The sequence below is a fragment of the Ovis aries genome, chromosome 18 (assembly GCF_016772045.2).
Source record: "Ovis aries strain OAR_USU_Benz2616 breed Rambouillet chromosome 18, ARS-UI_Ramb_v3.0, whole genome shotgun sequence".
NCBI classification, from domain to species: domain Eukaryota; kingdom Metazoa; phylum Chordata; class Mammalia; order Artiodactyla; family Bovidae; genus Ovis; species Ovis aries.
Window position 1 is genome coordinate 59,804,458 of NC_056071.1, and position 72,089 is coordinate 59,876,546.

General features: G+C 44.1%; 1 long non-coding RNA gene across 2 annotated transcripts; it reads left to right on the plus strand.

The window, feature by feature from the left end:
• Positions 1–30,600: 30,600 nt before the first annotated feature.
• LOC121817127 (uncharacterized) lies at positions 30,601–40,476 on the plus strand. Of its 2 annotated transcripts, XR_006056905.1 has the most exons (4): positions 30,601–30,771; positions 30,946–31,031; positions 33,242–33,351; positions 39,435–40,476. It is a non-coding gene; the product is annotated as an uncharacterized LOC121817127 (long non-coding RNA). The 2 variants fall into 2 exon arrangements; XR_006056904.1 differs by lacking the exons at positions 33,242–33,351; positions 39,435–40,476 and adding an exon at positions 32,651–32,803.
• Positions 40,477–72,089: the final 31,613 nt, after the last annotated feature.

Here is a 72,089-nt window from a genome sequence, read left to right on the forward strand (position 1 = left end):
TTCAGTTGCCCGGTCGTGTCTGACTCTTTGCGACCCCATGAACCACAGCATATCAGGCCTCCCTATCCATCACCAACTCCTGGAGTTTACCCAAACTCATATCCTTTGAGTCGGTGATGCCATCCAACCATCTCATCCTCTGTTGTCCCCTTCTCCTCCTGCCCTCAATCTTTCCCAGCATCAGGGTCTTTTCAAATGAGTCAGCTCTTCGCATCAGGTGGCCAAAGTATTGGAGAAGCCTTATCTTGGGCTAAACGTGCTGTTAAGCCCTTTCCACGCATTAGCTCATCTAATTCTCCCTGTAACCTTATGATTCTGAGCAAGGAGCTACAACACAATGAGGTTAGCCATTCACCAGTTGGCCTGGGCCTTTTCTTCCATCTGGGATGTTCTTCCTCAGACCCTTTCCTAAGTGAAAGTGTCAGTTGCTGAGTTGTGTCTGACTCTTGGAACCCCATGGCCTATAGCCCGGCAGGCTCCTCAGTCCTTGGAATTCTCCAGGCAAGAGTACTAGAGTGGGTAGCCATTCTCCTCTCCAGAGGATCTTCCCCACCCAGGGATCAAACCCAGGTCTTCTGTATTGCAGGCGGATTCTTCACTGTTTGAGCCACCAGGGAAGGGTCAAACTCCTAAGGGAATAACTAAATCCTACACTTCCACTGAGGCTGAATGAAGGTCATGCTCTGTGGAAAGCCCTTCTCAGTGAGCAAGAGTGGGCTGCCCTCCCTGGACTCCACACAAACCTGTGCGCCCCTGGAAACCTTCCTGTGGTCACCTTGCTCGGGGAGCTGTAGTAAGAGCTCAAACTTAGGAAGGACTGACCTTCAGCACATGTTCCTATGACACGCACACATCTATAGCCATGTCACCATCCGGCAGTGGATCATTTTTTTTCCCCTGAAAAGCAGTAAAATGGCTGAGTTCTATGTTGGAGTAAAAGAGAGGCAGTGCCCGTGAACAGCAGTACGTGGTTGGGGAGGGTCTGCCTGGGATATGCAGAGGTCAGAGGCTGGCGGCTTGAACAGGTTAACTAAACCCAGGAGGGGCTGAGATGGCCCAGCTGACGCATGGCTCAGCATCCTCACCAGAGCATCGACAGCGATCGAGAAAGCATTCCTTCTCTGTTGGCATGGGGAGGAGACAAATGGAGAACTCTATTCTGTGGAGCAGGCTGGACAGATTCCTCATTTGCTCCTTAAATAATTACTCCCCCCTCCAATTTATTTTTTCACACTCCTGTTCATCTTGAGGAATCAGCTCAGAAGAGATGAGGGTGGCCCAGCTCCCTGGAGCTACAAATAGGCAGGGAAGACAAATGTCCAGCTAATATTCAGTTGGGAGGGCAACATCTTCCAGACTGTTGATAAATGTTAATAAGCACTGAGCCAAAAAGGGTCCCTGTGGTCAGCAAAGCATGAAGAACACCGGCTGGAACAACATTAGTGGGTTTCTTGATGCAGGACTTCTCAGAGCGTTTAACATCCTACTGTGCCCCGTCACAGTTTAAAAGAGGGTGTCCTATGTAGCACCAACCCATTTGACTCTGCAGTCCTTTATTTTCATTTCTTTTTTGGATTGTGCTGAGTCTTCTTTGCTGTGGGTGGGCTTTCTCTAGTTGCGGCAAGCGTGGGCTACTCTTTTTCCTCATTGCAGTGGCTTCTCTTGTTTCAGCTCTAGATGGTAGGAATCTTCGCAGACCAGGGATGGAACCCATATCCCCTGCATTAACAGGGGAATTCTTAATCACTGGACCACCAGGGAAGTCCCTGGTGCAGTTCCAGGAGCATCTCAAAGCACTAGTGTTCCCTGGCACAGAATCTGAGAACCACTCTCCTGATGCCATTCCTTGTGAAAGAACGCACACCTTTCACAGACTGCGAAACATCCTGTGTCCAGAGCAATTTATCCTCCGGGGTGTTTTACTGGAATAAGGGTAGAGGTGGAGAAATATTTAGCAGATGCAGAATCTAGGCATTTTGCTGAGCACTTTTGATGCTAAAGTGAGATAATTGAAATCACACTAAAGTTCAAAAGCCTCGTTTGTGTACATGAGTCTGGTGCCAATTTATCTATTACTACACTTGAATAATACAGAATTTTATTCAGTACTAATAGTGTGGGCCTAATTATATGTTTTTCACACATGTGGAATTAATGGCACTAAATATAAAATAAGTAATCTGGAAAATTAGTCTTTAGGAGCTTCATCTCATATTCAACACACAAAAAAATTAATGCGGTTGAATATTTTTTTTCTCCGGCAAGCAGGACAAATAATATTTAAGAAACACTTAAATGAAGAAGAATGTCCTTACCAGCACTTTTTATACACTACATTGGTTGAAGGTGTTATTTCATAATTATATCAAATGAAAACTTGGGCGATTTCACCTGGCGAGCACAGCCAAGTTATTAAAAAGCAATTTTTACAAGTGCATTGACTGTATTCAACAAGCATTAAGTGAGCACTTGCTATGTGGAAGGCATTATATTAAATGGGTAGGAATATGCTATGGTCAACTGGATACACAGCCTGTCTTCTAGAAGCTTCTAACCTCATGGTCAGTGGTGGGCATCTCAGTTGGACAGCTTCTACTGCAAATGACATTACTTTCTCAGCTTACTTAATTGCAAAGTTCAAGGGTAGATCTGGTCATGGCTGGCTTCAGGCACTAAATGTTGTTGGCAGGGTCTGGTTTTTGCTTAGACTCCGTGCCTCCTCTGTTTGTTCTTATTCTGCCCAAGTGATGGCAAAATGGCTCCTCCAGGTCTCATCCCACCCCTTTCAATTTCTCCTTTGGCAGCTTTGGCAATTAGATAAGGAAATGGCAACCCACTCCAGTACTCTTGCCTGGGAAATCCCATGGGCAGAGGAGCCTGGTAGGCTACAGTCCATGGGGTCACAAAAGAGTCAGACACACAGCTAAGCAGCTGAGCACAAGCTTTGACATTCGTCCTGAGACTACTCTTCCATAGGACCAACCTAGGTTACATGTCCATCCTCAAGCCAATCAACAGAGACTAGGTCACTGAGAGCTGACTGGTCTAGGCCTTGGGCAGCCCCACCTAGAACACTTGAACTGAAGGTGGGGAGGCTAAGGATGTGCAGATGGAAGCTGAGGCTTTTGTGGGGTAAAGGAGGGTTCTGCTGGGAAGGCCAAGGATATATCTCCACTACCTACAGTGAGGCAGACCTGGGAATGAATACTTGTTGTGAAAAACAGAGGGAAAGGTATGAGAGGGGCACAAAAGTCATGCTGGGCAGATAGGAGGACCGACGGTGTGTGGAGCACGAATACTCTTAAGGATTAAAAATAATTGTGGCCTGAGAAAGGGAGAAAGGATCCAAGGCATGGTATTAGAAAAATCATGAAGCATGTTGTTGAACAGTGTGCCACAGAATCAGTAAATTTCTTTGTGACAAGAGTTTAGAAAACCCAGAGAGATGGAGTAAGAGGAACGCGGCAGAGATAGTTGAGGGTCAGATCATGGAAGGTCTTAAAAGCCATCCAAGGAGGCTCTTTTATAGGCATCTGTAAAGTTGCTGGAAAACAAACATAAAAATGCTGAGTATAACTTCCCATACTGCCTTCCATACCACCGCATTCATTAGCATCAGGTTTTCGTGATTAAGCATGTTACTTTGAATTCGACTTAAAAAAAAAATCTCCTAAACTTCTTCCTATTAAAGAATAATGTTAATTGGTGAGTGCATATAAAAGAGGGTTGTATGGCCCATTGAGTTTATATAAATTGAAATGCTAAGCAGGCCCAAGCAGAAGCCTCGGTGGGGAAGAGAAGGTTAGTACTCATCAGCTTTATGTCTTTTTTCCTATTTACAGCCTACCCCTGACAGTGCTTGGGAACAAGATAAACAGAGTTCTCCTTACAGCTTCCTGAAGAAAGGAAAAAGAAATAGCCCCAACTCCACAATCCATTTCATCGTTGAGGAATCTGTTTTGTTTGGCCGACTTGATTTCCTTCCTGAAACGTGGAACCAGGAAGAAAGTAACAGCATCTCTTTCTCTCTGGACCCTCAGTTTTTAAAATTTTTATACTGTTTTAAAGATTGCTTTCCCTTTACAATTATTACAAGATATTGACTATATTCCTGTGTTGTACAATATACCCCTGATTGCATCTTATATCCAATAGTTTCTACCTTCTACTCCCCCACCTCTGTATTGCTCCCCCCACCCAGGGATAAATACTAGTTTTTTCTCTGTGTATGTGAGTCTGCTTCTTTTTTGTTACATTCACTAGTCTGTTGTAGTTTTTTAGATTTCACATATAAGTGATATACAGTACTTGTCTTTCTCTGACTTATTTCACTTACCATCATGCCCTCCACGTTCATCCCTGTTGCTGCAGATGGCAATATTTCATTCTTTTTTATGGCTGAATAGTATTCTATAATTTATACACACACACACACACACACACACACACCCCACATCTACTTTATATATTCATCTATCAATGGACACAGATTGCTTCCAAATCTTGGCTATTGTGAATAGTGCTGCTTTGAACATGGCGGTGCATCTCTGGACCAAACTTGTTCTGAATTACAATTACAACAGCAATTTTAGATCCCAGCTTCCACTGCAACTTTCATTCAGTCATTCACTCATCACACATTTATGAGTGCCTGCGGGTGTGGGCACTTGGTATGTTTTAGTGAACCAGACAGACAAAGTCCTTTCACTCATGGAATATCTCACGGATATTCCACTAGGGGTACCAGACAATGTGTTATGGGGTGTTGGGTTGTGTCATGTATGAAGGGAAAGAGCAGGGAAGTGGTGGAGGGTAGGCAGAACTGCTGTTTTAGATGCTTGGCAGGGAAGACCATACAGAGTCCTGAAAAAAGTAAAGGGATGTGTCAGCGTCCTCTGGAGAAACAGAACCAACAGGATGTGTGTGCACACGCGTGTGAGCAGTGTGATGTGCTTGGACATGTGTGTGTATATACATACTATGGTTTTGTCACTTACGTCGTGTCCAACTCCTACACCTCATGGATGGTAGCCCGCCAGGTTCCTCTGCCCATGGGATTCTCCAGGCAAGAACACTGGAGTGGGTTGCCATTTCCTTCTCCAATATACATAATATATATAAGATTTATTATAAAGAATTGGTTACATAATGATGGAGGCTGACAAATTCCAAGCTCTGCAGTTATCAAGCTGGAGACCCAGGAAAGCTGGTGGTAGAGTCCACATGGGAGTCTGAAGGCCTGAGGTCCCAGTATAAGTTCCATCCAACAGCTGGTAGGCTCAAAACCCAGTAAGAGCTGATGTTTCAGTTTAGGTTTGAAGACAGTATATAAAAAAGCTAATGTCCCAGCTCAGTGAGTCAGCCTGGAGGAGTTTCCTCTTCCATAGTCTTTGGTTCTGTCCAGACTTTGAACTGATTGGATGAGGCCCACCCACGCTGGGGAAGGCAATTGGCTATTCGCAGCTTATTGACTCAAACATTAATCTTGTCTAGAAACACACTCACAGGCGCATTCAGAATGATGTTTGACCGAATGTTGTGGCACCACGTGGCCCAGTCCACTTGACACATGAAACCAGCCACTGTGGGGAGGAGGCACGCAGGGGTGAGGGAAAGAGCGCTGCGGGCAGAGAGAGCAGCAGACGCAAAGGCCCTGGGGTGGGCGCTTGAGGACCAGGAAGAGGACGGCAGGAGACTCGTGCTCACAGGCAGGGTGGTGGGGAAGGACCCTCGGTGCAGTGGGAGGGGGGGCACTTGTGGGCCATGAGAAGGACTAGTTTTTAAGGGGGCCTTGACTCTGCCCTCTTTATGCCCAGCTTGCCCTATTCTAACATCCTTGGTCCTTCCAATGCCTGAGGCCCTTTATTTATCTGACGTCTGCCTTGCCTATCAGACTGTGGCCTCTGGGGAGACAGACTGATAACTCTGGTATCTCTGTGTCCCCAGTACTTTGTGGCACACATAGTAGGATCCTAATAAGCAGGGTTTTTTGTTGTTTTTTGGTTTTTTTGAGTCAACATAGTAAGCCTGGTTTTTGTTTTTGTTTTTTTTTGCCAGGAGGTTTAAATGCTGAATTTTTAAAGTATGGATTCCCACCCCCCCACCACAACCCACCCCCCACAACCCACCCCCCCTTTTTTTTTTGAGTTCTGCAATTGGATCCAATCTCTAGTCAACCAAATTCAACAAACATTTGTTGCTTACCTTCATTATGCAAGGCATTGTGTCGGGCAGTGGAGACTCAGAAACGAGAAGTAAAAATAAACGCAATAAACAAACCATGACATGCCAGTTGCCAGAACTGACAGTTTTGCTTGTGTTAGCTCTCATCTGATTCTCGAAACAACCCTTGGAGGTAGGATGGGTGTAACTGTGAGGCCCCTTATATTAATATAAGGAAGAGAAAGAAGCTCAAGACTCAAACGTGCATTGTTTGGACGTCAAAATCTTTCCTGGTACTCCATCACGGTTGGGAAATTTGCTGTGGAATAAGCGTGAGGTGAAGGACGAAGTCGTGCTTTCATAACTGATGATGATACAAGTTACACTATCATGCAGGCAAAACCCTAGGTATCCTGGGATCACATCTGGGAAAAGCTTCTTAAGTCAACATCTGGTTTGAGCGTTTGGGTAGTAAAGTGATGGAGCTGTGCGCACGGGATGGGGCATGCGCAGTCGAGATCCCCTGTGCTTCCGGTACAGTGATTCCGACACCCCCGTCCCCACCCCGGGCGTCAATGTCCTTTCTGCCTCTAGATTCTCACCCCCTTTTCACCTGAGACAAACGTGTCCTTTTGCCTCCTGTTTCCTCTGATTTGTACTATCTTCCGAATCTCATTAAAGGATAAAAATAGCTTCATTATCTCTGTAGAAATGATAACAGCATTGGAAAAAATGTAAACAATATGGAAAATCAGAGAAGAAATAGAAATCTATTCCAAGTTGCCTGTGTGAATGAATGAATGGGTTGGTGAGTGGGAGGAAAGTCTTGTCACCCTGAAGGAGAGGGCTCAGAATGGTTTCTCTTTCCCAGAGTTCTCTCTTTCATCTACAGAAACGGGGCATCAGTTCCCAACCTGACCTCCTAAGGGAGCTTCAGGCTCTCTTTTCTCCATTCATTCTTAGCCCTGCCCTGGGTTTCAGTGGCTGCAGGGAATCCCATTCAAACTTCGGAGGAAACGGCATCCATTTCCTATCCTCCAGATTGACTGACATGGGGATGGGGTTAAAGATACTTCTCACCACGCAGGTAGCGGAAGACGTGAGTTTAGTGGAGGTCGTTCCTTTCAGCATCTCTTGAACAAATCATCCAGTTGAATTTTTTGAGTTAAACACGGCTTTGGATGGAAGGGTGGCTCTGTCTTGTAAAACTGTGTTACAAGTGGTAAAAATTATTTTCCTAATTATACCTCTGATGTATAAGATGTGATTCATATATAATCACTGTTTTAATGTTTTATTCCTTCCACAGGAAAAAAAAGTGATAGGGATAAAATATCAATATTCTCCTTAAAATAGACAGTTTGTACTGACATGTAATTTAAGCAAAGGATGAGATACCAATTAAAAGAGGTTGATACGACATTTTGCTCTTTTTTTTCCCCCTCATTTTATGTTGAGAGGGTGTATCAGAGATGTTTGAACCTTTTCTTTATTAAATTACAGAAAACCAGTTTAACACTAGTGTATGTCAAAATGAATATAAGAACAGGAGAGACAATGTTTAAACTACCTTTATTTATTTTATGACTTATTATCAATACCATTACAGTACCTCAAGTTAAAGATTCATAGCTTGAAGGGTCTTTCATTTTGTTTTTGAATAGCAGCAATTTGTTTAAAAAAAAGAACAAAAGGACACTGTATGTTGGTCATTATCTGAAGGACTTTGGAAGGTTTTACAATAGGTAACTAGAAGATGCCATGTGGATTAGAGAGAATGCTTGGGGCTTGAAAATACAGAACATTTTGGAGATCATTGCATCAAAGTACTTGCTGGATGAACATGTGCTCATCTTGATTTAGCTACAGTGTCTAAAAATCACATTATTCTTAATTTGCTGTATTGAGCAGTGGTAACATATCAGGAACAGGCAGGAACTTTTTATTTCTGGAATTTGTTTTGTTGAAATGCTAACTTTAGTTACACATTTTCCTGGTTGTCTGAATCCATTTCTGCAACAGTGAGAACCTAATAATATGTTTTAACAAATCAATGAAGGAGTGAATGAGGAAGGAAATGAATAAGTGAAAAAAATGGGTGGATGGATGGATTGATGGATGGGTAGGTAAATGAGTATGTGGTTGATTGATTAACAGGTGGGTGAATTAATGGTTCAGTAGTAGATGAAAGGTGAAGCTCTCAGGTCCCAGGATAGAATGAATAATTTTGTGGGGAGGATTCTCTAGCTCAAGCAGTTACTGAATTCGCAAATGTCTGAGTTTGATCATGACAGTGGTCTGTAGAAAGAAGCATGTCCTTGGGAGGTTTTCCTGATCCACTCACCCAGTCTCCTCCTTAGGACCCAGGCTCTGTGTTTCAGTAGCGACAGGAAGGCCTGCTGGCCTCTGCCATTGCTTCTGTCTGGGTGAACTGTAACTGTCCCTTGATGATACTTTTTCCTCCTTTAAGCTCTGAGTCCCTGAAGAGCAGGGTCCTCCCATTGCCTTGTCCAGAGTCTGGGATGCTATTGTTTTACCCAAGAAACGGTCCCTGAAAAGCCTCAACTGGAGTCAGCTAGTTGAGGGTCCCAGTCTCAGCTTTGGCTTTCTAACTCTGGGTGAGTCTCTTGATTTCTCTGATCCCTGAGAGCCTCATCTATTCAAAATGTTTTGTGCCTAGGATCCAGGAAGCTCAGTACCTATTGTTGTTGTTGTTCAGTTGCTAAGTCATGTCTGACTTAGCGCCCCTATGAACTGCAACATGCCAAGCTTTGCTGTCTTTCGCTATCTCCCAGAGCTTGCTCAAACTCATGTCCATTGAGTCAGTGATGCCATCCAACCATCTTGTCCTCGGTCTTCCCCTTCTCCTCCTGCCTGCAATCTTTCCCAGCATCAGAATCTTTTCCAATGAGTTCGCTCTTTGCATCAGGTGGCCCAAGTATTGGAGCTTCAGCTTTAGCCCTATTAGCTAATTGTTTAAATAAAGACCACGTGTTCTTAGGGCAATGGATCGTGATGTGGGAACACACATCCCTGAAGTCTTATCTGAAGTCTGAGTCTTTATTTTTTGAACAATGTATTTACTTATTATTGATTTTTGAGTGCACTGAGTCCTCGTTGCTGCCTGAGGGCTCCCTCTAGTTGCGCTGAATCTTGTTGTGATGCCCACACTTCTCACTGCAGTGGCCTCTCTTGCTGTGGAACATAGGCTGTAGATGCCCGGGCTCTGATAGCTGTGGCTCCCGGACTCAGGAGCCGCGGTGCAGGAGCTGAGCTGATCCATGGCGTGTGGAATCTGCCTGGACCAGGGATCAAATCTGTGTCCCCTGCACTGGTAGGTGGACTCCTATCCCCTCTACCACCAGGGAAGTCCTAACCTCTGCGTTTTGAGAAGCAACTTTGTGATCTATTTCCATGGACCTCTGCATAGAGTTTCCTCCTCAGAGGACTCTCAGCATGACCACGTCAGGGTCTAGGTGAGGTCACGGCAGAGAAACAGACAAGAGGAGCTATGATCTACTGTTCTGATGTTGCAGAAAAGTGGGGCACGTGAGAATGGTCACGTCCCAGGTCTCGGGTGTGTTCCTCGGACGTGCCACCAAATGTGGGTTCCTGGCTTCATGCCGGGAAGAATTCAAAAGTGAGCCATAGTAAAGTAAAAGCAGGTTTATTAAGAGAGAGGCACATTCCGTGGGTAGAATGAGGTTTGTCTTAGAAGGCAAGAGCGGCCCTGAAATCTGCTGTGGTGTGTTTTCCTGGGCTGGGTAATTTCGTAGACTAATGAATAGGAGAATTATTTCAACTATTTTAGAGAGGGAGGGGGCATTTCCAGGAACTGGGCTACTGCTCACTTTTTGACCTTTTGACCTTTTATGACCTTTTGACTTTTGGGGGTCAGTTTTGGAACTGTCATGGCACCTGTGGGTGTGTCATTTAGCTAATGTATTATCAATGCAATGAGTGTATAACTGGCTCAAGGTCTATTGAAAGTCAAATCTTCTGCCACCTTGGGTCTAGTTGGTTCGAACCAGTTTCTGTTGTGTCTTCGATGGCTGTGTCATTCTTTGAATGGTTGTGCCCTGCCCCCTCCCTCCTGTCTCATCGCTGCTACCTTCACTCTAAGCGGTTGGCAGCTTCCCTTCTTGCTCAAGATGAGAAGAGTCGCCATGATGGCATAGGTGAGGACCCTGGAAGCAGAAGGCCTGGGTCTGCATTCCAGCATCACCACTTACTGACTCCAGAGCCCTAATGCTCCATTTCTCATCTGTGCCATGGGGTTAACAAAACTCTCCACTTTCTGTATTTGGTTCCAGGATTGAATGACTCGGGGCTTGCCTGCCTCATGCTGAGTGCCCAGTAGATGATGATGCTGCTGGTGGTGATGACGATAATACCTGACAATCGTGGAGCCCTTTGGGACTCACCCAAGAATGGGCTTAGATGAGACCTAACACCATGGCAAGTCAGAACAGAATAAGGCCCTAACTTTGATTAGCAGTCAGGTTTGTCTGCCATCCTAGAAGCATTCAGAAATAGCCAGTTATCATGCAGACGAAGGTTTTGAAGAGTACCTGGCTCATCCTTGGTGCTTAGTAAATGCTAATTACTAATATGAAAATAAAATAGTAGCAAGACATATGAGATTAACAATGAACAAACCAGGGTCCTTGACCGGAAGGGACTCGCTCTGTGAGGAAGCAGAACCACTGGCCTGGCTGAGGATCACTGAAGCAGGTGGTTTCTTAGGAGAGGAATCTATGAAAGTCTCTAGGATTGGGGTGAGAGTGACTTTCAGAGTCAAAGCGTCGGAGGAGCATCCTGGACGATGTGACGTCAGAGTCGGATCGTGAAGGATGGCGAGATCACACGGGTGAGTTGGGAGGAGACGGGGGCTGAGGACAGAGAGAGAAAACAGCATGATCAAAGGTCCGGTTACTGGGAAGCTGAGACAGGGTGCCAACCTGGGCTTTTCTAGGGTTGGAGCAATGTAGGAATTGCGTGCCTGCCACCCCACCCCTCCCCCACCTCATGCAAGAGGCCTCTTTGTGATGCATTCCATTCTTGTAAATCACTCAGTCATGGAAAACATGACTTTTTTGAGGAATGTGGCAAAATATCAATATGCTTGCTATATAAAGAGCTTGGAAAAATCAAGAAAAAGGAAGATGGTAATAAAGATGATCAAAAACATGAGACTATGACCTGCAGTCAGGACTGGCTTTATGTGTGTGACTGGGAAGTTGCACAGGCCTTGTGCTTAGAAAAGGGCCCCACGTTGGGTTAATTCTTTGCTGCCACCATCTTGAAATTCTTAATAACCTGAACAAGGAGCTTCCACATGCTCCTTTTGTACCAAGTCCTGCACATTATGCAGCCAGTTCCACCTGCAGTGAAGAAATACAAAGCAACAACATGTTTATACCACGAAAACCTCATGTCATTGTTAATCCAGGGGATAAAATTGAATTATAAAGACTCGCCAATTTATATTGATCAAATTGGCCAAATGATAACAGTGCAAGTAAGGGGCCTGTGACTGGGCATCTTAGACACTCCTGGTGGGCTTCCTGATTTGCCTGGGCATCCTCATTCACTCCCTTCCTACCCGCAGGCTTGGTCAAATGAAAATTTTAACTGATGTCCCTTGTGCTTCCAGACTCCACCTTCCAAAACCACACTCCCTCTGCTCTGATCCCCAGGGAAGCTCTTGCATGTTCTATCCACATCCTCATGTTTGTGGGCAATTCTTTTCTTCCGGAGGATTCCACCCTTGCAGCCAGGTGGCAGCCCTGCCCTCTCCCCCCGCCAGCACTAGGCACCCAACCCTGGACAAAAACTCTAAGACCCTGACCCACTAGAGGGGGATACTGAGCCAGCAGAACCTTCCCCCGAAGCAGATCTGCACCCTCTAGGTCTGTGACTTTGAACAAAGGCATTGGGTCAGATGGAGCCTCCCTGGTGTCTCAGATGGTAAAGAGTCTACCTGAAATGCAGGAGACCCAAGTTTGATCTCTGGGTCAGGAAGATCCCCTGGAGAAGGGAATGGCAACCCACTGCAGTATTCTTGCCTGGAGAGTTCCATGGACAGAGGAGCCTGGTGGGCTACAGTCTGTGAGATCTCAAAGAGTCAGACACAACTGAGCAACTAACAATTTCACTTTTATTAGGTCAGATATCTTTCAAGTTGTTAAGTGACAAAAAATCAACTCAGAACAGTTGAAGAAGAAAGGAAAAAAAAAATTATGGGCAACAGGAAGCTCTTCAAACATTCTAATCAGACATTTGGGAAGATCCCCTGGAGGAGGTCATGGCAACCCACAGCAGTATTCTTGCCTGGAAAATCCTAATGGACAGAGGAGCTTGGTGGGCTACAGTCCATGGGGTTGCAAAGAGTTGGACATGACTGAGTGACTAAGCACAACACAGGACATGCATACTTACATGCATACATGCGTGCACATGGAAGCACACACACCTGCACATATACACACACGCATATGTGCGTGCACACAGACGTGGAGAGTCATTGCAAGGCTGTTTGTGTCAACATCAAATTAGGCACAAGCTGAATGTTTAACAAAAGATATTTCAAATTAATTGCTGAATATCTATATAATCAGATGTTATACAATTATTAAACATCCCATTTTCAGAGAATACTAGCTAGTATTAATGATGAGAGCTGACATTCTAACATTTGTCATGTACCTCCTGCTAAATCCCAGATACTGCTCTAAAATAGCTTCTTCAATAAAAAATCCTTCAAAATCCTTGAAAAGGGTTGTTAAGAATATTTAAGAATATGACAAAATGCTCATACAGTGTTGCTAGATGGAAAAAACTAGAATACAGAATTGCTTTTACACAGTGATTTCAGATTTGTTGTATATGTTGATATTTATATGTTATATATACTTATGGGCTTTCCAGGTGGCGCTAGTGGTAAAGAATCCACCTGCCAATTCAAGAGAAACATGAGACTTGGGTTTGATCCCTGCTCGGGAAGATCCCCTGGAGGAGGGCATGGCAACCCACTCCAGTATTCTTGCCTGGAGAATCCCATGGACAGAGGAGCCTGGTTAGTCTGCAGTCCATATGGCCACGAAAAGTTGGACACGATTGAAGTGACTTAGCATGCACTTACATACAGATATATAAACCAGGCTGTTATATTTGAAGGATTCTAGCTGGATATTCAGACTGTGGAATTTTTTTTTCTTTTTCTTCTGTATTTTGTAAATTGTCCGTTGTGAACCACAGTATAATATTTTTATGATGCCTACTTAGAAAACTAAATATTGTTTAGGTGAAAGTGAGAAGGAGAGTTGTGTGGTTTGACTTGAGCAACAAAAAAAAGGAAAAGAGAGAAATAAGATAGAATACATAATTTGGGCTACACCTTGGAGGGACTCAAAAGTCAGGCCAAGAAGATGATGTTTTACTGGAAAAGCATTGAGGAGCCATCGAATATTTGGGGGAGAGATAGTGAGAGACTCAGAGTTAAAAGTTCTTTTGTGACAGCCTTGAGAATACCTTCAAATTGGAGCAAGGATAGTAGAGGGGTCTGCAAGCTGCACGTGGTGCTGAGGATTTGGAATCTGCAGGACCCGACCACCAGAGCTAGTTAAGGTCAGAGAATTAAAAGAACAGGGGCTAGGATGCCTCTGTCTCAGGGGCTCGAGACAATGCAGGGTGGGATGGGGGGGGCAGACAGAGAAGCCCCGAAACGGAGAGTAATAAGCACCGACTTGATGGAATCTTTTTGCCTCTTTGGTTTTCACTCCCCTTCCCTGTGATCACTGAGATCAAGCAGGTTTTGACTCCATCAGTTCCAAAGTTCCAGTTTGGTTTTCTCTGGATGCCCTCCTTCGGATTCTCTGAGAAGTTCTCTACTGGTATCAAGTCTTGAAATCGGTGACGAACTCCCTGTGGATGTGAGCAGTTCAGAATTATACCCAGCTTTGGAGCAGACAACGATGGCCATCTTATCGTCCATCTGAAGGTGTGATTCATGTTGTCAGGATCTGGGGCCTGTGTGTTTGGAAAAGAGAAAAAAAAAATCACTTTTCAGATGAATGTTTTTGCAAACAAGAAAGCAAATTTCACCTAATTATACAAATAGTGAAAATGTTTTTTTTCATCTTTTTTTATAAAGTATTTATTTGTCTATTGTTGACTGCACTGAGTCTTCACGGTTGCCCACGAGCTTTCCCTAGTTGCGGTGAGTGTGGAGGGCTACTCTCTAGGTGAGGTTCACGGCTTCTCATCACAGTGGCTTCTCTCGTTGCGGAACATGGGCTCTGGGGCACGCAGGCTTCAATAGCTGCAGGTCTCAAGCTCTAGAGCAGGGGCTCAGTGATTGCGGAGCATGCGCTTAGTTGCTCCATAGCATATGGAATCCTCCCAGACCTGGGATCTTACCCGTGTTCTCTGCATTGGCAGGTGGATTCTTAACCACTGGGCCACGAGGGAAAGTCCAAAGATGCTTCATCTTTGAAGATAAAAGATCAAGTCATCCTCTAAGAGGAAAGCCATCACTGCTGTTCTTCACGGGTCAGCCATTCTGGGGCTCAGTTTTGTGACCTATAGAATGGGACAGCAGCAGTGCCTTTATGTTCCAATGGTTGTGATGATTACATGAGTCAGCACCTATAAAAGATTAAAAAAAAAACTATGCCTGCATGGAGCAAGCACTCAACAAATGCTAGTGCTTGCTGTGTTTATTGTCGTAAGCATTATCATTACTCTCAGCCTAACAGATTTTTCCTTTCATCTACAAAGACTTCTCTGAACATGCGAATTCAGATACTTCTCTTCATGATGAACTGATACTGCTCTAATAAATGCCACTGTTTGGATATGCCATCCTCTCTTAATTAATTTTTAATGAATGCCCTTGGTGTCCGCACCCAGATAACTGAAGAAAGCGCACAGCCTTGGCATCCCTGCGTGGGACTCTGGCCTTCACCCTGATTCTCGGACACGAGGCGGCATCGTTTACTTCTCTAAACACCGGTGACCTCAAAACGTGAACACGTGTGCCTCTCTTAAATAGCTGCATTGAGAGGATTAAATAAAGTAAGGCTTTTTCAGCCCCTGGCACAATGCCCTGACACAAAGAAAGTACTCACTAAATGTTTATTGAATTTTAAAATAATGATGATTGATGGCCACTCGCATTATCATTTTGCATATTGTCTTGGAAAGCCCTAAACTTAAATGCTTCTTGGCACTGAAGATTCAGATCATTTATCCTCTCTATTAAAACTTCTGACTGGGGGCAGTGGGATAGCCTCTTCGGTCAGGGGCTGGGAGTATTGTCTGATCCTTCCTACCGGCTATGAATCAGTCTGCTGAAACCTTCTGCAGAATCAGGGGAAAGGGTGCTGGAGTTGGGTTCTTAAATCCTGTACTGACCCCTTGTTTCTGCCCCTTTCTGTTCCTGAGATCTTGAGCCTCTCTCTCTGGGATGGGATATTTATCCTCATTTTCTTAAAAAAAGGAAAGATATTATTGCTAATTTCAAAGGGATGTTATGAAAATTACAAAGAGCTAAGTACAGGAAATTACTTTATAAACTCTAAAGCACTGTGCCAACAGAAGCTTGTTTTTATTCATATAGAGACAGAAATATTTTACTTTATTACTGTGGATGTGAGATTAGGGGCCATAAATATATTTACACCTTTTCCATATGATTATTTTTATAAACGCACATTTTTGTTGGAACACATTAGAGAAAGGATTTATTAGCAAATTCTGACCTGATTTAATGAATCCATTCCCATATTCAGTAAACATTTACAGAGTGTCTACATACTCAAGACACCATACTCAATGCTGTTGGGACACATATAAATAAGGCAGGTTCCTCCACCCTTAAGAATTTACAGTTACACTTGAAAATATTAAAAAAATTTTTTTAAACATCTTTTGATGGGTTCCAGGTTTCTCACATTCGATTGTCCTGCTTTCTGTTTTGTCTTTCTTTTTCAGTAAGGTGACCACCTCAGCTACTTCCTTACCTTGTCTGTGAATAACAGAATCTATCAGTTCTCTCTTGTTCAGAAACATCCCATTATGACATAGCTTCACTCCACACTTTTACGTGATGTTGTATTTACGAGCAGAGCCTCCCCCAATGGTTATTCATGTAATTCTATTAATACGATCTCAATAACCATATGGCGGTGTGATACCAATTACATGGTTGTAACCGGCCGACTTAGGAGAAAGAAGACCATCTTCCCAACCGAGGATGGCACCCTTGTTATAAAGATTTCCCAAATAACGGTTTTTCAGCTCCCTTCTCCATGAGATTTATTTTTCCCAATTATTAAATCAGGATATTTTCAGTGATACTCAAAAGACCAAGTGTCAAAAAAAGGTTGGGATATTTAGTTTCCTTTTTCCTATGTGAAATATACAACGTATGCGGTGTTGGTCCCCTGTCTTAATAAATGCAAAGCTTACAGGGCATTTTGTTGCTGTTGTTGTTGTTATTAATTAGGGTGGAGCATGCACAGATCAATCCCTGCTGAAACCAAACATAAAACTTCGCTTAAACCAAGGCAAAACACATATATTTGTTTTTGAGCTCCAAAGGCAAGTCGTTGGTCTCAGTTACAAAACTCCTGACAGTGGTGTAAAAACGTGTAACATGCAAACTGCATGCTTCTCTAGGACCCTGTGTAAAAAAGAGCTTCTTTTTTTCCTCCCCCAAAAGAATTACATTCGGCACCACATGTCAAAACACAATTGTAATTGTGTAGCACAATATTTCATAAATCTGAAAATGTTTTAAAAACCCATTGTATTTTCGAAGCTTCCAAAGTCATTTCCTGGGTTAGCATTTTTTTTTTTCCCCTGCACTACGCCTGCCTTTTTTTCCCTTTCTGATTTCCATATTCCCCAATAATTATTAAGCATTCTTATCTCCCAGGCACGCATCGCTGATGTAGAAGCTGGTGATAGCCCTGGCTGTAATTCTTGTGAATTACTATATTTTAAAATCTTGTGTTAAAACATGTTAGCAAGCTTCCTGAAGTTAGCAGATGGCTTCCAGAAAGGCTTGTTTGAATTTTTCAAGTACATAAGTATAATAATCCACACTGATGTATGCACATAACAATAAAATGTGCTTGTTGAGCGATCATATTCACGTGTGTACCTGTGGGGATGGGTTTGTCAGTGGATAATAGATATATGGGTGGACATAATATTCATCAGATCAAAACAAGTAATCAAAATGGCTAAGTCACAAAAAAACATTCACAATTAAAAGCAGCCGTGGCAAAAAAGCTGAGGAATGGAAGAACGTCTCTGTCACTAGAATGGAAAAGTTTGTGAAAGCCATTTAATAGAACTGAATATCAAAACATTTTAACTTTTTAAAGTTTTCAACATTAAACAATTAAGATGAAATGCAATTAGGCAGCACATTGTAGAGGATGGTCACTTTTTGCATGTCATGTGGCTTTAAAAACAAGTCAGATAAATGATGATGCCATTAAAACTGAACTAATTAAAGAAAGCTTCTTTTAAGAACTCATTAACTGCAACCTCATTTGCATAATGATGCATATTAATTAAGTTTTAATGAATCTGAATTTGCACCAAGCCTATTCATGTTGGCTTTGAAACAAATTGAACAAATTAGTTAAAAGCTTTTTGGAATCTACTTTTCACACCAAACAGGATATGAATGCAATCATCTCTACAAAAAAAGAAATATTTTTCCTTTAATTTAATTCAAAGGTATGCAGGCCCATCTATTAATTATTTTTAAGTGCAATAATTTTCACCTTTTCTTTGGAAAATCAGCCATATTACTTATTCTTGAATGGGAAATATTACAAATGTAGGTTGTGGGGAAAAATCATTACGGCCAATTTATTGGCAATAAATTGGAGATATTTGACTTCAGGGTACATTTAGTTTATTTAATAGCGGGATTAAAAATTGAGGAGGCAGTTTCTGGGCATTCTGAACATCAGCAGTGCAGCAACTAAAATGAGACGTAGAAAGGCGGCAGGTCTCATTTTGGGGGATATAGGCAGAGACGATGTGATGTTATTGGTGTCACATTCATTTCTGAATCTGATTCGATTCCATCATAAATCTCCTAAGTAGCACGGAAAAAAAAAATTAAACATTTACAGAACATGTGTTCTTTTCCCTCAGATTTGTGCAAATCCTAATTTTTTTATACACGAGGAGCAGAATTCAATTTTAACAAGTTTGCGTTCGGCTCATAATAAAAACAAGAATTACCGCCGCCACACTATTGATTCGCTTCTACTCCGCTGTGTCTTCATCAAGAATGAAGAGATTTATGTAATTACTGCTCCATCTTTTGTTGTTGGAAAGCACTTTTTTTGTAAGTCAGCATCTACAAAGGATGGAAATGCTTTTATTGTTGAGATTACAAGATCATTTCTCCCCGCCCCCCCTTGTTAAAATGTTTTCTCAGATAGGTGCTGCGGAGAGGTCGACAATTAAGATGATGTTGTACACTGGAAATGCACATTTTAGAAATGTATTTACAGGTATTTTTCGGTAGTATTTTTTAGCCCATTTATCCTTTCACCTTTCTCCTTCTTTTATTCCTCCTAGGCTGTTTCAGCTCCCAGAGAAGCCAGAAGCATTCATCGGCACCAGGGCGGTGCCAGAGCGAATTCCTTGCAGCAAACTATCCTGAATGCTTTTAGATGTCGAGGGGCCAAAACAGCAACCCTCTGGATTCTTTGCTCCTAATTACGTTGCTCTCGTTGTGATTTATTTGTGCTTGGGTCAGTGATCACTTTTGACTCTTTTAGAGAAAAATAAAATTAAGATCAGCTCTTAGCTGTCCTGCATCACCCGTGGACCGGTCCAGCTTGCATCCTTTTTAAACTGCCTGCCTCTGCAGAGGAGCTTTGCCTAGGCAAATGTTTTCCCATTTTGGATGCCAAGTCCAACTGCATTGTAAGATACCTGGAGCCCACTGACTCCTCTTCCAAGCAGGGCATGTGTGGAAGCCACCCTGGACTGTTTCTTTCCTGGAAGAAAGGATTCTCCACACTTCAAAACAGGAAGCAGAATGAAGAATCTACTCTGCAAAACAATTTTAAAAATACCTTGATTCACAAATCACGTTGGGGATGATTTTAAATTTAGCTCCTTCCCTGTTCCCTGTTTTTATTAGGATAATTCTGCATCTTTTTCCCTTCGATATAGTTCCCGTTACCGCGTTGGCCTATTATATGCCCTCTGATGGGAGTCTTAACGTCAGAAAAAAGTCACGCAACGCGATCTGCTGAGAGTCAGTCCTCGGCTGGGAACCGTTTACCGCGTGATCCATTATGCTTTGAACGAAATATTGTTTCTCTCTTTTCTCCCCGCATTTCTGTTCTACTCTTTGAGCCTGTTGTCATTGGGAAAGCGAGAGAAGCTGTGAAATATTTTAAATACTGTCTGCAGTTCACCCGGAACTATGCGGCTTCCAGGTCACCCCTGGAGGAAGAGGACGCTCTTGTCCTGACTTTTAGGATGCTCGGTGTGCCAGGGAGACGAGCACCACCACGGGAACCTATAATTAGAATAATAATAAAGGCAGTTGGAATCTTCCACAAGGGTCTCTCTTTAAGGAGGCAGATATGCTTATGGAAAAGGGAGCTGGAGTGGGTAGCAACACTGCCCCCTAGCTGCAGGACCACGGGAAGGGGTGAGGGGTCAGGGCCAGGGACACTCCCACTGACATCCCTGGCCCCGAAAATGACTTTCGTGTTTCATTTTTAAAGACTCAAAACAAAACAGAATAATGCAGGGAAAAGGTTTTTCTTTTTTTTCTCCCAGCTACATCTCTTCCCTCACCCCACACCGCCCCCCCTCTTCTCCAAATGGCTTCTAATCAAGCCCATTTTCTTTACAGAAGTCTTTAGGAAGGTAGCATTAAAAAAAAAAAAAGTGCAAATTTTGCGTGGAGAATTGGCTTCTTTGGGGGAACATTTTGACAGAAAGCGCCTTCCTTGGGGGAGGTCAGGAGTCATTGGTATTAAACTAGACAAGCTGGTGTTGGAGTGTTAATGGCCACAGCCAGCAGATGTTGTGTAATTAGGGAAGATGTGAATGACAAGGCGTGAGAGGTACTGTACACAGGCGGGCTGGCACAAAGCAGCTGCTGGGACTGCTTCCTCTGTCACGGGTCTACACAAGTCAGACCAGCCCCCGTGAGGCTGCCGGCGCGGTGACAATTAGAAAAAAAAAAAAAAAAAGGTATTTGATGAAAATAAGGAGCATAGCCTTCCATGCAGTTTCTTCTCCATCCCAGCCAGGAAGAGTGGCCTAGGTCTGCCTTAGCCGAAGCAAGCCAGATGTCAACTGGATGACGCAAATGGAACCTTGTGCTGAAACCGGGATTTGACTCAACACCCTTATTTGGTTTTATTTATTTTTGATTGATTCTGAGAGCCAGGCCCTTTGAACAGGAGAGACAGACTCTTTTCTTTCTCCCCTGTAGTCCCACACGCATGCGTCCAACATGCTGTCTCTTTTCTCTCCTAAACATTTCTCTCGTTCTTCCTTTTCTGCCACGTCCCTTGGTATCTCCCTGATGTATTTGTTCTGGAATGTTGCAATAGCCTCCTCCTGGTTTTCTTGGTCTGGTCTGGGGAATCTTTTCTAATTCCCCTCATTTCCAAGAATAGGTGGAACCCGTTCTCCAGACAGATTCAGAACCCTATCTTCCTTCTACCCCATCAGACCACTTACTTAATTGTCAGCATCTGCCTCAATTTCATTCTCTGCATCCTCAGACCCATCACAGGGCCAGACACTTTGTCTGCCCTCAGTAAATGTGTTTGTGTGAGTACCTGGCAGAATCAATGCAGAATTCATCGTCAGCCTTTATGACACACTCCCTTTCTTGCCGGGTACCCACGATAAAGAAGCGCTTGTACCCCTTTACTCTGAAACTGAATTGCAAAATCAAAACAATTTTTTTGTTGTTATTTTGTTTTGATGATGAATGTTTGGTGGCAGTTAAAGAATGAGAACAATCAGTTTTCTAAGGGATTGTTTGGTACCTGCAATGTTTTTCCATTTGGGGGAGTGGAATCACAAAGATGGGGTGAATCGTCCGGGTGAAGGCACGTGGCCGGGTGGAGAGTAAGTTGGGCAGAAAGCCCTGAGATGTTTCCTGGCTCTACCGCTCCTAGGGGACCTCAACTTCTCTGACCCTCAGTCTCTTTCTGTGAAATGGGGATAACAACACTAAGCGCTCAAGGGAAGGAGGTCAGGAGTGTTTTGTTATATGATTGCTCTTACGGCTAGGTTGGCTTCATTTCACTAGATGAGATCATGGGCTTTGCAGGCTGTTATGCGAGGATTATTAAATTCCTCTGCCTCCTGGAAATACAGTAGGGTCTGCTTACCTCGTATTCATAATTTGGAGGAGAACTAGGAGGAGGGAACACGTAGCTGACTTGGAGTGCCTCTTTGCCTTTGGCCCTTTATGAATATTGTCTGTTTCTCTCACTCTATGATGTAAGTCTCATGGGCCCATTTTACAGATGAGGAAGATGAGGCTCAGAGAGGTTAAGTGAGTCTCTCAGGGCCACCCAGCCCATCAGAGGGCTTGGGGCATGAATCTTAGGCTGTCTGATGCAAAACCCCCTCTGTCCTTACAGGTATGAGGCTGAGAATACCATTGCCTGTCCCTCAGAGGTGGAAATAAAGCATCCTTGGGAAACATTTCCAAATGACAAAGCACCAGCGAGAAGCTTGCCCTCTGTCATTCTCTGCCTCCGCTGCTTCCTCCAGCCCTCCCGTCTCAGTCCCTCACCTTCTCCCCACAGATCCCCTCTCCTCCTTCACTCCCTCTTTATCCGTCTCTCCATCTCTCTCCCTTGATTTCTAATTTCCAAGCCTGCGAGCTATTACAGAAGGCATAATGACGGTTACACTTGTCTATGGCAATGTTACTGTCTAGCTTATTGCTTTGCAAAGTGCTTCGGGAGCCTGGAAAATGAAAGGTGTTATGTAAAATGAAAATCGATTCTAATTCTAAGTAAACATCATTGCTTCAAGTTTCCCTTGGATAGCATTGTTTCACGCTCAAGAAAGACAATGGCTCAGAATTGCCTCCCCATGTTTAAAAGATATATTTGGGCATTCGGGTGTCTTGGGGCTTGTCACGACAGGGCGAGATCTGAATCATATCTCAATATATCCTTACAATTATATTTAATTGCACCTGGTAAAAATGTGTCTTTGTTCATTATTTATGAAGGGAAATTATTTTCATCCGTAGAAAAGATTGATACCACTTTTAGCTTATGTTGAGGTGATTAGTGATTAAGTGCAATTTATTTCCCTGATATATGTCTCTATCAGCAACTACCATCCACAAATGGGGAAAGAAACTTTTCTCGGCAGAAAAAAAAAAATCTCCACTTTAGGGAGCATTTTCCTCCTCCTTAGCTGGCAGAGTAATTTATAAGGACACGCACACCACAAAAATGGAAGTTTGAATCATTTCTGTAGAGAAGGCTCATCATCCCAAATCAGAAATGTCATAAAAGTTAAAATGCCATAAGAGTGTGTTCCCCAAGAAAGAAATAATTTTCTTTTCATTGAGAACTCTGGAGGATGTAATATACTTCTTGAAATTCAAATTTTCATAGCAAGTGCCGTTTCTCCCTCCCTTGGACCGTTCATCTTTCTTTAAGAAAAGGTAACTGGGTATTATATCTATTTTATATTTTTTCCCACAAAATTATCTTCCAAGTGCTTGTTTCCTTAAAAACACATATGCCGTGCGGAGGGAAATGAACAATTTCATCCTTGGGAAAGTGCACTGGAAACTTCCAGCGTTAGGAAGTACCAACGAGGTGGCTTATGTTTGCTGTAATAACTCAATCATAAGTCCATTTGCCTCCACGAAAGACCAAGGATGCCTGTGGGACTCCTGGCCTCAATTCTTTTTTTTTTTTTTTTTTTGCCTCTTTCAATGTTATGTCTGGTTAAGTAATCTCAAGTGTCTGCTGGTATAGTTTGGACCTTGCAAATGTTCCCAGTAGGGAAAGCTGAATGAGGGTGTCAGTGTTTGAATCGAAATGTATGACTAATATCTGTGACCCTCTGTTAAAAAGGTCTTCCTCGCATACAAATCCAGAATATTATTACTTCCCTCTCTTTACAAAGCTCTCATCCTATCAGCCATGTTTGAGCCTGTTAGCTGTGTGACAAGATTGCCAGAAATGAATAGACCATCAGCAGAGAAGTAGGAGGATCGTAGCCTGATAGAGACACAGCCCTGACTTTGGAGCAGGGAGGCAGGGGGAGAAACCTTTGGGATCAAGTCCTCTTAGCACGTGAGGCCGGCAGACAGTAGCCAGAAGACTCTGTGCTACAGTTGACCTTGCCAGAACCTCAGTTTTCCTTTCTCATCTTCAAAACTGGAGAGGTAACCCTCCCTAGAAAGACTGTGTGGAGATGGAGAAAATATGTAGAAAGCCTACTGTATACAGAAGGAAAAGTGAAAGCTTCTGACTCTTTGTGACCCCATGAATTGTAACCTGCCAGGCTCCTCTGTCCATGGGGTTTCCAAGGCAAAAATACTGGAGTGGGTTGCTATTTCCTTCTCCAGGAGATCTTCCCGACCCAGGGATCGAACCTGCATCTCTCACCTTGGATTCTTAACCACTGAGCCACCAGGGAAGCCCATAATACTCCCCGTAAGTCCCTCCACACTCTTAAGGATACGCACATGACATCACACATACATGTTGGCTCTTTCCTGCATCAGCCTTTTGTCTACCTCGGGCTCCAAACGGGCATTTTGCCATGCGGCAGAGGCCGCTCATCCCCTCTCCTTTCTGAGCAATGAAATCTTACATTTTAGCTAGGCACTCCCGGAGTACAAAGCAACATTTTCTTACCTTTCTTACAACATACCAGCCACATACAAGGAGATGCAAAGAAAAAAATATTTAGAGGATGCTGACTCAGCTTCGAGGGGGTGCGTTTTCTTCTTGACTGCCTTGCAACTCTGCTGTGGTGGCTGGAGTTTCAGCAGCTATTGTGGACCATGAGGTAACATTATGTTGATGATGGTAGTAAAGAAACACAGAAGCTTGCGTCCCTGATGACTAGGTGGTTTGCCTACAGCTGGACTTATCTTGCATGAAATAATATACTATTAACATGTTTCTAGTAGCCAACTATGATTCTGATCTGTATTTACTATATATGCATTTTCTATAGATTCTTCAAAGCTCTTGTTTCTTCCCAGGTGATTCCAGACCCCACTGTATCCTCCACCAGTGAGTTCTCACTATTCCAGAATATAGTCTATCACTTTTCCTTTCCCTCACAGCTTGTTTCTTATTCTTGGGCCCTCAGTGGAACTTCAAGATCTTCAAGGACATAAACTCTCTCTTAAAATTAATTTTATCATGCTTGGCATCTAAGAATGTTGAGAACCAAGTAATTTCTCTTTGGTGAAAGAACTTTTATTGAGCACCTGTTATATGCCTATGTATATTCCATGCAGTTCCCAGCTTCTTGCCCTGATACTTAGGCTTAGAGAAGCTTATGATTTGATCAAAAATCAGACATGTCATAATTGGCATGCTGCTGCTGCTAAGTTGCTTCAGTCGTGTCCGACTCTGTGCAACTCCATAGATGGCAGCCTGCCAGGCTCCCCATCCCTGGGATTCTCCAGGCAAGAATATTGGAGTGGGTTGCCATTTCCTTCTCCAATGCATGAAAGTGCAAAGTGAAAGCGAAGTCACTCAGTCGTGTCTGACTCTTAGCGACCCCATGGACTGCAGCCCACCAGGCTCCTCCATCCATGGGATTTTCCAGGCAAGAGTACTGGAGTGGGGCGCCATTGCCTTCTCCACATAATTGGCATAGTAGCATCTTTTCCGAGGCTTGTTTAAGTCTAAGCATATAGTCTCCCAGATCCTTATACAGTGAATGATTATGCACAGAACTACTTAGAAAAAACAAACAAACAAACAAAAAACCTCCTCCTGGTTTGTTTGTTATTTGTTTCCTGATTTTAATTGTTGGCTTCCCTTGTGGCTCAGCTGGGAAAGAATCCACCTGCAATGAGGGAGACCTGGGTTCAATCCCTGGGTTGGGAAGATCCCCTAGAGAAGGGAAAGGCTACCCACTCCAGTATTCTGGCCTGGAGAATTCCATGGACTGTATAGTCCACAGGGTCACAAAGAGTCAGACACGACCGAGCAACTTTCAAAAAATATATTTAATTGTTAAAGGCTTATTGCAGAAAATTTTCAAAGATACACGATACCAAGAAACCAAATAACATTGTAATATCCCACCATCTAAAGTTCATCATTGTTAACATGTTACTTTTTCTCTTTCAGTATATACAGCATGGATCATCTAGGAAATATTCCTTCAAAAGTAGTTGTTTCCATCATATTATAGATAATGGTAGCCAGCATCCATAATTTACTCTCTGACAGACCTGATTCTGTGTGTTTTATGAAAATTATTTCACATAATTCTTACAAGAATTCTATGAGGTGAATTCTATTATTGCCCCCATTTTTTGATGAGGACATTTAGGCGCAGAGAGGGTAAGTAATTTGCTCAAGTTCACAACAGGGAGTAAATGACAGAGTCAGGACTCAAATGCAAGCACTTGAGTATAAAATCCATACCCCCGGTATTAGACTATATTAACACCCAGTGCTGCATGTTATACTTCTTTTTTAAAACATAAATCTTAAGGTCAGCCTAGTACTCTATCATAAGTATGCGCTGTAATTTCCCAGCCATTCCTTATTGTTGGCCATCTGGGTTATTTCCATCTTGTCACTATTATTAACAATGCTGGGGAGACCACCTTTGTATATATGTATCATTGTCTATGTGATGGATTATTTTGTTGGGAAAGATTCCAAGGAATAGAATTATGAATCAAGTAGTATGCATATTTTTTTTCCAATACACTAAAGCGGAAATATCCTGAATCATAGAATGTTAGAAACTAACATCTTAAAAAAATATATATATTCCAGGTCTCACCTGCCCATTTAACAGTTGTTGAAACTGAGGCTCAGAGTGACTTGCCCAAGGTCACACATGAAGTCTATAGCACACAGGTGCTTTGTTTTCTGTGTGATCTTTCCAGCCACGTCTTTGCTCCTATATCACATGATCCCACTATCTGTCCTCTGTCTCTTTGCGTGGATGGACCAGACTTTCTTTCATGAGACACGCATTGACTAAGCTCATCCTATGTTCCTGTTGTTTTAGGCACAGATGCATGCTGAATTCCACTCTTCTGCCCCTTCCGCAAGCAGACAGGAGAGCTAGCGTGTCAATATGTCAAGAGGAGTCATCGAGGCTGTTCCCCCTTGCCTTGCCCTGGTTGTCACCATGGCAACAACCTGGAAGTGTATCTGTTGCGGGGTAGGGGTCTAGTGATTTCTGCTGAGTCTGACTTTGCTCTTGTTTTACAGACATGCCCTCTGGTCCTTGGTCCAAAGGCTGTGACTTCTTCATAGAATCTTGGCGTCACTGGATCCTCCTCCTTCCCTTCCTTCTTTTCTTTACTGGGCGTGTTGACTGAAAAAAAAAAAATACACCAGCTAAAAGTTGAGAGTTATGTTTTATTTTACTGACAAAACTGAGGACTTCAGCCCAGGACATAGCCTCTCAAGTAGCTCTGAGGGACTCCTCCGAAGAAACAGGCTGGAGCCAGGATGTATGGGAGTTTGTGCAGCAATGACCAGGTCATTGGGACCTGAAAAGCTTGCTGGTAATTAAAGAAAACCAGACATCTCAAGTTAAGGAATTTAGTGCTTTTCTAAGCATAGGAAGTTTCAAGAGTCCGGGCTCACTGATGTTATTCCTTGGACCTGCACCTCAGCTATCTAGAGCCAGTGTCTTGTACTTTCTCATCCTGAGCCTCTTCAGGGTGTCTTCATGGGCGGGGGGGGTGGGGTGTGGATGCAGTGACTGACTGCTGCTGGCGGGCATCCAGTTTCCAGCCCGAGTTTTCTCAGGGCTCACTGTTGGGGTGGCCTTAGTGCAATGGCTTGATGGCTGCGACATCCTTTGCTTGCTGATATGGCAGGCAATGCTTTTCATTCACGGGGTGAAGAAGTTATTTTCTGGAGAGAGAGAGAGAGAGAGAGTATATGTGTGTGTGTGTGTGTGTTAAATTGCTTCAGTCATGTCCGAATCTTTGCTATCCTATGCACTGTAACCCGCCCGGCTCCTCTGTCCTTGAGATTCTCCAGGCAAGACTACTGGAGTGGGTCACCAGGCCCTCCTCCGGGGGGTCTACCCAGCCCAGCAACTGAACCTGCTTTTCCTAGGTCTTCTGCCTCGACAGACAGGTTCTTTACCACCAGTGCCACATGGGAAGCCCTGCTTTCTGGTGTAGTCAAACGTTTTCAATTAATACCCACGAGCCAGGAAAACGGAAGAGGACTTCCCATCCCCACCTCCAAACTCTCATGTGTCTGGTTCTTCTCTGAGAAGACCTTCGAAATATGTTCTTCTTTTTCCCTTGGTTTTCTCTGCCCCTTCTTTCCTCCACTTGGACTTGCCTGTCCTTTCCTGGAGCCGTGGCTCTGACACCTGCCCCTGCCCATTCCCTCCACTCCAGGCCCCCAACACTGGGGCTTCTTTCTTGTTACAGTTATATACACCTTAATTTGTTTCCTTTTTGTATTAAGAAAAGCAATGTGTGTTCATGTGATAATAGAATACTAGCATCTTACTGAAGGGCCAGGGGCTCCCGAATCCTGGAACTAGAAAGAGAAATAAGACAAAACTTCTGCCCTCAAGGAGCTCCAGTGAATGGGGAAGATGCAAGTAAAGATATTTACCATAAGATGTCACAAGTTGTATTGCAAGTCTACATAGGATGCTAAGGAAGCAGAGAAAAGAGGCATGCCACCCAGATGGAGGGGGAGTCAGGAAGCTTTCTTTCATTTTTCATTCATTTATTTATCAATCTGTCCACTCATTGATCCAGTAATAATTTATGGAACACCTACTAAACACTGCTGCTGCTGCTGCTAAGTCGCTTCAGTCGTGTCCAACTCTGTGCAACTCCATAGATGGCAGCCCAGCAGGCTCCCCTGACCTTGGGATTCTCCAGGCAAGAACACTGGAGTGGGTTGCCATTTCCTTCTCCAATGCATGAAAAGTGAAAAGTGAAAGGGAAGTCGCTCAGTCGTGTCCGACTCTCAGTGACCCAATGGACTGCAGCCTACCAGGCTCCTCCATCCATGGGATTTTCCAGGCAAGAGTACTGGAGTGGGGTGCCATTGCCTTTTCCGACTAAACACTAGGCATTATCATAGAAATACACTAAGTCCCCTGGTGACTCAGATGGTAAAGAATCTGCCTGTAATGCAGGAGACCCAGGTTTGATCCCTGGGTTGGGAAGATCCACTGGAGAAGCGAATGGCTACCCACCCCACTCCCAGTATTCTTGCCTGGAGAATTCCATAGACAAAGTAGCCAGGCAGGCTACAGACCATGGGGTTGCAAAGAGTCAGACACGACTGAATAGAAATGCAGACACATGGGGCTCAAACCCATGTTTTCTGATTCCTGCTCCTTTACTAGTTTTTCTGGTATGATGCTGTTACAATCCTTTAAAATAGAAAACCGAATGGTTTAGTGTATTACATCCATCCACGTGGAGTAAAGGCGTTTACTCAGCATGATGGAAGCACAAGCCGGGCTCATTAATCAAATACTCTGGTTAATAGAGAGTTCTCATATATGCCATGCATGAATTACCAGTTTTCAAAGAATTATAATACAACAAAATATACTGGAACTATGCAGCTCATAATTTAATCTGCTTTAGATGTGACAGAAGTCACCTGAAGGGCTGTATTTAAGAGCCATCAACTTTGGAATGTCTCACCTGTAGAAGGCAAGTCACTGCAAAATTAACGGCTCTTGGCTCTCACGGAGCTGCTGTTTTTGAAAATAGAAAACGCAAACCTTCTAAAAAAAAAACAAAAACAAAAATAGCTATACCTTAACCAAATTTGCTACGTAAAGAGGTAAATATCGTACCCCAGAAATGCAAGCACACCTATGATCAAGACCATAATGCATTTTCAAATAACTAAAGCCTTTATGCATGTGTTTAGGGGCTGGTTTAGAGGATTCTCTTGGAGGCTCCTCTCACATCTTACAGAGAAGCCCATTGGTGCTCCTCTTACAAACCAGAATGCTTCCTTTGTTTTAAATATTTTAAAAAAAAGAGAGAAAAAAAATCTGTTAGGCTGATGCCAAGTGGCCTTTGGAAATGACTTTTTCTGGGTAGCTTTCACAGAAATTGCAGTTGAACTTTATTGAAATGCTGGTTAATGGGGTTCTGGATGCTGGAATTCTAAGCCTTCAAGACAGGAAACCATCTGGCGGTGCTGAGAGGTTTGATGGGCGCTGGTTGGTGCGGGTGCTCTTAAGTCAAGAGCTCTTGGGCTCTGGGGCTGTGATCTGCTTCTCAAGTAACAGGCTTCCCAGGTTTGGTGAGATTAGAAAATTCCCCACAGAATCCCTCTTTGGCGGGGTGGGTGGGGCTTTAGCACATCCCAGGTAGAGCTAGTGGTGAAGAACCCCTGCCTGCCAATGCGAAGATCGAGATGCGGGTTCGATCCCTGGGTTGGGAAGAGCCCCTGGAGGAGGAAATGGCAACCCAGTCCAGAATTCTTGCCTGGAGAATCCCATGGACAGAAGAGCTGGGCAGGCTACAGTCTATAGGGCTGCAAAAAATTGGTCACGACTGAAGCAGTTTAGCACAGCACACGCAGTGCATGTTAGTCTAATAACAACAGTGAAAGTCCTGCAGCATTTAGCTTCCCCCAGTCAGTGTCTCTTAAGGACCTTGTTTTATTACCTTGCAGAGCAAAGATTCTGAAAAACACATCTTGGATTGCTGGTCCCAATCCTTCCATTGCAAAGATAGCTAATATGCTGTCTTCCCATTGGATGATTCCTAAACTATCAATCATCTTTTTTTTTCTCTTTCCTTTGTTCAGTATGTTCCTTCTGAGCACCTAGTCTGCATCTCAGAGCGTTCAGATCACGATGTGTGTAATGTGGGCAGCCCAGAAGCCCAAGGTTTGAAAGAGCCACGGTACGGGTTTACGTGTGTTAGGTAACATTAAGAAGTGGTAAGTAATATTTAATCACCCTGTCTTTGAAACAACAATAAGATCCCCACTTTTAATGTGGATTGCATGCTTTATTTGTGAAATAAACTTGGCCTTTTTTTTCTGTCTGGTGTCATATGAGTCATCCGTTCATACAAAATAGCTTGAAAGTATTTTGAAATATAACCATAGTTTGTTCTCTGAAGTTTAGAGAAGTCACATGAAGTTTAGAGAAGTCACATGAAGGAGGTTCCAGTGTTTCTTAATCGTCAATTGCTGAGTCTCTTCCATGCCTGTATGAAGAACTTCCTTTCTTCTTCCTAGGAGAGATGAAAGTTTACTTTTTTCATCAGCTGAGTCCTTCTAGACGGGAAAGTTAAGGCACTCAGGAGGACAGGTGTCAGAGCACTTGGAAGACAGGCTAATGCCACGTGCAAACTCTGTCTCCTTCTCTTGGGTAACCCGTTTTTTGTGCATGTTTATTAAAAACTGACTTCACCAGACCCTCTTGAAGCTAAGAGTGACCATGTGATGTAGCTCTTGCTGGTGTAGTCAGAGTCCCTGGCAGAATGTCCATCTTTTGACCTTTACCATTCTTTTTTTTGTTTTATTTTTCCTGTCTGGAATGCAGATGGAGTATTTGGAAGTCATGCAGCCTCCTTCCTACCAAGAGACAGTATGCAGGAGAATGGAAATCCACACATTAAGAATGGCCTGGTAGGTGGAAGGGAGACAGCGGGATCCTTCATGGCTGTTCAGAGTCACTATCTTAGTCCTGAATGGTCTATGGACAGACTGTGTTCATGTTTTTATAAACTGCAATTGATTGTATTCCTGATGGATATGAATATTTGTTCATATCTTCCATGGTCACTGTTAATCCTCAGTTGTCAATATCTATTCATGTCTCAGTGACCCCAGCTAGGTATTGGAGTGAAGGATCCATGCCTCATTCATCTCTGTCTGTGGCACAGAATGGATGTTGACTAAATGCTGTTTGTCAGGAGAATTGAATTCTTGGATATCAAGGTCCACACAGATGTAAATGTCCTGTGTTTCCACCTGGCGGTTCTTTTCTCTTTTTTCTTTCCCTTTTCCTTTCCCTTTTGTTTTCTTCTCTCTCTTGTGTCTCTCTACCTCTTTCTCTTCTTAGAAATGAACTCCTTTTTTAATTTATATGAAATGTTCTGGCACGGATCCTGGTACAGAGCCATATATATATATATATATATATATATATATATATATATACATACACATACACACAAGCGTGATCATGTTTATATATATGATCAAGCACAGCAAGTGAGGGGCATTTCTAGCACATTAGTTATATAACAAGCTTTATAAATGGTTTTGGGTTTCTTCTAACTACCTCTATTGCTACCCTGATTTGGCCTTTATTGGAGTAAACTATTCTGTCTATGCTTGTGGTCTCACTGCAGATTTTTCTATCCAGTGGGAACCAGAAATAAAAAAACCAATGCATTTAAAATGTGAGATGTGGAAAGGAAATAGAACAGTTTCGGAGCTGGCTTCCATTGCCTTATAAATATAGCATAGTTACTTGAATTCCATAGGAATTAAACCCTGATCTTTTAAAATGCATGCAAATTTTTGCAGAATATATATGAAGAAGTCACTATAACTGTTGAGGCACTTCGACTCCCTTGATAAATGGGACTTCCAGACCACACTTTATTGAGTCTCTGATTTTTAATAATTTGAATCCTGCAAGATTTAATTCTGCATAATTCTGGCTGAAATCAGCTTTTGATTGAGTTGTAATGGCTCTGTTATTGTAAATATCTCTGCATGCTAATGTCGTGCTGGAATTCAATAATATTTAGATGAAATTTTTCGCCTCGAGCATTATGGAAGCAAGATTTAGAAAGTCAGGAAGTTTGTGTCAAAGTGACATCTATTTCGGGTAACCTGCAACATTTTTACATGCAATAAATGGTCATCTCAAGACATGATTTAAATAATTATGACTCCTCAGTGTATACGTGTGGGTCAATTATAATATGTATATAATGTGAATAAAATATGGGCTTCCCAGGTGGCTCAGCAGTAAAGAACTGCCTGAAATGCAGGAACCGCAGAAGACATAGGTTCAGTTCCTGGGTCGGGACGATCCCTTGAAGGAGGGCATGGCAACCCACTTCAGTATTCTTGCCTGGAGAATCCCATGGACAGAGGAGCCTGGTGGGCTACAGTTCACAGGATTTCAAAGAGCTAGACGTGACTGAAGAGACTTGGCATGCACGTAACACATGAATAAAATATATGAACATTTAAAAAACATGTTTAATTTCACCTTGCAATATTTCCAGATACAGACATCAGTGACTCAGCTGAGGATGAAGTGATGAGACCTGGGACCTCAAAGACGGAAAGGCAATATGAAGCTGGGGCGGTGATTTGGGCTTAATCCTGGCACTGCTGTTGACTCCAGTGGTGAATAAACTGAAATTTCAAGAAATTTACTTAAAGTCTCTGAGACTCAGCTTCAGCTGCTATAAAATCAAATAACCAAACAAATAATAGTAACATCCTCATCATCTATCTCTTCATTAGAACAAGAGCATCTTGAAGAAGAGCCATTTGTTAGTATACGTCATACATGGGAGCTCCAAGAGTATTTGTTGAGTTAAATTGAAGGTTCAAGTATGAAATTACACATTCAGTCCTCTCACTCAATCCTATGAAGTAGGAATTATTACTATGCCCATTTTGCAGAAGGATAAATTGAGGAACACATAAGTTGAAGATTAGATCAGCTAACAAGTAGAGGAATTGGGACTTGAACCCTGACAGTCAGGCTCCAGAATCTGTGCTCCTAACCCTTGTGATGTGTTACTGATGGACACAGCTTCTTCGGCATTTCTTCATGTAAGAGGTTGAGTCTAATTCTGCTCCTCCAGCAGGGGCTGAAGGACCTTGAGCAGATGGGTGATGAGGCTTTGCTGGATGGTGAGGAGAGTGTTGCTGGAGGCTGAAGGAAAAGGCACCCAAGTTAGATGTTGGCAGACAGGTGAGTGAAAATAATGTTGGCACAAACATGGAAAACAGAAAAGACACATAAAATCCTGTGCATCTGACTAAAGACTTCTCCAGGCAGAATGCTGAAAGTACCACCTGGCTTCTAATGGGCTTTAATAAAGTACAAAAAGAGAGAGATTAACTAGAGACAAACCATGCAGTTTTTGAGCAAAATTTAGAAGAAACAGGACAGTGTTTTTATTCAGCAAAAAAGTAAGGAATTCTCAAAGTAAGAAATGGTTTCAAGGCAAAGAACAAATCCAGAGCTCTCCCACTAAAGCCTAATCTGAGTAGAGATCTTAAGGGTGTAGCTTTAAGGACCTCTCCATATCCACTTTTTGAGAAGTATCATTTAAAAATGTACCTAGTAAAATTTCTAAGGATATGCCTTGTAGAACTTTTCAACTAGACCAAAGGCTTCTAGGAAACTGATGGGGCATTTTTTTCAGAATACTCTGACTCTCAGCCCAAGGTGGAGTCTTGAGGAAAGAGATGTGAGTATGGTTTCAGTCTAGTGATGCAAGCCACAGTAAGATTAGTAGAAAACCCACAATGTTTTGGGGAGAATTCTATTGATGGAAGCACTGCCAACTTGGACAAACCAGGACAGGGACACTATAAAATGAAAAGAAGTCTTGGGACAGTCTGTATTCTACCCACCTACTATGGGCAGAAACTTACTGAGAAGGCTGCTTGGCTGCAAATATGAGCCATTTCCTATGGAAAATGAAGAACGGTCCCACAGGGAGAACCATGAACTTTGGAGGATCATTTCCAGGGAGCTTTACTAGACTCTACTCAAGGAACTGGCCATGTGCACCAGGCTGGATTTTGGAATTACTATAAACCAGGAGCTGCCAGGCATTCCAGTTTTCCCCCTTTTTGGAGCAGGCATGCTTCTTGCAATGATACTCTTTATGTCTTATCACAGTGAATTGGGTGTGTGGAGGAGAGTAGATAACTTTTCACTTTAGTCCACAGATCATTGTAACAGAAAGAACCATATTTGAGGGACTGCATCCAAGGAACCTCATGTGTACCTGAATTTGATTTAGATAATGAAATATCGGACTTTAAGGCAATGCCCAACTGGGATGAGACTATAGGGGTCTTGGGGAAGGAGAGTATACTTCTCTTGTGTGAGGGATATAAATACTTTGTGAACAGGTGTCAGACCAGGAGAGATTAAAGATGGATTTATTAAATTGCTTTAAATTCTCCATGGGGAGGAGGGATCTATTTTATCTCCCCTTGAATCTGAGATGGATTGTGAGTGCTTTGACCATTACGTGTGATGCTCTCTGCCTGTTCTAGACCTATCCCTTGATAGGACTGGAATTCTTGGAGCTCCAAACTGGAGAAATCACATGGGGAGATTCTAAGACCATGTGGAGAAAGAAGAGGGATCTGCCAAGCCCAGAGGTCCAGTGGTTCCCCATCAATGTGGCAGGCTTGTGAGTTCAGCTACATTGAACCCCTCAGACCAGAACAGTCTCTATCTGAACACCACCAAGTGACCCAAGTCAATATCCTCTGAAACAAAAGAATCGTCAGCCATGCCCTGAACTCCTGACCCTTCTAAAGAGTGGGATATAATAAAATGGTTGCTATAAGGTGCTAAGATTTGTTGTGCCGCCATAGATAACTAGAATTACTACTGGTCTCCCACGTCCTTGTAAATTACTATGATCATTGAGGTGATGTGCTGCGTGCTAAGTCACTGCAATCGTGTTCGACTCTTTGCAAACCTATGGACTGTAGCTCGCCAGGCTCCTCTGTCCATGGGATTCTCCAGGCAAGAATACTGGAGTGGGTTGCCACGCCCTCCTCCAGGGGATCTTCCCGACCCAGAGATTGAACCCGCATCTCTTGTGTCTCCTGCATTGGCAGGCGGGTTCTTTATCACTAGTGCCACCAGGGAAGCCACTAAGACGCTGCTGCTGATTCTGCTGCTGCTAGTTAATGGTATCTTCTAACACCAAGTTGCCCCCACCATGAATATGTACAGCATCTATACCAAATGCAGCTTCAGTTTGCTTTTTAACCATTGACGTTGGAGGTGGCGACATCATTCAGTCTTGATTATGGCACAATATGGGACCAGAGAAAAAGTATTACTCTTCCCGGGCAAGAACTCTGCGGTGCTCAACGTAGGCCTTGCTTCCAAGCTAGGATAAGCCCAGTGTTACTCGCCAGCCTTCACCTGTAGTCTTTCATATGCCACAGTCATTGTTGGTTTTCCTGCCTCCTCTATTAGACAGAGAATCCCCTGGAGGGCAGCTGTGTCTTTGCCTGAGTACCTCCCCCCTCCACCAGCCAAAGCTAATATTAAGTAGGGTGCTTAGTAGGTGCTCGCTTCCTTGTTGGCGGAATGCATGAATGAGCAATGGGCATTTGGAGAATCTTTCTACTGTTTTGCATTTCAGGTCTGCCTGCAATTTAAAGGGCACAGCTGAGCAGAATAGCACCTTTTAAAAGCTTCTGTTGCAGGTCTCAGGTTGACCACTTTCTTAGAGAAAAAATCTGGCATTTTACAGTAATGATAACAGAAAGACATGATTGGTAACAGCAGCATTAAATCCAAAAGCTAATTGCTTTGACCATCAAATAGTGCGAAGCCTCGCCGGACATTTGGTCCAGTCCAAAATGTCTATAACACATTCAGGCCATACCAAAAGGTCCTTGACATTTGGTCCTGTCCAAAACCATTTGGCATGGACCAAAGATGTTTAGGGATGTTTTAGACGGCGCCAGATGTCTGATAAGCACGTGAGATGGTGTGTGACAGGCAGACAGGTCTCTGGCTGAAATTCTAGATGACCCTCAATATTTTGGTTTGGTCTCTTCTCTGATGCAGCTTTCTTATTTATAAATGTATCAGAAGACTATACAGACCAAAGGAGATAACGGAAGCATTTTATAAAGCTACTTTCCCTTCAAGAGGTGAGAGAAATCCAAGTTCCCCAGAAACCTTAATCTTGCCAATATCTTCAGCCTGAGAATACCTAAAATTATGAAAATTGCCTAAATTAAGCTTTATTTTTGTCCCTCCCACTCCCAGTCCCTCAGTCCAGTCACCAGTGGAATTACTGATGGGTGTGTGTGCTAAGTCACTTCAATTGTGTTCAACTCTCTGCAACACTATGGACTGTAGCCCTCCAGGCTCCTCTGTCTGTGGGATGCTCCAGGGAAGAACACTGGTGTGGGTTGCCATGCCTTCCTCCAAGGGCTCTTCCTGACCCAGGGATCGAACTCATGTCTCTTGCATCTCCTGCACTGGCAGGTGGGTTCTTTACCACTAGTGCCAAACCTTGAAAAGCTCATTACTGATGGGGGTCGTTTATTAATAACATGAATCAGAGAGAAGACATAATACATATGAGAGGAGGGTGGGGTAGAGTGAGTGAACACAGGTTAGATTTCAAGGGGGCCTTGGCGAATATGCCTCCTAAGCTAGACATGTGGCGGGTGGAGAGATAGAGGTGTGGGACACAGAGGAGCCTCGCCTAAGGTCACACTCATGATCTGAAGCTGAGCCACGCCAGGACCCCGGTCTGCAGCCTCACCACCACACAGAGGTCAGCAGGCTGTTTTAGTGGAGAGCCAGGGAGTAAATATTTTAGCCCTTGAGGGTCTCACAGGCTCGGTTGCAATTGCTTAGCTCTGCGGCTGGAGCATGAAAACAGCCACAGACAATGTGCAAATGAAAAAGCATGGCTGCGCTCCAACAAACTGCTTTCTTGCACACTTCTCAGGCACTTCCTGCCCAGTCCTGCTCCCCTTCTGCCACACCTCCATTTACTGCACCGGCACCCCTCTCCCCATCCCCCGCTTTTTTCCGGGTAGTCATGGCAATCTCTTCTTGGTGATGGGAATGCTAATGACCCATGTTTTGAATCTGGCCTTGTCTCTTATGCCTTTGGGTGAGTTTTGTACTTGACAGGCTTCTGTTTACTCCTGTGTAAGTCAAGGAGGGTGAAGGAAAACTTCAGGACGGCTCAGAGAAATTCATGGTCCTCTGCTTTATGCATCTCTCTTTTAGGAATTCAGGGAGCCAGAGAGCTCTGAACTCCTTCCTAGGTCTACACGCACCATTGTGTCTGGAGCCGGGGACTTAACTTCCCTCAGACTCAGTCTCCGCATCTGTAAATGGGGATAATAAATACACGGGCTCGTGAGATTTTGGCAAAGATAAAACGAGATGGTGTTTGGGAGATGGATAAACTAGAGTTTGGAATTAACAGAACATACTACTTTACATAAAATAGCAACAAGGACCTGCTGTAGAGAAGACGGAACTATATTCAATATCCTGTAATAACCTATAATGAAAAAGGAGTAAATGTATATGTATATATATATATGTAGGTATGTATAGCTGGGCTTCCCAGGTGGTGCTAGTGGGGAAAAAAACTGTTTGCCAATGCAGGAGACATAAGAGACGTGGGATTAATCCCTGTGTTCAGTCCCTGGGTTGGGAAGATGCCCTGGAGGAGGGCATGGCAACCCACTTCAGTATTCTTGCTTGGATAATCCCTGGGACAGAGGAGCCTGGCGGACTACAGTCCATGGGGTCACAAAGAATCAGACACGACTAAAAAGACAGCATGGACATAGCGTGTGTAACTGAACCTGTTTGCTCTACACCTGAAACGGATACAACATTGTAAATCAACTATACTACAGAAAAAAATTTAAGAGGTGGTGTTTGCATTCTTTACAAAACACTGAGACACTATGGAAACGAGAGGTTTTGTAAAGCAAATTAGTGTATGTACTAGAGCTACCTTTTTGAGATCTCCTGGGGCTTTCCGAAATAATGTGCTACCATCGACAGCTGAGGAAGCAGGCATAGTTTTGTTCAGTGCGAGCCTGGTCCACCCACGTGTGAGCAAGGACTGCAGTATAGCAGGCGCGCCGTCGGAGCGCATGCTCACCTCACCGTCAGCTAAAGAGCACAATTTGTTCCCTGAACATTCTGTTGTCTACTTTTCTTTTTAATTTATGTGTTGTTATTAAACAATTACTTTTGCAGACTGTTGATCAGAGTGTGTTTGCGTTTCTAATTGAACATTCTAATAATGATGTTTTTACTTTGCTTGGTTTTTAAAGGTTATTATAATTTCTATAAAGTTTCATAAAACGTGGCAGCCAGGAAAGCTTTCATGGAAAAACAAAATGCATTTACGGAGACGCTGATGCTTTCTTGCAAGGCTGTTGGAAACCGTATTTTGCAAAATTATAGCGCAATTTACATCTTTGGAGCTGAAGGGAAGTTAGGTTCCTTCTCAACTGGCAAATCGGTTTAAGAGGCAACCCGAGGGCTGTGCCGGGGGTTCTGAGGCTGTGTTTGGGCTCAGCGGGAAAGGGCTCCGTGATGGATCGGTACATCCTGGAGGCGTGCGTCAGTGCGTGCGCACGTGTGCGTGTGCACGTGTGCGAGGGCGCATCAGCGTGGTGCAATCTCTACTCACTCCCTCACCTTCCTTTGGACAAGTAGGGAAGCACTTTTTGAAAAAATATTTTTTGGGGAATTTGTTTTTGGCTGGGCTGGATCTTCGTTGCTGTGAGGGTGTTTCTCTGGTTGCCGTGAGTAGGGGTGACTCTCCAGCTGCGGTGCTCCGGCATCTCATTGCGGTGGCTCCTCTCGCAGAGCTCCGGCTCTGGGATGTGCGGGCTTCAGTAGGTGCAGGACCTGGGCTCAGTAGCTGTGGCTCCCAAGCTCTAGAGCACAGACTCAATAGTTACGGCACACGGGCTTAGCTCCTCCACGGCATGTGGGATCTTCCGGGGTGAGGAACCAAACTCACGCCTCCTGCATTGGTAGGCAGATTCTTTACCTACCAGGGAAGCACCCTGATGGGAGGAGAGAATGACTTGCCCAGGACCACACTGGCACTACGCGACTGTCTCAAACCCTCAGTGTCTGTTGTTTGGTCAAACGCTCATCAAACTCATCGCCTTGCCCATTATATGAGGGAAGAAGCTCTGTCTGTGGTTCCCTCCTGAACTGGTCTCCTCTGCTCATCTGTGTGTAAGAAACAACTGATTCCGCTCATTATCTCCTCCCCACAGTGATGGACCTGATGAAACATGCCCTTGCCAGGACCTTTGATCAAGAACGTCCGTAATTCAGATGATGACAGCTGTGATGGCCAGTAGCGTAAAAACGCCTGGGGAAAGCAACAACTGCAAATGCTCCAAGGGATTCTTTATTCTGCTTTTCTCTTGATTTTCCAAATTCCCTACTGGTAGGTCTTTTATTATCAAACAATTAGCTTAAAAAACTTAATGTCCCCCAAAGCCCACTAGAAATTGTGTGGTCTATTAATAAATATAATATTCTGTTTTCAAATGAGCTAGTCATTGGCATGGGTAGAAACTAAACGCCTGTTTTGGACATGCAAACTTTAAGCAGCACTTTCCCCATCAGCCATAGTTCCCTGAGATCTACAGCGTGTCAGACTTAGTTCCATGCATTCTGGGGGACACAGTGACAGCAAAGAGGTGGCACTGACCTTGGGGAATGGAACCGGATCAGAGAGAGGCAGTAACGTATGAATCCTGGAAAGCTGAAAAATTAAGAACTAAAGAGATGTTCATAGACCTACTTTTAATAAAACCCAACCAAACCCCCAAAGACACGCCATAGAGTGCCAGAATGCACCTTAGGGCTCATGCATGTCAGCTATAATTTGAATCTCTAACTCAAGCACGCATGGGGGTTGGGGGCTGCTCTCTCTAATAGGTTATCACAGGATAGAGTTTAAAATACCACTTGAGTCATAACCTCATCTACTTAGAGATCCAGAAAGGGTTCCCAGGGCTGATCAGAGACCTGATTTGCAAATTACTATAAATTAATGTAGTTATAGCTGGGACATGAATATATGCTTGGAAATGCTCATATAGTGCATAATATATGCGTGTCTTAAGATGATAATAGTGGTAATTTCTAAGATGACTTTTCCTCTAGCTGGCACCTTTCACCCTGTGATCTTGAAGTCCTTTACAAACACTAATTAATTACATTAATTTTATCATAAAGCTTGTTCATTACTGTACTTTTATTATAAGCCCTTGCCAGCTCAGATTTAATGCGACACTCACTGAAATTCTGCTCTTTGATATTGCTAAGAATCCGTGCAGATGTTATATATGCTTTTATAGGCTTTTTCAATTGTACAAATAATGGATGAATGATTACTAAGTCGCTTCAGTTGTGTCCGACTCTTTGCGACCCTGTGGACCGTAGCCTTCTCTGACCGTGAGATTCTCCAAGCAAGAATATTGGGGTGGGTTGCCGTTTCCTCCTCCAGGGGATCTTCTTGACCCAGGGATCCAACCCGCATCTCTATGTCTCTCCAGCATTAGCAGACGGGTTCCTTACCACTAGCGTCACCTGGGAAGCCCCACAAATAATAGTTAATAAAGGCTATTTCCTTTTCACATGGGGAAGTACAAAGGCACATCAAGTGCCATGACTGTGTCTAGATCACAGTGTGTACAGTGTCACGGTGGCGCTGTGCAGGGGTCGATTTCAGCTTGAATACCAAACTGGTGGACTGAGAATATTTGTCTGGTGCTTTCGGTTAACAAGTGTCCTGAGCCATATCCAGGACTGGCGAGAACAACTGCTTTGACCAACTTGCCAGGACACAGGTGAGGAAATTGGGCAATGTTGGCTTACGACTGCCCTCTCTCTACTGTCCCTGGTACTGCACTCAACATTTGACTGAGAAGCCTGGGTGGTTGTTGTTCAGTTGCTCAGTCATGTCTGATTGTTTGTGACCCCACGACTGCAACGCGCCAGGGTCCCCTGTCTTTCACTATCTCCGGGAGTTTGCTCAAACTCGTGTCCGTTGACTTGGTGGTGCTATCTAACCATCTCATCCTCTGTCGTCCCCTTCTCCTCCTACCCTCAATCTTTCCCAGCGTCAGGGTCTTTTCAAATGAGTCAGCTCTTCGCATCAGGTGGTCAGAGTATTGGAGCTTCAGCTTCAGCTTCAGCTTCAGTTCTTCCAATGAATGTTCAGGGCTGATTTCCTTTAGGATGGACTGATTGATCTCCTTACTGTCCAAGGTGCTCTCAAGCGTCTTCTCCAATACCACAATTTGAAGAGGCTGGGAATCTGGGTCAATTTCATTTCTCCTTCTTATAAGGTATGTAGTATTATCCGAGAAGCTTGTAGAACCTGTTTCTTTCTCTGTGAAACGGGTATATGCTTATGCTTGTCTTGCTGAAACTTCAGGACTTTGTGTGAGTACTCAGTTACTAAGCCGTGTCCGACTCTGTGACCCCCACGGCCTGTAGCCCACCAGGCTCCTCTGTCCATGGGATTTCCCAGGTAAGAAGACTGGAGTGGGTTGCTGTTTCCTCCTCCAGGGGAATCTTCCTGGCCCAGCAATGGAAACCCTGTCTCCTGTGTCTCCTGCCCTGGCTGCTGCTGCTGCTGCTAAGTCGCTTCAGTCGTGTCTGACTCTATGCGACCCCATAGACGGCAGCCCACCAGGCTCCCCTGTCCCTGGGATTCCATTCTTTACCACTGAACTTCCTTGGAAGCCCACAGTACTTTAAGGGGAAGATTTGGTGGAATAATGTGTGGGCAGCTTTGTCTTCAGATAAAGATTGTTTGTGGAAACTGGTTAGCTAGGGGAAAGAAGACCAGCTTTGGGGGAAGGATACTTGGGTTACAAAATCAAACCAGGAGTCTTCACTGGTGACTAGGTGATGTGGGCAGAACTTTTGTTCCTAACGAGCTTCCATGTTTTCTTGTATAGAATAGGAGTAATATCTTTGCATCTGACTCACAGATCTGTTCAGAGATTTAAGTGAAATAGAAACACAATACATGATTTTATATTATGATGTTAGATTATAATAAATGATTTTATATTATAAACACAATACACTGTCACATAATAGGTTCTTCTAAAGTTTGCTGAAAACTGAAAGCAAAACCCGGGAATGTGCAAACTAAGAGCTATGGAAAGAAATGTACTCAGACTGCAAAAGTGGGTTTTCACTTGGACATAAACAAGCAATTGTTTTTAAAAAAATTTTTTTATTGTGGACCGTTTTTTAAGTCTTTATTGGATTTGGTGCAGTATTGCTTTTTTTGTATGTTTCGGTTCTTTGGCCATGAGGCATGTGGGATCTTACCTCCCTGACCTAGGAGGTAAGCCTTCCCCTGCATTGGAAGGCTGAGTCCCAACCACTAGCCAGCCAGGGAAGTCCCTTGAATAATTGTTGTTGCTGTCTTTACTTCTACATTTTTTTTAACGTTTTCCCTGATGAGCACGCGTAGATTTTATAATGCATAATGCAATAAGAACCAAAGGCACTCCTCTGATGGCTACACGCATCTATATATGTGATGATATCACACAGCAACACAAAGGTGTGTGCACACACACACAAATGAATATATAATAAAAAAATTGGTGAAATAAGACCTGAACCAGACGTGCAGATTGTACCGACATCAATCCACCGGGTTTGATACGTCTGATAATTATGTGAGCGTTTACCCTTGGTGGGAGCAAGAGAACAAGTACACAGGACTCCACGTACCCTTTTCACTATTTCCTGTCGATGTATGTCCTTAGTCTCTCAGTCGTGTGCAACTCTTTGCTACATGGACTGTAGCCAGCCAGGCTCCTCTGTCCATGGGATTCTCCAGGCAGGAATACTGGAGTGGATTGCCATGCCCTCCTCCAGGGGATCTTCCTGACCCAGGGACTGAACCCAGGTCTCCTGCATTACAGGTGGATTCTTTACCCTCTGAGCCACCAGGGTATACTTATTTCAAAATAAAAGTTTAAAAAAAAAAAGAGTTATCAAGCTTACCTGAAAGGAATGAAATAGTGGCTACTCAAGTGCTTAATCAATAGATGGATGGGTGAATGGATGCCCTCTCTGTATTCCTACTTCATCATCAATAAGCTCTGTAATGCTGTATGCATCGTTTATAGGACTTTTCTCTAATCATTAGCTTTTGGCTCTCTTTGTCTGGGAGGAGCGTGGACATATGTTTGTCAATGCTGACGGCCACACCTTTGAGAAGAGACAACTTGCCCGCGTTGATTCCAGACTACAGCTACGATGGGTGTCCTAGAAGACTCCTCCTAGGCTTAAAAAAAAATTATCCCCTTTCCCTGATTTTAAGTGTAGGGCCAGAAGAGAGAGGAGTGCCATCTGCTAATTCACTGGATCTCGGTGCAGAATGGGAACAGAAAACCAACCCAGCCATTGTTTTGGATAGAGCAGACCCTGAATGTAATAAAAACTGTGTTCATATGTTTCATTAGTAAATAAAGCTGACTTGGATAGGTTGCTTCAAACCCAAAGTGAACTGAAACCAAGTTGGCTGCGCTTGGTACCAAAAGAGTGAAAGTAGTAGTGGCTGCCGAGGTTGAGGGATCCAGGAGCTCTGTGTGCATTAAGTCTTCTAATGTGACCGTGACCCGATGGGACACAGGGTATCATCCAGCTGTGATGCTGTGGGACACATATTCCAATCGGAAACAACACTGTGGACATACATAGTCTGCATTCCAGGATGCAGAGAAAGAAGACAGGACTCAGTTTAAGTAGCAAGATAAGTGCCTTAGTATTAGTCAAGTAATGATGCTATAAAAAAATAAACTTCAGCACATCAGTGGCTTCACACGCACACACACACACACACATACACGCACACACACACACACGTTTATTACTTGTTCATATAATGGTTGAGTGTGAATGCCTGGGGTTAGCTCCACATTTTCCATATAGGGCTTTCAAGGTGAGCAAAGAAGAGGAGAGACAGCATGGAAGAGGCCCACCTGCTTCTCAGCCAGCTTGCCGTGGACATGCCACCCATCACTCTCGCTTTATGGGCATGAGCCAGTCACAGCGCCCTTCCTGAAAAAGGACTGGACAGGCTAGGAAGCAGCTCCCCGGTGCTGCCTCTGCAGGAAGGCAGGAGAGTAGCCGTCTCTGGCTGTCCCTGCTATGGTCAGTGTGCAGGGTGTGGAACGGAAATCAAACTCGGGCTCAGCTACGCTCTTTCTCGAACCATAGTATAGAGGGTGGGCAAGAGTCTGGGCTCTGTACTTAGCCAACCTGGATTTTGATCTTGGTTGTAATGTTTTAGAGAAAGTTGCTTGACCCTTCAAAGGCCTGACTTTCTCTTTGGTAAAACATGAGAATGATAAAAATAGCCACTCCATAGAGCTGTTGTAAGGATTACAACAAGAAGGCATGCAAAACATTTAGAGCAAGGCTTGGCATGAAGTAAACCGCACAAATATTTATAATTAACACCATTATCATAACGATGACAATTTTTCCTCCACGCTGCCTCCTATCTTCTCATCCCATTCATTCCCACTTTGTTTGGTTCTTTTGTCTTGTACCTCTTTGCTTTCTCAAGTTTTCCAGTCTCTCCAGATCTCTCCAGCTCTATCAAACCCTTTGCAGTAACTATAGTCTAATAAAACATGAGCCCTTTTCCCTCTGCTGAGGAGTTTCCGAATGTAAACTTCTTGCCTAGAAGCGTCCACATTGCCACAGGGACATTTCCAGTCTCCTAAAGCAAACACATTTGACACTGTTGATTTGGTGTATAAATGTCTGCAGCTTTATTAAATATGCATTAAAGTGCTCCCCTCATAAATTGTATGCACTCGGCCTACTCCGAGTATAATGCACACAACTAAATAATTTTTTCTAACCACACAGACGGAGCAATCAGGCCAACTTCAAGGTTGGCGAGAACAGAGTGAATCAAGTTCCTTTTCCCCTCCTCCTAATATAGCTCTTCTGTGGGGTCTCTTCCCAGTTTGGCAGTTTGGCAGGCTTCAGCTGTATTCTCCCTGCTTGTAGTAGTTTGCATTTCTGGGCCTGTTAAACTAGAGATTCCATCCTGCCCTCTATGAGGTCCATTCACTAGCATCTAAGGATATTGGTAGAGGGGTGAATTTGATTTGGCAGTGTGAGTCTCATCTGGACCTGCTGGTAGCATCAGGCTTCCTGTCTTGTCAAATAATGTACCCATCAAATAGTCATGATGTGTCTTTTCACCTGTTAGTCATCCAGTCCATCCACCCATCCATTCACCATGTCCATCCCCTCATCCATCCATCTGTTCATCCAACCGCCTATCCATAGTTCATCCACCCATCCACCCATCCATCCGTCTACCTGTCCATTCCCTCATCCATCCAGCCATTCATCCAACCATCCAACCATCCATCCACCTATCCATTAGCCACATTCTCAGGGCCAGGTGGTGTGTAAGGCACTAAGACTACAAAAATAGAGCCTGGCTTCTGTTCCAGTGGGACAGAGCGGATGCAAATAAGTACAGAAGCACATAAAATCATTAGGGACTGATCAGTGCAGGGGGGTGAAGTTTGAAGGGTGAATGCGTGGTCAGGTGTGCGTTGGTAGACCAGTTGCTTTATACACAGTGGTCAGAAAGGTCTTCTTGTGGAGCAGAAGTTCAGGCTGAGGCAGTAAGAGACAGTTGATGAGAAGAGACTTTCAATTAAAGAGACTGACATTTGTGGGTTCTGCTTCCCTGGTGGTTCAGACAGCAAAGAATCTGCCTGCAATGTGGGAGACCCAAGTTCAATCCCTGGGTTGGGAAGATACCCTGGAGGAGAGCTTGGCAACCCACTCCAATATTTTTTGCCTGGGGAATCCCCATGGACAGAGGAGCCTGGCAGGCTACAGTCCACGGAGCGGCAAAAAGTCAGTCACGACTGAGCAACTAACACTTTCACCTTCAGTACTCAGCAAAGGGCCAGTAAGCACCTCTGTTATCACTCTCATGCACAACAGGGACATGCGTGTATAATTATATCATGTCTGGTTTTGCTTTGACACTTACTTGAAGCAAAGTGTCTTATATTCCTTCCGGTTCCCTAGATGTGTTGACCTTATTTATTTTTAAAGTGGTGAATGAAGGACCAGAAATGTAAACTGTAAATCATCAAGCCTGATGCCAAAGGTCAGGAAACAATGGAAATGATGCTAGATTCACCCGATAGCCCAGCACCTGGCCTGTAGTTGAAAATAGAAAATGATTCTTGTGTGACTGTATCCCCAAAATTTAGGCCAAGGGTCTAGCTTGGTTCTCCTGATCCTGAGCATTTGGTTGGTGATCCATCAGTGGAGATTTCCATTCATCTGCATCAGTGACACAGTCGGGAAGAGGGTGGGTACCAGCCTTTTAGGTCACCGGGCTCAGCCTATTAGAGTTCAGGTTTATCACAAACACTGAGGACAGGGCTGTAGGATTGAAGAGTGATGTCACGAAACAGTTGTTCATGTTCTAATGTGAGTGTGACCTCATTTGGAAAAATATTCTCTGTAGATGTAATTAAGTTAGGGATTTAAAGGTGAGGAGGTCAGGCTAGGTTATTGATTGAGCCCTAATCCAATAGCAAACGCCCTTGTAAGAGACACGCAGAGGAGAATGCAGAGGGTAGCAGGGAAGGTGTTGTGAAGATGGAGCAGAGATTAGGGTGATGCAGCCTCCGCAAGCCCAGGACTGCTGGCAGACACCAGAAACGGGGAGAAACAGGAACCGATTTTCCCTAAAATCCCCCACAGGGAGCATAGCTCTGCTGAATTTTTGACTTCTAGTCTCCAGGGTTGTGAAAGAATATGTATTTGTTGTTTTCAGATACCAAGTAAGTGCTAATTTGTTACAGAAAATTAATTTCTACCAAACCTTAGAAAAAGACATTTTGAGGTCACTGTGGCTTCCTCCAGCACTACCCTGCTCAGTAAAAAAATGTAATGTGAGATATATAATTTAAAATTTCCTAGTATTCATCTTGGAAAGAGTGAAAAGAGAGGTGAATTTAATTTTAATTGTATTATTTTGTTTAACCCGCTGTATCTGAATATATATATATATCAACATTTCATCAAAAAAAGAAATCCTTAATGAGATATTGTACCTATTTGGAGGGTACTAACTCTTCAAAATTTGCTGAATGATATGCTTCTAGCACACATGCATACAGAATAGCCACGTTTCAAGTGCTCAATAACATCCGTGCCCAGTGGTGATTGTATTAGACTACACAGCTGGAGCATTGCCCCTGGGTCTCTTACTTCAGGTCTGGAACAAAAGTTGGCCAAGGAAGAGAGAGATGGGAGAAATTTCTAGACCACAGAGGCTGCAAAATCTGCCTTGCTGTAGTGTCTGGGGATCCAGAGAGGAGACCTGGATTTGGCTCAGTCAGGCATCCAGGAACCAGATGGAATCCTTGGGCATGTGGGAGCGCTCGTGGCCAGCTGGGTCTATTCATCTTTACTGCAAGGCTGTAAGATAAAGACCAAGAATCAGGCTTCCATAGAAAAAGGGCAGGCAAAAGCTGAAGGGGAACCAAAAAAAAATGAATAGAAATAGATTTCAGTTACTGAATCATAGTTATTTTCCAAATTCTTCCAACTACTGATAATCTTCATCACAAACCTATGTGGGAAGCATGGTTATTGTCTTATTTTATAAATAAGGACATTGAGGATCAGTACTGTAAGGGATTTGCCCCAGATCACCCAGTTCACATATGAGTGGCAAGAGTCAAGATTGGAATCCAGGTCCCTCTGAGTCTAAGGCCACGATATTGTGTTAAAGCCTGGACATCCGGTTAGATTTGCCTCTTTTTATGTTTACTGTGAGGATGGGTTCAGGGCCGAGAAGGGCTGAATGTCCACAGTGGACAACGGGCTTCAGGGACTTAGGTTGGGGGAGCAAGGGGAGTCTGGAGCTGCCTCAAGGATGGACAAGGTCTTGGAATTCTCAAGGCCCTTCAACATGACCGCTGAGCATCCAGAGAAGAGTTTGCACTTTGGTATTCAGGATTCTCATGCTCTTCTGCCCCATCTTCTGGTTGACCAGTTGGCTCTGGGATATGCCCCTTGCTATGTCTTATGTTGGCAAAATTGGCCTACAGAAGCTAGAACTGCCCAACTGGCTAAGGAAGCAAGTTTGTCTTTTAAAAGCAAGACATCAGGACATTCACTTTCTGACGAGAATCTGTAATTTGTGTTCATTTTATTTCCCATTGATTGATTGCCATATGTCTTCTGGCACCCTTCCAAATATCTCTTGCCAACAAAGTAGGCCAAATTAATTTTCTACAGGAAGAGATATTCTGAAGGACTCTAAAATCTGTCTCCATCATTTCGCAAATGATCTCCTGTGCATGTAATGACGGTGACTTTATTTTTTCTGTTAGGGCAGAGAAAAGAGGAAAAGTCTCAGGTTCATCTTATGAAGGAGTACAAATGTGTATATTCAATCTCTTTGCCTTATGGTCAGTGCACACTTTATATGGTGGACCTTATGGAACTGGAGGTCCTGTATTTCTACTTCTTTCTTTGGCTGAAATCAATTTAGAGGTTGGGAGGTAAGGTACCAACCCAGGTAGAGGCTGTTTGCTATGATATTGATTGAACTGGTTGAGCTCACTGGATGGAGCATCAGGCGATGGCTGTTTGTGTCCCGCTTCTGCTAACTTATCAGTGACCTTGAGAGCCACTTCTTTTGGTATCATCGTCCTCATTCAAAAAGAGAGGGGATTAGCTAGAGTCAGTGGGTTGCATGCAAACCGGTTCTCAGCCTCAGAACACTGTCTTCAAAAAGCATTCCCCTTGTAAGCTGAAAACAGAATATACATGCTTTACTGTTAGTAAAACAAATCTGCCTAATGATGTTTTAAAATATATATTTAGATGGGGGTTGACCTAGAGACTGTCATAGAGAGTGAAGTAAGTCAGAAAGAGGGAAATAGATATGGTATATTAGTGCATTTACATGGAATCTAGAAAAACGGTACAGATGATCTTATTTGCGAAACAAAATTAGAGACAGAGATGTAAAGAACAAATGTATGGACACCAAGGAGGGGAAGAAGGAGTGGGACAAATTGGGAGATTGGGATTGATGTATATACACCATTGATTCTGGGAATAAAATAGATAACTAATGAGAACCTACTGTACAGCTCAGGGAACTCCGTATAGCTCAGTGCTCTGCGGTGACCTAAATGGGAAAGAAATTCTAAAAAGAGGTTGCGTGTTTAAGTCAGCTGATTCACTTTGCTGTACAGTAGAAACCAACGCAACATGGCAAAGCCCCTCTGCTCGGCTGTGCCGTGCTTAGTTGCTGAGTCATGTCCGATTTTTTGCGACTCCATGGAGTATAGCCCACCGGGCTCCTCTGTCCAAGCAGATGCTCCAGGCAAGAATACTGGAGTGGGTTGCTATGCCCTCCTCCCAGGGATCTTCCCAACCCAGGGATTGAACCCAGGTCCCCTGCATTGCAGGAGGTTCTTTACTGTCTGAACCACCAGGAAAGCCCAAGGATACTGGAGTGTGTAGCCTATCCCTTCTCCAGAGGATCTTCCTGACCCAGGAATTGAACTGGGGTCTCCGGCATTGCAGGCAGATTCTTTATCCGCTGAGCTACCAGGGAAGCCCAAAGCAAGTATACTCCAATAAAACATTAATTTAAAGACTAAATAAATTGTAAATATATATCACGTGATAAGAAAACTAGACATAGGCAATTCCAAAGATTATTCAGCATCTTAGTGATGTGATGACGGGGCCCAGACTCCTTCTTTCTGTTCACTCTGCAGTCCTTTCCTACCTGTCTTCATGCATGTTCTCTTACAGGTGCAAAATGGCTGTAGAAACTCTGAGAATCAAGTCCATATTTAGGGTAGGGAGAGTGATAAATGGGACTTTGCATCTATTCCTGTGAATGGAAAGTAAAGCAGCTTTCTCAGAGTCCTCCATCCAATAGGTTTCTCCTTGAATTTCATTGGCCAAAACTATGTCATATGACCATGTCTTGCTGCAAGGGAGTCTGAGAAAGTGAGTATCTTGTGGGGAGGAGTGTATCTTTCTGACTGCCTTAGACCAATCTTTATTCTTTACCAGAGGCTGGCCACATTGCCATTGCCAAGTAAAAATGGGGTTCTCCTTGAAAGGAAAAAATAGAGAGATGAAAGCTGGGTAGTCTACAAAGTATGTCTGCTAAAGGATAAAAATGTGATTATAGTATGAGGGTTCAAAAACATCATGTTGAATTATTTTTCTAAATGAGTGCTTAACTGGTCTCAGTGATCTAGAATATGAAAAGTATTTTACACTCCTCTGAGATGAGCTTCGAGGAGTCCACAGCCAATTCTGACCTTTCATTCCTGGGTAGAGAAGGTAGAAGAGAGAGGATGCCTTTTAGTCTTGCCTGTCAAGTCCGCAATAAGCCAAATAAATGTATTAAAAAAATGAACACACCAGCTAGTGTTTCCTATTAGCTTGTTTCCCTAGTAACTCACCCTATTTCATAGATATAAGCAGAGCTGTGGTGAGTGAAATGGGCTGGAAAGAGTGGGCCCAAGGGTGGGAATTTCTGAAAGAGATGGGAATACCAGACCACCTAACCTGCCTCTTGAGAAATCTGTATGCAGGTCAGGAAGCAACAGTTAGAACTGGACATGGAACAACAGACTGTTCCAAATAGGAAAAGGAGTATGTCAAGGCTGTATATTGTCACCCTGCTTATTTAACTTCTATGCAGAGTACATCATGAGAAACGCTGGGCTGGAGGAAACACAAGCTGGAATCAGGATTGCTGGGAGAAATATCAATAATCTCAGATATGCAGATGACACCACCCTTATGGCAGAAAGTGAAGAGGAGCTAAAAAGCCTCTTGATGAAAGTGAAAGAGGAGAGCGGAAAAGTTGGCTTAAAGCTCAACATTCAGAAAACGAAGATCATGGCATCTGATCCCATCACTTCATGGCAAATAGATGGGGAAACAGTGGAAACAGTGTCAGACTTTATTTTGGGGGGCTCCAAAATCACTGCAGATGGTGACTGCAGCCATGAAATTAAAAGACACTTACTTCTTGGAAGAAAAGTTATAACCGACCTAGATAGTATATTGAAAAGCAGAGACATTACTTTGCCGACTAAGGTCCGTCTAGTCAAGGCTATGGTTTTTCCTGTGGTCACGTATGGATGTGAGAGTTGGACTGTGAAGGCTGAGCGCCGAAGAATTGATGCTTTTGAACTGTGGTGTTGGAGAAGACTCTTGAGAGTCCCTTGGACTGCAAGGAGATCCAACCAGTCCATTCTGAAGGAAATCAACCCTGGGATTTCTTTGGAAGGAATGATGCTAAAGCTGAAGCTCCATTACTTTGGCCACCTCATGCGAAGAGTTGACTCATTGGAAAAGATCCTGATGCTGGTAGGGATTTGGGGGCAGGAGGAGAAGGGGACAACCGAGGATGAATTGGCTGGATGGCATCACGGACTCGATGGACACGAGTCTGAGTGAACTCCGGGAGATGGTGATGGACAGGGAGGCCTGACGTGCTGCGATTCATGGGGTCGCAGAGAGTTGGACACGACTGAGCGACTGAACTGAACTGAAGGGTGGGAAGTATGGGTATGCTGCTGCTGCTGCTTCTGCTAAGTTGCTGCAGTCGTGTCCGACTCTGTGCGACCCCATGGACTGCAGCCTACCAGGCTCCTCCATCCACGGGATTTTCCAGGCAAGAGTACTGGAGTGGGGTGCCAGCGCCTTCTCCGAGTATGGGTATATATCACCACAAACATTTCTCTTCATACCCACAGTGGTCTCCTCTACCTGTTCTCTGATGCTCCCCTGTGGAACACTGGGGTCTCCAAAGAAACCAGTTTGGAAAATACTGAACTCTAAAATTTCCCCTTTGCCCAGCAACTCTATGATTTATGATTCTTCGTGGCAAGTTCCCCAATCATGAGTTCTCCTTTGTAATAGCAGTCCGCACAAGGTAAGACATCTAAGTTGGACCTATCTGCAGGGCGGGCAGGAATAGAGACCCAGACATAAGAGGTTGGGCATGTGGATGCAGGAGGGAAAGCGGAGGGTGGGAAGAAGTGGGAGATCAGGACTGATATACAAATGCTACTGTGTGTAAGCGAGATCGCTAGTGGGAACGTGCTCTGTGGCACCAGGAGGTCAGCTCAGGGCTCTGTGATGACCTAGAGGAACCGATGGGGGTGGGGGTGGGGGCAGGCCTCAGCGGGAGGGGACATATATGTGCACATAGCTGGTTCTCTTCATTGTACCGCAGAAACCAACACCATGTAAAGCAATTATACTCTAATTTTTTTAAAAAAGACCTCTTTATTCTCAAGGTCTAACTTAGCTCTGCATTGTAGCCACTAGAATGGCCACTAGACCCCAGGTACTGTTTAAATATAAATTAATTTACATAAAATGCAATGAGAAATTCTGTTCCTCGGTTACCCTGAAAGTGAAAGTGAAGTCACTCAGTTGTGTCCAACTCTTTGCAAGCCCGTGGACTGTAGCCTACCAGGCTCCTCTGTTCATGGGATTTTCCAGGCAAGAATACTGGAGTGGGTTGCCATTTCCTTCTCAGTTACCCTAGCCACACTATGAGTGCTTGATAGCCACGTGTGACTAATGGCGCCATATTAGGCTGCATAGATACAGAACATCATTGAAGAATGTTGTCCTGTTGGACAGAGCTGGCTAGTCCTCTTGGTCTTGGAGTGCAGGGCCGTGATCACAGGGTGCTCTTGTGTTCCCCTGATGGCTAGGAGTTGATGAGGGATACCAGAACTACTTTTTGGTAGAGTTTTTTTGGTTCATGGAATTTTCCATTATATAGAGCAGCTGTGAGTTAGTGAAATGAGAACCAGCCTGATAGTCTAAAGGTCTGGTTTTTCTAAGTTGAGGAATATCCTACAAAATACCTGTCCAATACTCTCAAAACTAAATCATGAGAAAATATTAATAAAAGAGACAGAAATTGTCACAGACCAGAGGGGACAAAGCAGGCATGAGGACCAAATACAGTGTGGTTGGTACCTGAATAGGATCTTGGAGCCAAAAAAGGATATTAGTGAAGAAACAGGCAAAATCTTGGGCGGGGGGGAAAGTATTAAATTTAGTTAACAGAAGTATGGCAATAGTGGTTTCGAAGTTTTGATGGATATACCACATCATGTAAGTTAACAGAAGGGAAATTGGGTAAGAAAAGTTCTCTGTACTATCTTTGCAATTTTTTTATATAACTTAAATTATTGCAAACTCATAGTTGATTTAAGATTAAAGACTTAGGTTTTCATTTCCGACTCTATCAGTTACCACTAGTAGAACCCTGGAAAAGACACGATGGTGGGGAAAGTTTGAAGGCAGGAGAAGGGGGCAACAGAGGATGAGATGGACAGATGGCAACATCAACTCAATGGACATGAATTTGAGCAAACTCCAGGAGATGGTGAAGGACAAGGGAAGCCTGGTGCTCATGGGGTTGCAAAGAGTCAGACATGACTAAGCAACTGAACAAGTGGCATGCTAAGCAAATTTCTTCTTACCCCACTGCATCCTTCTCCCACCAGCAGACTATGGAGAGCTTCATACCACTCCAGAGCTGGTGAAAGCAATTTGGAGCCACCACTAGACTCTCTGTGTGGCTGATGCTTTCCCGTTTGTGGAGGAGGGTCCAAGGCTCTGAGAAAGAAGTGGCTATGCCCCCTTTCCAGGTGACAGCAGGTTCCCTGACCTCACCCGCCCACTCCCTTCCCAGCCATCCTTTACAGCCAACTTCTCATGACGCCCTTGTCACTTCCTCTCTTGGAGGCACGTGGGGGACACCTTCTCTAACAGAAGAAGCCCTGAGGTTGGAACGGGCATTTGGGTCTGACAGTCATGCTAAGTGACCTTGGGGAGCCCCACTTTCAGCGACCTCCTTTTCCTGGCTTGTCAATCAACCCATCTCTCTCCTCCCTTCGCAAACTTGTCGTCGGGATCCTTTTCCTCAGAGAACGCCTGGAAAGGATGCTGCTTTCTGAAAGAAATGCCCCCGGGCACTGTGCATCCTCTTGGAGGAAGCTATTGGGATCAGGAGGAGCCTTCCCGCCGACCTGCAGATCCCTTGTCTGTGAAGACACCTCAGAATGTGCCAGCCTCTCCTGTGGATTCAGACATTGCCCTCAAAAAGGGATTCCTCCCAGTTTAGTTCTGAGAACAGCACCTAAGGAACTCCAAGTGTGTGTGTGTGTGTGTGTGTGTGTGTGCATACAGGCTTTGTAAGACATGGCCCCTCAGAACTCCCTGGCAGTCTCGTGGTTAGGACTTGGAGTGTTCCCTGGCATGGCCTGGGTTCAATCCCTGTTCAGGGAACTGAGATCCCATAAGCCACTCGGTGTATCCAAAAAGAAAAAAGAAAGAAAGGGAAAAAATAAATGGCTCCTTGCCAAGGCATTTGAGTAGCAGTATGGTAATTCTGGAGAGAATGGGTTCAGGTGTGAACCTGCTACTTCCTAGCTCTGTGACCCTGAGCCCACCACTTCTTTCTCAACCTTGGTTTTCTCTTCCATCAGGCAGGCTGATCTCATGAAATGCTTTGGAGAAGCTGGCCCAGGGCTATGACGGGTTGATAAGAGCTGGTTCCCTCAGCTGGTTCCCTGACTTTCTCCCGGCCTTCCTGACCACAGGACACCAATGAAAGGCCAAACTATCTCCTTCAGATGTGGCCTTTCATTAGACCCACTTCTGGGTGAATGTGCAGGAGAAGGCGGGGCCGGTCTTCACTGGATGCGTCTGAGGATGGCCCTGGGCAGTCGTCGGAAAGACCAGCTCCATTCTTCACCATTGACTTCCACGGGATTTGAATCAAACCTCACATTTTTGCACGTTGGAAACGAATCACATGTGGAACCACGCTCCAGGAGGTCACCCTCTAGTGAGAAGAGGGATGAGCACGTTTTTAGGACCTAAAGGTGGTCATGCTGTGACCCAGCCCCAGAGGGGCCCAGGAGGAGGGAAGACTGATTTTTCCTGGAAACATTTGAGCGTCTACTTCAACAAGGAGGAATTCGCAAAATAAGGAAGTGATGAAGTATGAGCGTTCCAGACTGAGTGGGCAACCCCAGCCAGAAGAGAGTCAGGGGCTAATATTCCTAATGATGTGCTGTTTTACGGACCGACCTCACTTAAACCCCAAACAGTCTTATGGAGTGCATGCTCAGTCATGTTCGACTCTTTGTGGCCCCACAGACTGTAGCCCACCAGGCTCCTCTGCCCACAGAATTTTTGGATTAGTTACTGCTAATTTCAGCTAGGCATAGACAGTTATGTGATTTGCTCATGAACGTAGAACCTTTGTAGCTCCATGGACTGTATGTAGCCTACCAGGCTCCTCCGTCCATAGGATTTTCCAGGCAAGAGTACTGGAGTGGGTTGCCATTTCCTTCTCCAGGGGATCTCCCCAACCCAGGAATCGAACCAGGGTCTCCCACATTATAAACAGACACTTTACCGTCTGAGCCACCGGGTAAGTTCAAAGTAGCTCAGTTGCGTCCAACACTGCCACCCCATGGACTATAGTGTAGTCCATGGAATTCTCAAGGCCAGAATACTGGAGTGGGTAGCCATTCCCTTCTCCAGAAGATCTTCCCAAGTCAGGGATCGAACCCAGGTCTCCCACATTGCAGGCGTATTCTTCATCAGCTGAGCTACCAGGAAAGCCCACTTCACTATAGACGGTTATGTGATTGGCTCATGAACGTGGACCCACATAGCTACAGTAGCAAAATTAGAACTTGACTCTGTTCTCAGTCTGTATCGGGGTTTCTAACCTTTGACAACATTTCCATTCAGGAAATGAGGCTGAGAAGGTATCAGAGGACAGATTGCTGAGTGTTTCCAGGGACATTAGGTTTCTTGAACCTTATTCTTGGGGCCAGTGAGGAGGATTCTGGTGTTTTATAACCCAGAAGTGATCTTAATAGAACTGTGGTCGAGAAAGTTTGACTCTGGCTTTAATGTGGAAGGTAGATTGGTGGTTGTTCAAATATAACCTTATAATAAACCCTTGGTTTTGTTTAATAACTACAATTGTGCCTACATGCACCTCCCCACAAGATGGCAGATGTAAAAATGCTTTGTGAAGTGAAGCTGGCAATACAAATGCAAGGTTATTATTAATATGGTATTAGGTTATTGCTTTATTTGGGGACGATTTCCTTTGTTCTTGGAAGACGTTGAATAGAGAAAGGGTTTCTCTATTGTTCAGCATTTGCTATTCGGGACAAAATTGAACTGGTTGAAATTCAAGTTTTTGTTCCCATTTTAATGTCTTATGTAATCCTAGGGAATTTTTGTTTACAATTTATTCCAGTTTCTGCAGGTGCTTCATGGGGTAAGCTCCTGCACCTGGGAACGCTAGCATTAATTTTGACAAAAAAGGGTTTAAAAATATAAATGTCAGCATCTCCAGCGTGGTGAAGGTGGCGATGGATGACAGAAGGGCATTCTAGGATGGCACTCCAAAATAGAATTCCAGATGCCTCCTGCGTGTTCCCGGAGTGTACAGGCAGTCGCGCTGGCCTGATTTGCTCAGCCAAAGTATTCTGTTATTTAGAAAGTTTCTCTGCGGCTGGTGTGGCAGAAGAATGTCTATTTTTGCTGCCTTCTAGTTGGGTGGCCTTGGACAAGCCTCCTAAATGCCCCAAGGTTCAGTTTCCTCTGCTGTAAAATGGGAAGATGGAGATCAGTTAATAAGCTGATATTTTGTAAGAGACTGTGTCTTCCTGTTTCGTAGGAGGGCATGGTCTGTATAACTTTTGTCCTTCTGGTATTCCCAAGCCCTTTCTGTGAAGAGTTTGCAACCTTGGGAATTGCCTGCATTCGGCACCTTCGCTGACCTCCTGGCAAACTCCATCCTATGAAATACAGACTTTGAAACTTCTTAGACACTCGAGAGCAGATGAACAGGGATTGTCATGACTGCACCAGAGTGTCTTCCCAGCTCGTGTGAGTCCAGCTGTCCCGCCATGAGCCCACTCACCATGTCATTATCCCCCAGCACTTCTCAGCCTCATCCTCTCCACGTGGGTCATGATGGCTACCCCCCAGGGTGACCTTGAAAGGCAGGTATTAAAAATGGCAGAGCTGCCGATCAGTCCAGAGGCTCAGATGGTAAAAAATCTGCTTGCAGTGCAGGAGACCTGGGTTCAGTTACCCTCCCTGATCTCAGCCTCTCTTTCCTAGTGGTAACAATTTGTGCTGAATCTGTGTTTATCAACCCTCGTTTGTCCTCACAGCAAGTGTCCCTGGAGCCATATGTAGCTCACGTTGGAGAATTACAGTGCATACATCCTTCCAAAAGTTGTGTAGTTATGCCTTTTACCCTCATAGTTAATGTCTACACACACATGCACATGCACACACACACACACACACACACACACACACACACACAGAAAGGAATATTCAGCTCAGTTCAGTTGCTCAGTTTTGTCCAACTCTTTGTGACCCATGGACTGCAGCACACCAGGCCTCCCTGTCCATCAGCAACTCTTGGAGTTTACTCAAACTCATGTCCATCAAGTCGTTGATGCCATCCAACTATCTCATCCTCTGTCATCCCCTTCTCCTCCTGCCTTCAATCTTTCCCAGCATCAGGGTCTTTTCAAATGAGTCAGTTCTTAGCATCACGTGGCCAAAGGATTGAAGTTTCAGGTTCAACATCAGTCCTTCCGATGAACATTCAGGACTGATTTCCTTTAGGATAAATACTACACAGCAATAGAAATGAATGACAACGAAGCTACCCTTCTCACATGGATGATTCTCCAAATACAATATTCAGAAAAAGGTAACTTCCAGAAGAATACATGCACTATATAAGCAGAAGATATGTATGTATCTGTGTGTATGTACATGCACACATATGTATACGTGTGTATATGTGTATATATGTGTGTATAATGTGATTTTATCACAATATATTTGTCCATTTTCTTTGTTGATGAAGGTTTTCAGTTTTTGCTTTTACACAATAGTGCTGCTTAAAGATTCTTTGACATCCCTGATATGCAAATGGTGTCACATCTTCAAGTTTACTGTATGAGAGTCCTAGTCCTCCAAATCGTCACTCCCATTTTTGTATTCATGAGAGTAGGATAAGCTGTGGTGATGCATAGACCCTGATTGGGTAATGATTCACACCCAGCTGTTCTGTTTCTGTAGCCTTTCGATAGCAATCCAAGGAAGGTGTCCCTGGGAGGGGGTAGCTTGTCATTCACGGACTTAGGTTGATTGGCAGCTCTGCCATGTTTAATACCTGCCTTTCAGAGTCACCCTAGAGTGGCCTTCCTGCTCTGCATGGAGAGGATTAGGTTGCAGATGGCCCCACGGCCGCACTCACGTGTCCCCAGGTAGAATCAGGGAAGCGGCCACCCTGCCTAAACCAGTCACTGACAGACGTCATCATACTCCATTCCCAAGGAGACAAAATGCGTTTTGGTGAACAGCTCTTGGTCACAGATTGACTTCATCATAATTTTAAATTTTGCTGTCTGGTGGGTACAAAATGATCTCTTATAGAAAGTCAACTTAAGATCCCTGATTACTAAAGTAGTTGAGAATTTGGACACCCCTCAACATTCATAGGGCTTCCCTTGTGGCTCAGATGGTAAAGAATCTGACTGCAATGCAGGAGACCCCCGGGTCAGGAAGATCCCCTGGAGAAGGGAAAGGCTACCCACTCCAGTATTCCGGCCTGGAGAATTCCATGGACTGTATAGTCCAGTATAGTCCAGTCCATGGAGTGGCAAAGAGTCAGACATGACTGAGCAACTTTTGCACGCAGTATTCATAGGTACCTTCTTGTGAGTTGCCTCTTCGTGACAGTGGCCCATTTTTGAAAAATTGGTGCACTCTGTTTTGCATATTAATTTATGGCTTTGTGTTGGTTTGTTTTTGGCATTCTGTATACTAATCCTTTTTTTGGTTATGTGTTTGCAAGGATCTTCTGAATTCTGATCTGCCTTTCATGCCTTGCCTAGGATGGCTTTCTCTTAATCAGAGATTCTTTTTTTCATTATGACGCAGTTTCTAATGTTTTGTTCTCCTGCCTCTCATCTGCTTTAATATACGTTGTCACAGTCAATGATACTTTTTCTGTGTATGTCTGAGAATGGCATTGTATTAGTCAGGGTAATACATGCTAGATGCTATAACAAGCAAGCCCCAAATTTTGACTTAACAAAACGAAAGTACTTAACACGCGCACACACACACACACACACACACACACACACACACACACATGTTAATGTCCCATTCATTTTATAGTCCTACGTACATAAGGACTATCCTGGACTGTCCTTTCTCAGGGATCTGAATGCTCTCCATCACATGGTTCTACCATATAGAAGGGAGAGAGAGTAATTTACGGCTCTGGAGGGGGATTCTAAAGCCTAGTTGTAAAGGTGCATACAGCTCTTTAGTCCACATTCATTAACCAAAACTAGTCATGTGACCACAGTGCAACTGCAAGGGAAACTGGAAAATGTAGTTTTGTTGCACTAAGAGGACAAAGGCTCGGTGAGCAATAGCCAGGCTCTGCCATACAAACTACAATTTCAGCTCTTAGAGGCAGAATCTTTTTTTCTCTCTACATCTCCCTTTGGCCCCTGAAGTGCTACGGTGAATAAACTGAGGGCTTTGGGATTAGAGAGAATGGAGTTTGAATGTCGTCCACCCTCCCTAACGATTTTGCAACCTGGCTAACTCCTTTGTTGCTGCTTAGGCACTAAGTCGTGTCCACCTCTTTTGTGACCCCATGGACTGTAGCCCTCCGGGCTCCCCTGTCCACGGGATTTCCCAGGCAAGAATACTGGAGTGGGTTGCTATTTCCTTCTCCAGGGGATTGTCTCGACTCAGGGATGGAACCCGTGTCTCCTGGATTAGCAGGCAGATTCGGATTCTTTACCACTGAGCCACAAGGGAAGCTCTTTAACTCTTTTGATCTTTAATACATTCCGCCCAGGGAGAGGCTGTGAAGGACTCAGGTTCAGAGTCTGGTTCACTCCAGTCCATTTCCTGCTCTGGGCCCGCTAGGCCTGCCGCACTAGACTTCATGCAGACACTGGCCTGCACTACACACTCCCATTTGCCACTTTAAACCGGCTCTGTTGAGAGAAGCTCATCTGACAACGCACATGAATTACCCTTGCTTCTTTGCTAGTACCATAAAATGCCTGGAAACCAGACCTTCCCCAACTTCCAGCTCCATGACAAGCCCCATTCATTTTCTGTTTGTTGACATCCTGTGGCTTGCTTTCTACCAGCACAGCCATTGTGCCTGGCTCCCCTGGGGTCGGATGTTTTATTTTCCTTTGGCAAAGCATCCTCCATTCTTTTCCCCACTGTAAGAGCTTGGCAAAAACACGGGCTCCGGTGAAATGGCCATCAGATCACTGTGTGGTTTGGCCCTGCTTGGCTATTTGTCTCTGGGGCACCAGTCAATTCAATTAAACAAGGTCAAAGCTGTGTTGGCTAAATGTATTATCACTACTTTTTCTAAAATTTCACCTTATTGAAAGAAGTTACACAGTAACAGGAAGGGAATTCATTGTCATTTGATTTCAGTTAGGTACAAAAACATAGAAACAGATACCTATAGAATTATACACACATCTCCCCTATCCCAACACACAAAGAAAAAAAAAAAAAAAGACTGGAAGGAAACATGCCAAAATATTTACAGTGATTATCTCTGAGTAGTGTGGATTTTGACTATTTTGTTTGCTTACGTATACTTTTCTGTGCTTTTCAAATTTTGCAAAATGGGCCATTAACATTTAGAGTCTCTGCAGGAAATAGATGTCAAGATCCGAGAGGAGTGCAGAGCGTTCAACGAAGCCACTGTTTGCAGAGGTTCAGAGTTAAGGTCGCTGTATCTGTCCTGAGAAGTGAGATGACCCTGCAGTAGCAAACAACCCCAGAAATCCCAGCTTATATCTCCCTCAGGCTGCAAATCTAGAAAGTTTCCTGGGCTCTGGCCCGTGTTCCTTTGCCTTGTCTCTGGGGTCTGGAGGAACTGTCTCTCTGAAATGCTGTCAGTCATTGCGAACAAAAAAAAGAAAGCTCTGCTGATTCTTCACTGTTCATCCACGTGTCAGGAAAAGTCACATAGCCTGCTCGATGAGGAAGCCAGACAGCACAGTGCTGATTCATACCAATAGAAGGAACTCCAGTGTTTGGCAAGCAGGCCTAATAACTACCAAGGAACCAATAAGATATAGCAGAGCTGGTAGCAGCCTTTGGTCTGTACTTTGAAAGTGAAATCAAGGCTGGCAGGGAGGAAGGGAATGACCCTGCTTCTTTTTCCTTCCACTGATCTGATTTTCTGATGGTGCAACCAATCAGAATCCAGGGGTCACGGGGGCATAGGCAATGCAATCAACATGGGCAGCCACCTTGGGCACAGATACAATAGGAAAAAAAGAATGTTTCTGAAGGTATTGCCAGCCTTATTTTTGTAACCAAATAATAAGGCGTTATTTACATAAAAATACAGCTCAGCAGACCAGCAATATAGAAGCATCATTCTACACACCTTCACTTGGCATTGACTCTGAACCAGCTCTGGACCCAGCTCTAGGAGTGATTTATCAGACGCTAGCTGTGCTTTTGAGGAGTTATGGGCAACGTGGGGGAGAGAGACACCTAGCCAACAATCAAAACACAGGGCGATATAATGGAATATGATTCAGCCTCAAAAAAGAAGGAAATCCTTCATTTGCAGTGGCATGGATGGACTTGGAGGGAATTATGCTAAAGTGAAATAAGCAAGACAAAGAAGGACAAATACTGCTGAGCGCCATTTAGATCTGGAATGTTTTTAAAGAGAGAGCGAGAAAAAAAGTGGAATTCATAGAAACAGAGTAGAATGGTGGTTTCCAGGGCAGGGAGCTGGAGGAAATACAGGGAAATGTTGGTAAAATAACATAAACTTTCCATTATCAGATGAATAAAGTCTGAGGATCTGATATAAAACATGGTGACTCTATTTGTATGGTATAATCAAACTTGGCTGAGAGTGGAACTTACATGTTCTAACCAAAGAGGTTTTAAAAAGGTAACAATGTGAGGGAAGGGATGTGTTGATTACCTGGAAGTGGGGCGGGGAGTGGAAATCCTTTCACAGTGTATCCCTTTAGCAAACCATCATGGTGTACACATTAAACATATTACGGTTTTGTTAGTTACACCTTCATATAGCTAGCAAAAAAGCAAATGCAGATCACCGGGTGGTGTGTTGGAACTGAGGACAGGGTGTCTGGAAAGCAGTCTGAGGGCTCACCACTGACAAGTCTTCCCAATCGTCCAGGTAAAGCCAGTTCCCTCTGTCCCTCTGAGCCTTCTCAGTCCCCAGCTCAGAGCCATGAGGCTGCCGGGACAGTAGACAACCGTGCCAGGAAAGCCAAGAGCCGTGATCTTGGCTCGGATTTTTACTAAGATGCGTATGGAGGACACTCTCTCAGCAGATCTGATTTATTTTGGTCCACACTGGCTTGGAGAAGGCGTGGGGCTCAGAGGTGTGTGTTGATTTGCCAGGTCGGTCCTCTCACGCTTGAGTGTGTAAATACACATGCGCCCCCGCACCCACACACACCCCTCACTCTCTGCACTGCTCCTTCTTCACTCAGCAGACCTGAAACTTGTCTTTCTTGCCTGGTGAAGAAAATGCTGTGTTTCTCCATTAGCTGAAGATGCGCTCATGATGAATTATGAACGCCCCACTGCTGCTGCTGCTGCTGCTGCTGCTGCTGCTGCTGCTGCTGCTGCTGCTGCTAAGTCGCTTCAGTCGTGTCTGACTCTGTGCGACCCCTTAGACGGCAGCCCACCAGGCTCCCCTGTCCCTGGGATTCTCCAGGCAAGAACACTGGAGTGTGTTGCCATTTCCTTCTCCAATGCATGAAAGTGAGAAGTGAAAGTGAAGTCGCTCAGTAGTGTCCAACTCTCAGCGACCCCATGGACTGCAGCCCACCAGGCTCCTCCGCCCATGGGATTTTCCAGACAAGAGTACTGGAGTGAGGTGCCATTGCCTTCTCCCATGAACGCCCTAACACATCTGAAATCATAAAGAAATCCAATGTAAGTTTCTACACACAGTTCAAAGTCCTTTTTCATCTGTCCTTTGCTCACATCTATCGTACGTCATAGTAGGTTTTGCAGAGGAATGAGCAACAAATGTTGGAGTTTTGCATCAAGCGGATATTGACTAATACTCTTTGTTGCTTTCCATAGAGACATGTTTCTTTTAGTCTTTCATTCTCCCCTTTCCGTGTGTGTCTCTGTGTGTGTGTTTAATATCCAGAAGCAATAAACAGTGCATCAGCCCAAGAGGAGAAACCAATTGCCATCTTTAATTCATTTCCACTAATGGGATGGATGCAGAGGACTCCAAAGGATGAACAAAGAATTCACTGCCTCCCTAACTGCCCGTGTTTCATTTAAGTGGAGAGCCACCCATATGTTTCAACTTTGTCTCTTTTTTAAAAAATAAAACTTTTAAACTTTTTGTTAAAAGTCTTTATCGAATTTGTTACAATATTCCTTCTATTTTATGTTTTGCTTTTTGGCCAAGAAGCATGTGAAATCTTAGTTCCCTGATCAGGGATCAAACCTGCACCCCCTGTCCTGGAAGGCGAAGTCCTAACCACTGAACTGCCAGAGATGTCCCCAAACTTGTCTCTTAAAGGCTCCCTTTGGGGAGTTTAGTATGGGGAACTCTTTGTAGCAGTTAGAATTTGGTCAGAAAAATGACTTGCGTGTGCATGCAGGCTCAGCTGTGTCCGACTCTGTGAGCCCCGTGGACTGGAGCTCACCACAGGCTCCTCAGTCTGTGGAGTTTTCCAGTCAAGAATACTGGAATGGGTTGCCATTTCCTATTCTAGGGGATTTTCCTGATCCAGGGTTCTCGCATGAGTCTCCTGTGTCTCCAGCATTGGCAGGAGGATTCTTTGCCGCTGAGCCACCTGTTCAGTTCAGTTCAGTTCACTCGCTCAGTCGTGTCCGACTCTTTGTGACCCCATGAATCGCAGCACGCCAGGCCTCCCTGTCCATCACCAACTCCCGGAGTTCACTCAAACTCATGTCCATCGAGTCAGTGATGCCATCCAGCCATCTCATCCTCAGTCGTCCCCTTCTTCTCCTGCCCCCAGTCCCTCCCAGCATCAAAGTCTTTTCCAATGAGTCAATTCTTCACATGAGGTGGCCAAAGTACTGGAGTTTCAGCTTCAGCATCATTCCCTCCAGAGAAATCCCAGGGCTGATCTCCTTCAAATGGACTGGTTGGATCTCCTTGCAGTCCAAGGGACTCTCAAGAGTCTTCTTCAACACCACAGTTCAAACGCATCAATTCTTCGGCACTCAGCTTTCTTCACAGTCCCAACTCTCACATCCATACATAACCACTGGAAAAACCGTAGCCTTGACTAGATGGACCTTTGTTGGCAAAGTAATGTCTTTGCTTTTGAATATGCTATCTAGGTTGGTCATAACTTTTCTTCCAAGGAGTAAGTGTCTTTTAATTTCATGGCTGCAGTCACCATCTGCAGTGATTTTGGAGCCCCCCAAAAATAAAGTCTGACACTGTTTCCACTGTTTCCTCATCTATTTGCCATGAAGTGATGGGACCGGATGCCATAATCTTCATTTTCTGAATGTTGAGCCACCTGGGTAGTCCCTAGAAATGACAGTCATTCATAAATTCCTGACATGAAGATTTTTTTCATACCTACACTTTCCACTTTGACATAATTGCAGATTCATATGTAAGGCACACAGTACAGAGCTATACCATGTACATGTCACCCAGTTTCTTGTGATGAAAACATCCTGCAAAACTGTAGTGTACTATCTGGACGCATGTAACACATCTTAGATTTCCTGTTTCATTTCCACTCATCTGTGTGTCAGTGTGCGTGTGTATTTTGGGTTTCCCAGGTGGCTCAGTGGTAAAGAATCCACTTGCTATTGCAGGGGAGATGGATTCAATCCCTGGGTCGGGAAGATCTCCTGGAGGAGGAAATGGCAACCCACTCCAGTGTTCTTGCTTACGAAATCCCATGGACAGAGGAGCTTGGTGGGCTACTGTCCATGGGGTTGCAGAGTCAGACATGTCTCAGTGACTAAACAATAACAATAATGCGTATGCATGTAGTTCTGTGCAACTTTGTAACATGTGTGCGTCCATCACCGCAGACAAGATACAGAGGAGTCTGCAAGGACCCTGTGTGGCTTTTTTTGCCGCACCCCTCCCCTCCTGCCCCTCTACACCCCACCCTCCCTAACACCTGGATTTACTCATCTGTTTTCCATCTCTATAATTCTTTTGTTTCAGGAATGTTACATACATGGAATGATGCAGTTTGGAAACCTCTTACAGTGGGTTTTTTTTTTTTTTCCACTCAGCATCATTCCCTAAAGATTCATACAAACAAATGCAGGTATCAAGAGTTTGTTTTGCTTTATTTCTAATAAACTTCTGTGGTATGGATGATGCGTCCTAGTTTATTCAGCTAATATCCATCCAGGGACATCTGAGCTGTTCTGGACTATTAGGAATAAAACTTTCTTAAGCATGTACATACAAGTTTTTGCACAAACACAAGTTTTCATTTCTGTAATGTAAATACCCTAAAGTATAATTTCTGGGTCACATGGTAATTACAAGTTTAGTTTTAAAAGAATCTGCCAAACTGTTTTCCGGGGTATACTGTTTTACACTCCCACCACAGTGCATGACTAAGCCACTTCCTCCTAATATTCTCCAGCCTTTGGGGTTGCCGTAAATTTTCATTCTTCTGTTCTAATGGATGCGCAGTAACACCTCATTGTGGTTTTAATTTGATTTCCCTAATGGCCAACGATGCTGAGCATCTTCTCCTGTGCTTAGTTGCCATCTGGCTATCCTTTTTGGTGAAATGTCTGTTCATGTTTTTTTGCCCATTTTCTAACTAGATTCTTTGTGTTTTTTTTTTTCCACTGTTGAATTTTGAGAGTTCTTTATATATCCTAGATATTTTGAGTTCTTTGTGGCATATGAGACTTGCAAATATTTTCTGCCATCTACAGCTTGTCATTTCATCCACAGAATGAAAGCTTGTAATTTGGATGAGGTATACTTTATCAATTTTTCTTTTTATGGATCACATTTTGAGGTGTCAAATCTAAGAACTCTTTGCTTAACTCCAGGTCCTGAAGATTTTCTCTGTTTCCATCTAAATGTATCATAGTTTCACATTTTACAATTAAGTCCATGATCCACTCTGAGTTACCCTTTGCGAGGTTTGGATTAAAGTTTATTTCTTTATGCTATGGATGTCCATTCAGCACCATCTGCTGAAAGGCTGTATCCTTCCACTTTTGAATTGTTTTACACTTTTGTCAAAGATCATTTGGATATTTTGTATCCCTCTGTTTCTGTATCTCTATTCTGTTTCATTGATTTTTGTGTCTGTCCCTCAGACAATACCACACTGTCCTGATTATTCTAGGTATCTAGTAAGGTTTAATGTTGAGTAGAATGATTCCTCCTGCTTTAATCTTTTTCAAGATATGATAGCTAGTCTAGGACCTCTGCCTTTGTACATAAATTTAGAATTAGCTTGCTTATGTATTAAAAAAAGAAAAGCTGTATTAGATGTTTTAATGTAGGAAACTAGAAGCTTATATAGCCATCTGGAGTCATGAAGGTAGCAGGATGGTCCTCTGAGGATCTCAGGAGCAGTGTTAAAGCAGGAACTTGGGAAGGCCCACCCAGGGGTCCTTATAAATCTCAAGAATCTCAGGAAAGCTCTTACCAACTTCCTCCATTCGCTGCACCAAAATATTATAAGGCACTCTAAATCAACTTGGAGTAGCCTTGACCTCCAGGGTGCCTCAGTATTTACCTGTCACTGTTTCTGGAGGCCACGGACTCCCCTTCTGAGAGGTTGACTCAAACCCAGAACCAGGGTGGAAGGGCATCCTCCTTGAACTGCAAAGGACACTCCTGAAGTGGTCAGCGATCGACCCCTGATGGTTTAGCACCATGTGGAGTTTTGAACTTGTCAGGTTTCTATGCTGTTGATCAGGAAGTTGCTGTGGAAGAGAGAAGTCTTCTGGACTGATCTCCTCCCCATCTTCTCATGGAGCATTTTTCAGAGGCTCAGAGTCATCTGGAAGAAGATCCCTAGAACCCAGGGAGGGTGCTTTCCATGGATTCATTCATTCACTGTCTCGGGGGAAAGGTGTGTCCCTCCGCTAAGGAGACAGTGAGGTGGACATCCCAGTGGAGGTGGGGGGACAGGCAGGTGAGCTGGCCATTTCAGTGGCATCAGGAATGCTGTGGGGAAGGGATGCTGGGCCATGTAGGGTGTGTGTAGAGGTGGTAGCATGTTTGTATTGGGGAGGATGCTGCAGAAAAAGTTCTGCTGAGACCTGAAGGTGCCCTGAAGGGGACCAAGAGGAGAGGGCACCTGAGAGATTTTACTGGAGGCAGGAAGGAAGGCTGGGGGTGTGGCCACACGGTAGGCTGAAATGCAGACCCCAGCTCCTCCTTGGCCCCAGGAAGCCCAGTGACAACTCCAGTCTCCCAAGGCAAAACTGGAAACTAGGTTGGACCTGATTTCTGTGGTTCCTTTCCGCAATTCTGGGAATCAAGTACGTTGTGTTTTAAAAGCAGCTGTTAGGTGATGTCATTTGGGGCTTCTCCTGCCCCTCCCCTCTAGAACCCAGCAACACCCTTTAGAGCCGCAGTGAAGACTGAGGAGGCTCCTATGAAGAAAGTACAATGTTGTAGATCACACTTGTTCTACACCAAACGAAACATTGCTTTACCATGTACGGCTCTCACATGAATGACACGTCAGTTCTAATTTGTGACAGGGAGCTAAGTTAATCTGGCTCCAGCCCTCACAAGGCCACGAACAGCACATCCCAGAGAATAATAGTGCAATTGTTCAGGTGTCAGTGCGGCAGGGCTGAGAGCTGGGCTGTCTATGGCTCTGTGCCCCCATGTAGCAAGGATGTCCGTGTCGTACAAACTGCTGGGCAGTGGGGCAGTTCTGAGTGGTGAATACAACTCAACAGAATGGGAAAAACTAGAGATCTCTTCAAAAAAATAAAGGACAGAAGTGATATGGACCTAACAGAACCAGAAGATATTAAGAGGAGGTGGCAAGAATACACAGAAGAACTATACAAAAAAGATCCTCATGACCCAGATAACGACGATGGTATGATCACTCACCTAGAGCCAGACATCCTGGAATGTGAGTCAAGTGGACCTTAGGAAGCATCACTACGAACAAAGCTAGTGGAGGGGTTGGAATTCCAGTTGAGCTATTTCAAACCCTAAAAGATGATGCTGTGAAAGTGTTGCACTCAATATGCCAGAAAATCTGGAAAATTCAACAGTGGCCACAGGACTGGAAAAGGTCAGTTTTCATTCCAATTCCAAAGAGGGGCAATGCCAAAGAATGCTCAAGCTACCATACAATTGCACTCATCTCACACACTAGCAAAGTAATGCTCAAACTTCTCCAAGCTAGGCTTCAACAGTATGTGAACTGAAAACTTCCAAATGTTCAAGATGAATTTAGAAATGGGAGAGGAACCAGAGATCAAATTGCCAATATCGGTTGGATCATAGAAAAAGCAAGAGAGTTCCAGAAAAACATCTACTTTTGTTTCATTGACTACGCCAAAACCTTTGTGTGGATCACAACAAACTGTGGAAAATTCTTCAAGAGATGGAAATACCAGAACACATGACCTGCCTCTTGAAAAATCTGTATGCAGGTCAAGAAGCCGCAGTGAGAACTGGACATGAAACAACAGACTGGTTCCAAATCGGGAAAGAAGTATGTCAAGGCTGTACATTGTCACCCTGCTTGTTTAACTTCTATGCAGAGTACATCATGAGAAATGCTGGGCTGGATGAAGCACAAGCTAGAAACAAGATTGCTGGGAGAAATATTAATAACCTTTGATATGCAGATGACACCACCCTTATGACAGAAAGCAAAGAGGAACCAAAGAGCCTCTTGATGAAAGCGAAAGAAGAGAATGAAAAAGCTGGCTTAAAAATCAACATCCAAAAAACTAAGATCATGGCATCCAGTCCCATCACTCCATGGGAAATAGATGGGCAAATGATGGAGAAACAGTGACAGTCTTTATTTTTCTGGGCTCCAAAATCACTGCAGATGGTGACTGCAGCCACAAAGGTAAAAGACGCTTTTTCCTTGGAAGAAAAGCTATGACCAACCTAGACAGCATATTGAAAAGCAGAGACATTATTTTGCTTACAAAGGTCCATCTAGTCAAAGCTATTGTTTTTCCAGTGGTCATTTATGGATGTGAGAGTTGGACCATAGAGAAAACTGAGCGCCAAAGAATTGATGCTTTTGAACTCTACAGTTTGAAAAGACTCTTGAGAGTCCCCTGGACTACAAGGAGATTCAACCATTCAATCCTAAAGGAAATCAGTCCTGATGATTTATTAAAGGGACTGATGCTGAAGCTGAAGCTCCAATACTTTGGCCACCTGATGGCAAGAACTGACTCATTGGAAAAGACCCTGATGCTGGGAAAGATTGAAGGCAGGAGGAGAAGGGACCAACAGAGGATGAGATGGTTGGATGGCATCACTAACTTGATGGACATGAATTTGAGCAAGCTCTGGGATTTGGTGATGGACAGGGAGGCCTGGCATGCTGCAGTCCATGGGGTCGCAAAGAGTTGGACACAACTAAGCAACTACATTGAACTGAACTGAGGAGGGAGACGTGTCCTTCAAGAAACATTTGGGCTGCATACCTTCACTTCCATGACCCCAGGCTCTCCTTCAGTGGTCAAGCCAAGGTCATGGTCTCCCGCTGTTTCTCACCTGAGCCAAGGTCAGAGAGTTGAGGGCCACAGTGGAGCTCGTGACCTACTCAGTACTCAGTGGAAACACCCAGGATGGTGGCTCGACTGAGGAGCAGTAGGACCATGTGAGAGTCAATATTTAAATGGGTGGATGGAGTAGTTACTCCCAGGACAAGCTGCTTCTCTTCACAAGAATCTGCAGGGCTACCACAGAGGAGAGGCTTTGGGTAGACAATTGAATTCCCACCCCAAGAGGATTTGTTTCTTGGGGCTTACTTGGAAGCCTACAACAACAGAAAATTATTATTTGACAGTTCTGGAAGCTGGAAGTCTGAAATCAGGGCATCGGCAGGTTCCTTCTAAAGGCTCTGTTGTTGTTGTTGTTGTTATTGTTGTTGTTTGGTCGCCAAGTCTTGTCTGACTCTTTGTCGACCCCATGGACTGTATCCCACCAGGCTCCTATGTCCACGGGATTTCCCAGGCAAGACTATTGGAGCGGGTTGCCGCTTCCTTCTCCAGGAGTCTTCCCAGCTCAGGGATTGAACCTGCATCTCCTGCATTGGCAGCAGATCCTATACCACTGGGAATTCTGTGATAAGATATGAAGGAGCATCTATTCCATGTCTCTCTCCTAGTTTCCAGTAGTTGACTGAAATCCTTAAAATTCCCTAGGTTACAGCTGCACTGTTCCAATTTCTGTTTCCATCTTCATATGGTTTTCCTTCCTCCGCATTTCTTCTCTTCTCTTCTTTTATAATGACCCTTGTCCCTGAATTTAGGGCTTACCCTGATCCAGAATGACCCTATCTCAAGACCCTTAATCACATCTGCAAAGACCAAAGAAGGTCGCATCCATTGGTTGCAGGAGGACATATCTTGGGGAATCTTCCAACCCACCTCAGCCTCCAAGGTCCTCAGGTGTGGCTGACTGTCTCACTTGCTTTGGTCAATGTAACACTGAGCAAGAAGGATGAATGTTTCTTCTGAGCAGAAGCATTAAGCACCATTGCATGATCTGCCATGTTCTCGTTCTATCCCCAGGAGAACAGTATATTCCGAAGGGAACACTTTATTGGTCTAGAGTGAAAAGGACACACATATGGAGCTAAGCAATGGACCCTAATAAATAACAGGAGAAATCTTCTTTTGTGGGTGCATTCACCACAAAATAACCTAGAAAAGCCAATTCAAATATGCATGCTGAGTTTATGAGGTACATGTCGGGCAATCACGCAGAGCCTCTTCAAGTCCCACGGCGTCACTCCAGGCTTGAGGTGGCCTAACTCTTCTTCCATCTGTCAGCTACCTTTGCTTCTCCCACGGCTTCCTTTTTACTGGTTCCCAATTGTGTGAAGAAGAAATTCTAAGCTTTTCTGATGTTTGAGGAGTAGAAGAGCTTCAAAACCAAGGGAAGAAATAAAAGTTCTGGTGTGTGAACAAGTTGGGGATGCTCACGGTCCTTCCCTGGGGCTTCTGACTCCTCCTGAGATTGTCACTCACGGCCCCTCAGTACTCTGGGGTGGCCTACCATTTTCTCCCTCGTTCCTCCAGGCCAGCTGTGTTTACCTGCTCCTACTCTGTGTGAATTGGGCTCCTCTTGACCCCTCAGTCTCTACCCTACATTTATTCCGAATGCCGCCACACTCCTTTCTATCTCCTACATCACACTGCCTGGGCTGAAGCCACTGTCCTCTGCTACCTGACCTACTTCCAGAACCTCCTAACAAGCCTTCTGTCTCAACTCTCACTCCTACTACGTGCACAGGAACTGTTTCTAAATGACGAAGAGGTGGCAAGAATACACAGAAGAACTGTACAAAAAAGATCTTCATGACCCAGATAATCACGATGGTGTGATCACTCACCTAGAGCCAGACATCCTGGAATGTGAAGTCAAGTGGACCTTAGGAAGCATCGCTAAGAACAGTTAGTGGAGGTGATGGAATTCCAGTTGAGCTATTTCAAATCCTGAAAGATGA